At 38.1% G+C, this 72089-nt stretch overlaps 2 protein-coding genes across 3 annotated transcripts; both read left to right on the top strand.

Annotated features, from left to right (window-relative positions):
* The first annotated feature begins 21178 nt into the window (after window positions 1-21178).
* phc2b (polyhomeotic homolog 2b (Drosophila)) lies at window positions 21179-48565 on the top strand. Of its 2 annotated transcripts, none has more exons than XM_060868099.1 (15): window positions 21179-21319; window positions 31773-32067; window positions 34635-34793; window positions 34887-34964; window positions 35096-35257; window positions 35544-35627; window positions 36520-36802; window positions 39439-39785; window positions 40220-40385; window positions 41925-42082; window positions 45555-45687; window positions 45927-46053; window positions 46152-46272; window positions 47248-47524; window positions 47645-48565. In XM_060868099.1, the coding sequence occupies exons 2-15, from the start codon at window positions 31834-31836 to the stop codon at window positions 47797-47799; spliced, it is 2484 nt and encodes an 827-aa protein (XP_060724082.1). In that variant the 5' UTR covers window positions 21179-21319; window positions 31773-31833; the 3' UTR covers window positions 47800-48565. The 2 variants fall into 2 exon arrangements, with proteins under 2 accessions (XP_060724082.1, XP_060724081.1); XM_060868098.1 differs by having other exon boundaries at window positions 35478-35627.
* A 2559-nt stretch (window positions 48566-51124) lies between these two features.
* cttnbp2nla (CTTNBP2 N-terminal like a) lies at window positions 51125-68133 on the top strand. Its single transcript, XM_060868097.1, has 5 exons — window positions 51125-51333; window positions 56254-56361; window positions 63798-64061; window positions 64268-64375; window positions 65305-68133. The coding sequence occupies exons 1-5, from the start codon at window positions 51319-51321 to the stop codon at window positions 66490-66492; spliced, it is 1683 nt and encodes a 560-aa protein (XP_060724080.1). The 5' UTR covers window positions 51125-51318; the 3' UTR covers window positions 66493-68133.
* The last annotated feature ends 3956 nt before the right edge of the window (window positions 68134-72089 follow it).

The raw sequence follows: 72089 nt of genomic DNA, 5'->3' as shown, positions 1-72089 counted from the left end.
AGCTAGTTAAGCATCAACGATAATTAGTATTGCTTTAAGCATCATGTAATTAAGCAGTAGGGATTTTGGTACATGCAAAGAAACAGAAAGAAACTTTGTATGCATGGTGCAATGTTTTGGTGACATCAGAAAGCTGCTTATTTGACAAAAAGTCAAATAGTTATACCTAGTTATACCTGCTGTAAAATATATATATTAATAAATATTGATAAATATATAAGGATAAATTCAAATTGCACTTTTGCTGTCCAAATTATTAGGTACACCTGCACATTCGTGCATATCCAAACAGCCAATCATATGGCAGTAGTGTAATGCAACAAAATCTTGCAAATGGAGGTAAAGAACTCAAGTAATTGTTGACTGTAGTTGTTGGAACCAGACAGGTTTGTTCGAGTACCAGAACCTGCTGATCTCCTGGGATTTTCTCACACTAAAGTCTCCCACAAATTAGTTTAGACAGAATGGTAGAATACAAAAGAACATACAGTGAGTGGCAGTTTTCTGTGAGGAAACATCTGTTTAATGAGAGAGGTCAGACATGAAGGCTACAGTAGCTCAAATAAACACGGTGAGCACAAAAGCATCTCAGAACACACACAAATGGGGCAGATAGTCTACAACACTTCTACAAGAGAAGAGGGGAACCTAAGGCTGCATCAAAACTGTACAGTTATTGAAAACTGTTTACTGTTACCTCTTTCAACTATGTTTAATGCTAAACCATTCATAGCCTTGGACTATCTGATATTCTCCACTGATTTCTTACTTCTCCACAAGTCATAATCTTCAGAATCGTATAGCGTACTGTATGACTTGACAATCTCTGTGCCAATAAAACAAAACTTTAAACAGTTTTGTGGAATATAACCTGATCAGTAAATCTGATAGTCAGTCAAACTTGCTTATAAAGCTGGTTTTTGAACATTTTTAACCATTGACAAAGAGACCAGGTAAAGGCTAGAGATTTGAGATCTAGCCTGATCTAGCCTGTAAGACTTGATTTACAGCTTCAGAGAGACACAGGGACAGTAATATATTTTAGTTGACCTGCTATTTGTAAGTCTATGTAGGTTATTTATCTCTCTGTCTCTGTAGACATCACTGCATGTTGTTCTGCCTTTGAGGAAGTTCACATACCTGTGCTTCTAATGCTTCATAAAATAAATATGCAGTGATTACCAGAATATGATTATTTTTATTGCAGGTTTGAAATTACTAGCAAAATATAGTTTTAATTAAATCCACGACATTTGCTGACACATTGTTTATATGAACAACTATATGTTCATATGACAGTATTCATAGTCTACATTGTTCTGCTGTGGCAGATCACATGTTATCAGTGATCTGAATGTTGTGGTTCTGGGCTTATAACTGTCTAATAACAACAATTTTTAAATTATTTTTACTATTTAGTTAATTTTATTAGGATCAGTGCAAAAATGGAGGGCCGGTACGTCTGTCTCATTCTTAGTAATTGCATCAATAATGTCCTTGCATTAAAAACATCTGATGTCTAAATTAAGACATTCAGAAACAGGAAGTGCTCCAGACTGTCAAATAAAATTTTTTTAAGACTTTACACATATTAGATACCACACCTGCTTGGGTTATATTTATATTCACATTTCCGGCATTTGGCAGACTCCCTTATCTAGAGCGACTAAATTTTATCTCATCTTATACAACTGGGCAATTGAGAGTCAACTGAACCACAACTGAACTTAGTGGCCCCTTTGCGGAAGTTTTGTGGTCCTGGAGTTCGAACTCTAAACCTTCTAATTAGCAGTCCAACACCTTGCAGTCCATCATTTATTATTTTATCCATTCATTTATTATTTCATTTATTCCTATTAAATATTTTATGTATTTATGCATGTACCTATTTTACACAGTCTTGCTTCAGGTGTCTCTTCTGTATTTGTGACAATATGGAAGCAACCAATAATTTTATCAGATGGAGGAAAGATTAGTATTCTGGTCAAACATAAGCCTTTCCAAACAAGCACATGCCTGTTGTCTATAATTCTCTTACATTCCACAATTGCAGCATTCAGAGCTAAAGAATTCACTCATGTCATGTAGACAGCCTTACTAAACAATCCTTTACCATTTAAATGTTGGCAGACATCCTGTTCATGCCTTACTGCACAATGCAGAAAAACATTAGTATTCAAAATCTAACCACATAATGTGCAGATTGATATTTGAGGAATTGCAGTTCTTATTAGAGTCTAAATTACTTTTGAATAACTTAATCCAGTTCGGTTTATTACTGTCCTCTTGGACTTGTATCAAAACTGTGAGACAAAAGAAATAGTTTACACTTGCATTTGAAGCCTTAGCAACAGTGTAGTGTTTATGTGGAGGATGAATGCCAAACTGTTAATGAGCACAGAGACATCAGACTGATAATTTAGCACAATAATTTATCTAAAGGTCCATCACACAGTTAAGTTCTAAAGCATCTCTGTAGAAAAGAATGCACATAACACAGCAAAAGGCATTAAATATTTATGCCGTGATGTGCTTGAATGCTCGAAACTGAAGGTGTGCTTTATTTTAGTGTAAATTCTAAGCCCGGTTTAGACGAGTAGCTCCAGTTGTAACATGAACAGTAGGTTAATATTAATGTGCTTGTTAATGTTTCCATACAACAGCTCATAAACTGGGACTTGCCACAAAACTAAACAGAAAAAAAATTATGAAGTTGTTTGAACAGTCAGGGTGTGTTGCTAAGTTTACTAGCAACAAAAAATCATCACGACACAGGTGGCTGTGTGTGTGTGTGTGTGTGTGTGTGTGTGTTTGTGTGTGAGAGAGAGAGAGAGAGAGAGAGAGAGAGAGAGAGACAGACAGACAGACAGACAGACAGACAGAGGTGGGGGGACAGAGAGACGGGTGAAGGATGAGGATTTATTGCATGGATCTATCTTGTCTCTCGGAAGTTCCTTAAATAGGCGAAAATCATAAAAATCAGGCCGTTCTCTAACAGGTTAAGTCTAACTATACAGTTGAAATATGTGCCATGTTGTTCTGGAATAAGCATAATAACACAGTTCAAACCAGGCTGTAATGTGAAAATAAAGCAATCAAGGGAATTTTTTTTTATTTTATATGAAGGCTTTTAATGATATGGTGTGTTTTCCTCACAGTTTAGTGCCTACTTGGTAGTGAGCACGTACACAAGTATTAGGATGAATTTAGATGGTGAGTAATGAGTTCCCATCCACTGACTAAACCCTGCCTCTACAGGGGGAAAATGTAATAACCTCACATGATGCTTTATTTCCCACTTTCCAGAGAAGAAATCTTTTATACCTGCCTTTTCCCATCTGCCAATAACTTCACTCTGCTATGGATTTATGAATTATTAAAGATGTAATAACTAAAAAATAACTAATAATATCTTTTTCTTCCACTTTGTACTTTATTAACTGCAGTGCTGCAGGATGAAATTCATATATCCTGTAATTAGATTGCTTAGCCTTCTAGGGAAACCAAGTAATTTCAGTGACTGTTTCAGAGGGCTATGTTGTTTAATGTCTTTGTTTTTATTAAATGGGAATTGGAAGTCTGAGAGAACTGAAGAGTTTTACTGTAAAACTTTAATGTTCCATGGTGCTTTCCCATGCTCCCTGGTCCTGGGTTTGAGGATCGTTTTTTTTGTTGTTGTTGTTGTTTTTTAAAGAAACACCACAAGCCCTTTTTCTTGCTTTCTTGGAACATAAAGCATTTGATATAAATGCCTTTATAGAACACTTATTTCTGACTTATGTTACTTACTTTTTAGCACTAACTCCATACATGATACAATCCTGAGGGTTTCCATGGTTCTCTGGAGTATAAAGAAGAAAGAACTTTTGGACACATCTATTGTGCACTGGCATATACATGGAAAGCCATCAATTGGTGTAAACAATTAAGAAATCTATTGCTCTGTGAAAGTAGGAATGGACTCCCTGTTAAAAATGTAGTCGAGGTTACAGCTTGTGGTTGTACAGGACATTTGATAACAAATGCTGTGCTTTTTTATTTTCTAGCTACAGAACAAGGAAGATAGATGATCACAGGCCTACATGGTATACACCGAGAAATTTCCCACATTGGCTAAGACAGGAGGAACAATTACGTGTTAAACTGTTAGTTACACTGCATTGAGTATAATCTTTTGGCCCAAATAGGACTATTTTTGTGTTGCATCTCCAAATTATTATAATTGTGCAATGACATGAGAATCCAAGTCTTAACACACCACCTAAAAGCACTTATTTGCACCAAAAACTAGTCACCCTGGCACCTCTGTTTAGTTGCCTCCCCACCTTTACTCCCCAGCAACTATTATGTGCAATTAGTCAGCTGTTGCTTGAGTATAAAATCCACCCGTCAGCCAGCATTAGGAATGGTTGGCGTGTTTGAAAACATTCAGCAGCAGTTTAGTCCAGTGAGGATAACTCCATCTGATGCTGAACACCACAATATCTCTAGTACTCTAGAGAGAGAGAGAGAGAGAGGGAGAGAGAGAGAGAGAGAGAGAGAGAGAGAGAGAGAGAGAGAGAGAGAGATCTATATACATAGGTATGTATAAAAATATATATATACATAGGTATGTATAAAAATATATATACATAGGTATGTATAAAATATATATATATATATATGTATATATATATATATATATATATATATATATATATATATATATATATATATATATATATATATATACATATATATATATATATACAGTATATAAAGGAACTTGTTCCTTTACACATGTTTCTACTATTTGTACTTCTGGGAGTAGATGCAAAACAGCATTTTCTATCTATCTATCTATCTATCTATCTATCTATCTATCTATCTATCTATCTATCTATCTATCATCTATCTATCTATCTATCTATCTATCTATCTATCTATCTATCTATCTATCTATCTATCTATCTGTCTGTCTGTATGTCTGCCTGCCTGCCTGCTCAATCTAGATAAGTGAAAAAAACTAAACAATAAAATAGAGTTGTTATCCATAACTGCAGCCACTTCAGTTCTTCTACAGTTCAGTTCAGGGCTGTTTGCATTTCTCATAATTCCTCAAAAGCGGTAGTTTACAAAGCTGATGTATTCTTTACACTGGCACTATGAAGGCTGCAGTCATGTCTGTGAATGTGCACTCCCTCACGTAGAGTCTGAGTCATAAATTTGAATTACCAGTAAACTGAAAATGAACGGGAAGTGACACCTTATTTGTGATTTTATATTGCGTCACTTATGGAGGTGTGGCTTGTATATGAAAGGAAATAGAATGATGCTTTACTGTATAAATAAAGATTTACACACACACACAAACAATATCTTTATAGCTTGATGAATATTAAAACATACACCAATATACTGGCCTATGTAAAAATAAACAAATAAATAAAAACTATAAGGACAGAAAGAGGCATAAGAGGTATCTCATACTGTAATTTCCATTTACACTGAGCTTCTGAAAGGCTGAGCTTCTAAAGACTGAGCGTGCGTGCCGCTGCTCACATCTACCACTTCTCACTTCCTCTCTCTCTCTTTCTCTCTCTCTCTCTCTCTCTCTCGCTCTCTCTCTCTCTCCTCTCACTCTTGTTCTCTCTATCCTCATCCATTATTTACTCACTGTTTTGTCTTTATCCTTCAATTTTGTGTACTTTTTCTTTTACCCTGTCTTTGTGTCTTCATGAAATGCATGCAGAGTGCTTTTTTTCTCTCTTCCTTTCAACATCACATTGACACAGTCCCTTTTTTATTTGCCACAGACATGTTTTTCTGTCAAGTGTTCACTTAACCTAACCGTAACCACTTGCATTCGGAAACAACTACGTAACTGCTGGTGTGTGTGACAGTATACATGTACCACTCTAACACTCTTACACCTCTAAACATGCTCAGACAGACTACATACAACCAAGAAATTAAAGAGGTAGTTTGCATGCTGGCTAGAAATTTTATAGCAAACATAAGTTTTTGCCTCATGCCAGTGCCACAGGTTGTTGTATCCAGCCAGCATGCCTTCACCACAAATTAACTCTAGCATTTGTATTACAAACTGATTTCTAGGAATGGGTCTTTTAACCTTTTATTCTCTTTTGAATATTCACATTTTCAATGAATAGTATGTACATACTCTAATTAAGAAACAATATCATGAAAAGGTACAAATATAAGTTTTTTGATGTACTTCAAGCATGTTAAGTCTACCCCATTACAGAATATGACTGAAATATCTCGGGGAATAAAGCATGTTACCTACCTTGCTTAGTTCAGTCAAGAGGGACGAATGAGGTGGTGAATAAACTTGCCAATGACAAAATTTGACTAAAAATTCCACCAAAAATAAAAACAAATACTAAAATGAGTTATGAAGGGATCTGAATAACCATACCATGCTCTACTGGGTAAGTTTAGGTTAAAAAAAAAAGATCTTTTTATAGTGGATGCTTGTGGCATGATTTTATTTAACTGTGTTATATGACCTTGCAAGAATGTCATCAGGCATGAGGAAGGATTTTCAACAGCTCTTGGGGAAAGGTTAACATAGAAATGATACATCTTTACAGAAATCATGATAGAGAATTGAAAAGGCAGGTCATCTGTATTAGAAGTGTGACAGCAGCTTTAGTAAAGGGGACCTTGGCAGGAATCATGCTTTCAGACTGTGATTCTGAGAGAGATGACTGGAAGTGAACTTGAACACAAACATTCTTTGTGCCTCCAAAATCTGATAGAAGATTAAATTGTCTGCTCCTTGCTAACTTATGAATAGACCAAATTCTCTGGACATTTCACATTCACACACATACAAAAACATTCTGTTTCTCAAAAAAAATCAAAGGTCTTGTAAAGAAAAGACAAGCCATTCTGTGAGGGCTGGAATCTGCAGAACAGCTAGTGCAACTTGAACAGTTTTACAGCTTTTATAAAAGCTATTCAAGCTTGAGAGCACAGAGACGGTATTCACCTGATGTTGCAGCTTCAGTGGGGAATTAATGCTGAAAGGGCAATGCTCTCTAAAGACAACTAGCTGTAAAAGATTAAAAGAAAATATACATTTGGCAAATTCGAATGATAAAATAATTTGTGTCACTCGCTATGCAAAGGAAACATGGAACTCATTAGATAGAAATTGAAGTAGTAGATCATTTTTTATCTGATTGGACTACTGAAGGTTGTGAGTTCAAATATCAAGACCATAAAGCTGCCAATACTGCCCTCTTGAGCGAGGCCTTAAACCTCACCTGTTCAGTTTCATAAATGAGATAATTGTAAGTTGCTCTATATAAGAGCATCTGCCAAATGCTGAAAATATAATATAGATGTAGAAATGCCTAAATAATATATAATACAAACAAACTGAAAGATCATGCTTTTTCGACTGCTAGCACCTGCACTTTAGCAAGATTCCAGGGAAAATGGACAGTTAATAATTGTTGACAACCAAAGGGGAAAACCAAGTGGTGAACTTGTTGGAAACAGCTCTTGTGGTTCTTATATTTTCTTACTGGATTTGTCAGAAGTCACAAAGTCACTGGCAGCAGCCTCCTGGATCTCTCAGTCAATGTCTTCAAGGGGGGCGGAGCCAAGGATATGGTATGATGGGTCTGGAGGTGGTTTCTTAGAGAGTAAGACAGGACATATTCATCGGTGTTTGTACCAGGTCAATAGGACTTAGTGTTAAGCAAATAATACCCTCTTGGCCTGGTAAGGATCCATTGGATCCATACTCCAAGTCATGATAGTGCTGAGGTTTCTGATGAATCTTCTATAAAAATATGGCATAAAGTCCACCGAGTACTTGCAGATGTCATTTATGCAGGTTACATTAAGTCAACAAAGAATATCCTAGAGAGCAAGATTGATGTAGGATTGGAAAATGCATTCCATGGGAAAAAAGAAAGAAAAAAAATTACTTACCTCTTCACTAACTTCTAAAGAGGTGTTCAAGTTAAGACAGTTTTTATTTCTACTCCAATCCTACATCATTCACATAAGTTAGGGCTCTGATGTCACAGCAGGAACGTGAACTAACTGAATTCCACCCAGATGCCTTCTACTACAAGATGATGATTTTCTTGGGACGGAACATGCAGACAGAAATTCCCACAAAATTCTGGCCCTGAAGACGTAGAAATGATGAAGGTGATCTGTTCATTCCACCATTTGAACCTGAAATATATAATAAGGATCTCTCTTCTTGCTAAGCCAGATGGGCCATGTTTTCCACTATATCTTCATAATATCATAATAAGCATGTCTGAAAGGGAATAAAGGTGGTTTTATTTTGTATTAAACTAAACATTAATTCACCTTAAATGTGTTTCTGAAGCACATGTAATATGTGAGAGTTATGCTTTAATTTTCAGAAGCATTTAAATCTACACCAGCTGTGTCAGAGGTATGTTAAAGTTGCGTTAAAAGACAAACGTTCATGTCATGCTTGTGCATGTTTCCTGCACAAAACATAGGGGGAAGGGAGTTAAACTCATGCATGTCCTGGAAAACAAATGCACTGTCCCACTGTCTCCAGTCATATCTTTATATATGACTATATATCATATTATATATCTGGTTCGAGATTCAGTTTTGCTTTTATTTGGATTCAAATTTGACTTGCTTTGGGCCACCTTAAGATTTAATCTCAGCTAGACATGACTCTTGGACTTGTCTTGTATTTGACAGTGGTGGTCTTGAGTACAGTCCTATTCCCTTTGTTTTAGTAAACACTTACTGATACTACAAAAGTATCTCATTTTATAAACCATTCAGAAAATACCAAGCAGTCCACAATACATCGGTCTGTACCGTCCAGTCAATCAAACTCTGCACAAATTGGAATGGCTCCCACACAGGAAAATCCAGTACAATGCTTAGATTCAAAGATGAAGGACTGTCTGATGCTTGTCACGTCCATTCATACATCAAGAAAAAGGCCCAGCAATGTTAGACCAAATATCCTGACTGAGCACCTATAACCTCAGTCATGCATCTAACTAAATAAACCTGCAACAATGCAGAGGAACACGAAGCATTCCTACCCAAATAAACAATCTCAATCCCAGTCCCAGTGCATTCCATATTCACTCAATGTACAAAAGCAACAAATGTCTGCTGTATTTCTTTGTACAGTAGATAAGTTAGCCATCTCTTTGTTTCCAGAAATGTTCATTTATTTTACTTACATTCTTTCCAAAAAAAAAAACAAAGCAAGGATTTTGCCTAATATAGTCCTAATATAATTATCACTGCTTTTCAGAAATCAGAAAATACAGTATATACCTTGCATAAACCTGCTATTATTCATTCATTTATGAAATCGTAATAAATCAAGGGAATAAGATGCAAAAGAAAATTCCACACTGTAATAGCTATTTAACTTTATGGCATAAGTTTGGTTTTATTTTCCTCTGCATAAGATGTGGAAGAAAGACAAAGCTGTGATGTAACAATACAACTGAAGTCATCAGTCATATAATAAGGTTTTATTATTATTATGATTATTATTATTATTATTATTGTTGTTGTTGTTGTTGTTTTATTATTAAGAAATTCTACAAAAAATTAAGATAACATTGTATTTTTAAAATAAACTTTGCTCTGCATTTTAAGTAGATGACACTCGTTTCTCATGAACAGAAACTGGCACGAACAGTGTTAACTTAAACATAAATTCAAAAGAAACTAATTAGAAATGTGAAACTAAAAGTAATTAATTATGTGCACGATAGCATTAAAAAAATTAACAACACCATGACTCTCTCTTTCTCTCTCACACACACAGTGATCACTATCATGGGGAGGACCAAAACCTTGCCAGGAAACATTTCATATTTTTTAATAATAGCTTCAGAAGGAAAAGAAAAATGAAGTTTTTCACATGGGGAAAGATGGTACTGAAGTTCTAATTGATTTACAATTATCATTTACATCAGCTTTTAATTGAACAGGCAGAATGTTTTCTCAGTTAAAGAACTGCAATATAAAACATATCCTGTTACCGTCTATTCCATATATGGTTGTCTGTATTCATCCTCTTGACACATCAATCATGTGGCTTCAAAAACTTTTTTTTTAACTTCCTGGTGAGAATTATTTAATCAGATGTCTCATGTTGACACGTTATATACAGGAAGTGCTTTAAATAGTCTTACTGGGAATGGAAACACATGCTGGTGTTCTTGCTATGTGTTACATAACATTTTTACTGTAAGCATTCAAACTAAATTTGTCACCAAAAGACCTACAAAAAAACGTGAAGGCTGTCACTGTGTATCTGGTATCACTGTGGTGTTTTAACATTTCTTAATCATTCATTTATATTCATTACTGTACCCTGGAGTTTTGCTACAATGCAGAGTTTCCTTTTAGCCCTGAGATCTTATACTTGACACTTACATCAAGTTGTTAACAAACGTTTTGATGTGTTTGTTCATCTGTGTAGTTCTCTTGTGGAAAAAAACCCAGACAAAACAGATCTTCAGAAGCAGGGTCTGGCTATAACAATGCTTATTTTGTACCAAACACTTAAAGTATTAAACAGATAGAGGATATACCCTTGTTTCTGTCATTCATATGAGTGTCATTTCAAGGTCTTAAAAAAGCTGTAGAAGTACATTTTTATATGACAGGTCCTGCAAGCCTCTTCATGTGGAAAATATATACTTTTTATAATTTAATTACCCTCTTTGATTGAATTATAATTAGATTTAATTAAGACAGCAAGCATTTTTGAACCTCTCATACAAACACACCCACATATTATTTCATATATCATCTTTCTCAAGTTATCCTGAGTTAACCTCACACCTTTCTCTGTGCTGAGAATGGTATTTGACACAAAGCTCTCTGCCAGGCCTCAGTGGCATTGCTGAGCAAGATCTGAACCTGCTCCAGTCGGACAATGTCATGCCAAACTAGAAAGATCATGGACAGTGCATGACCTCAGACACTTGTGGATTCAAAAGGCCAGCCATTTACAGCATGTGGATAAAGACCCTACATTTTTTCAGGGCTAAATAATGGTACACTGAATTGGTTAAATCCTAGTTTGCACTGCCTGAAGCTTCAAACCTGCAAGAGCAGGGAGACATTCGAGAAAGAAGGACCATGGAACAAAATGGGGATAGGAAGGTTTTTAAAAACAAACCTAAGGTATTTATGATAAAACGGACAAGTGAAAAAGCACAAGAAAAACAATCTCTGTACATAAAGTTCAAAAAACATTTGCAAGGCAGTATATGGGCAAAAAAGTTGAACATAAAATAAATCTTAGTCTTGTTCCTATATGGGGATGTAATCGAATCTTGAGCTTCTTAGATCAGCTAACTGAATGATAAGTGATTGGATTAAATTTTGGGAGTCTAATGCCCCTTTTCCACCAAAAAGAACCGAGTGCTGGTTCAGAGTTAGCACTGGTGCTGGTTCAAAGTTGGTTTCACTGGTAAACCTTCTAAGAACCGGTTTGCCTTTCCACCGGCTAAAGAGCCATCACATGGCCGAGTCTGACGTCACTGTATACGTGTCACGTGTCCCAGCAACTTTAGCGCAGCAGCGACAAACACAAACACATCAACAATGGCGGATGTTGCTTTACTGTTAATGCTCATGGCTTTGTGAACTTACATTAACACCCAAACGGAGCGAATCCAACGTGTACGTGCAGCTCCATGTAATCTGTATAAACGGAGGTTGTAACCGAGAAAGTACATAACGTTATTTTTCATTAACACAGAAAAAAGTTAGCCTTAGCATGTAGCTACTTACTATCATGTGTGCTTAAAGTAAAATAGTATTAAACATTAGTATACTTAAGGTACATTATCAAATGCGCTAACAGTAGCCCCGCCCACAGCCCCTGACACAAGCGGTTCTTAAGTCTAGACCAGCAACGTTTTGGTGCTACTTAAAAACCACTTTTCCTGGTTCAGAGCCGGTGCTTTGGCGGTCGAAACAGAAAGAACTGGTTCTAAATTAGGCTCTGGCTCCGAACCAGCACTCGAACTGCCTCGGTGGAAAAGGGGCATTATTGAGCTTGGTTGCTAACTCATGTTAGCAGTCGGGTGACCAAACCAAGTGACCAATGGTTTTAATGAATAACTGCTGTGATACAGTACATAATGTTACAATGCACAAAACTTATAAATAACAGGAGTAACAAGGAATAACAAAAGAACTAGAGTTATGACACTAAAGGTTCATATCCGTATATTCAAATGAATGTTTCGAGTACTGCATTACATATTACTATGTCTAGGCTAAATAATATGAAAGACTACAGTACGGCTCCAGAATGATTTCTTTGTACAATACTATAGCAATTATAGGAATAAAAGAAGAATAAAATAAGAATAAAAGAAATAAGAATAAAAGGAGCTTCATCCTCCTGGTGTAAACTTGAAGTTAGAGCGCATCTTAAACTAGATTTGTAAAGTTTGTCGCAACAAACTTTGATGTTGGCTTTGACGAGGCAAGTATTCGTTTTTTTGATTTTGCATATATTGGGGGCGGGGCTGCGGCACAACCGAAAGGCCAGTCGGTACACCAATTTAAAAAATTTGTTCAGAGTATCACCCTAAAGGAGCTGGCCGAGTTTGGTGTAGAAAGTTCGAAAGCTTGCCGAGTTATAAACCTTCAAAGTTTATAATGGGAGTCTATGGGAAAAAAGGCCAATTTGAGACCCGGTACCGGAAGTACCGGTACTCGGATCGCTTAGAAAAGTAATAGCAACAAACTTCAGACCAGGCTCTACAACATATCCAAATTTGGTGCATGTGGCTCGAAAGCCCTAGGCCGCATTAAATTTTATATATTTTTGTCTAAGCTGAAATAGGAAAACAGAATTATTCAGCCCTAATAATACATACTGTATGATGGCTTTGGTAAAAATGTTGGTCACAGACATGGGAAAACTATTCAACAAATCTTTATCATCTTATCATGATAATGCAGTACATAGCAGGTCAGGGCTTAGAGGCCATTACTTTAGAGCTTGACTATACAAAATATTCCACATAAAAATAACATCCTCTATGTATTTTCTGTGTAATCTGTAGTCACTTTGCTAGACTCCTGATCTAGTTATTGTTCTAGCAAGAGTAGAGTCAGGATACAGCATATTCAACATGATTATAACATGTTAAAACATGTAGTATAAACCAAAAAGACAAAGAATCTAGCTGGGAAGATAAATGCTGATAAATGCTAAATGCATAAATGCTACTTCATTTCTTTACCATAGAGGTAAGTGGAAAACTTGTAATATCCAAATGTACTTGAGAAATTAATTAGGTTTAATTAAAGCTGATTTAATCTTCATGGGCTAATAAGTATTCTTAGCAACTTTAAAGATACGTAATGTACAAAGCAAACATAACAAGATCTGAAATTCTTCAAAAATCTGAATTCAATCATACAGCAGCATTAAACAATGTGTGTATGTATTTGCTTATGCTAGACTCTTATTGTAGGTCTATGATTCAAAGTCACACCAAAAAAATACAGACTATCTTATGAGATATTACATAAAGCTCTAATATGTGATATTTGATATTTCTGCATGTCACATAGGGCACTATAAACTGCTGACATGCTCTCTGGGTCCCTGTGCAATCCTCAGCTGTTTATACACAACAGGCATTGCAGTTGGTGACAGGGTCAATAAATAGACATTTGACTGAAGGTGAGTTTCAACACCAAAAGTACAAAGAAAATAATGTAGCATCTACAAATTGTCTTTTTTTTTTCTACAAAAAACTTTTTATTGTTTCATACATCCATGAATTCAGCTTCAGTAACTGCTTTATTTTGGTCAGTGCTGTAGTAGATACAGAGTCACTCTCAGGAACACAGTAAGATTGGGAATTCACCCAAGATGGGATCTCAGTCCATTGCAAGACACAATGCAGACATTCATTCACTTTAGAGAAGGCAATCCTCTATCAATATGCTTTTTGGATCTGTTTCCACTGATGTCCCTATGTTTCCACTGATTTCCAAGTTTTTGATTATCCCCTACAGAATAAGATTATTTACATCATAAACTGGAAAAGTACTAAGAAATACAATGTACAACAGAAAAATAATCAGATTCTTATCAGTAAACAGCTGCTTTTGAAGTTTTTTGTGTGCTCAGGCCATTAATATTATTTGGGAAAACACAAAACCTATAAGGCATGAAACTTTAAATCCCCCCCCATAAAACAATAAATCTTGTACTCTTGTTTGGTGTGTGTTGTTATATTTCCAATTTGCTTTTAATCTATAAACATCGGTGGCTCAGTGGTTGAGGTACTCATTTACTGAAGAGCAGTTCAAGTGCCCCAAGTTTCCACTGCTGGAATCCTGAACAAATCCGTTAAGCCTCTTTGGTCCAGATGTGCGCTACCACTGAGCTGGAATATGTAAATAAAAGAGAATCACTGTGCTGTAACTTATGTGACAAGTAAAGACCTTGTTTCAGACATATAGGTGTGTGAGTGTATGTGTGTTTGTGTGTGTGATGTGTGTACCTGGAGCATAGTCATGGGTCATGGGACTGGAATATCTGGGTGAAGATATATATCAGTAACACTTTGGACTGACTCTGACCACTGTATATATAAAGTACTTTTCGATCAGCTTGGGTTCCATTAATTTTATGGCTCTTGGGCGACCCCTGTGGTATAGTAATGGTGCTGGATGCCTGACAAAGCTTCTGTCAGTTTTCAACCACAAACGTTTACATGACTACAGAGTTGGAGTGAGCCTCAAAATATATGTATATATATATATATATATATATATATATATATATATATATATATATATATATATATAGCTTTAAGGAAAGTAACATTTGTTACTGGGCTACTGTAACTTGACTGGATAAAGAAAGTAAGAAATTGAGAATGTTTTTGCATCTTGTCTTTGTGTTTCTTTGTGAATTCCAATCTTCTGTATTTTGCTGCTGATTAATGGATTGCGTCTTGTAATATGACCTCTATGTTTCTGCTCTCAAAGCCTTAATTGAATGGTAGATTGTGATACTTCACCCCTGCCATATGGAGATGGTTGTTGAGGTGAGTGACTATTTTGGGGGTTTTCGTCACAGCTCTCATGATGTTTGTGTCATCAACTGCTGTTGTTTTCTTTGGACAACCTCTTTGATGTTTATCTGTTAGTACTCCAGTGCTTTATTTTTCAGTACAGTCTAAATTGTTGTATTGGCTATGCCCAGTGCTTATACAAATGTCTGCTCTTTATGAAGCTTTATCCGCTTCAGTCTAACAAATGCAGTCTTCACAGGGCCTCCAGCCAATAGAAGACAGAGTCATTAATCATTTAAGGATTAAATCTAACAGGACACACCTGGGTAGCAAGAAACATCTGGCTGTCATATATTCCAATATTTCTGATCACCTAAAAAAGAAAATAATAGTGACATGTTTTAAGTAGTTTCACACATCAAGATGTAAATAGCAGAAAATGAAAGCTGACATTCTGATCTATCATCACATTTAGAGCTCATTTCTTTTCATCTCAAAGCCAAATGCCTGCCATGTTTGTAATTAATAATGGCCAATTCAACTTGTTGTTCAGATACTTTTGGATGTTTTTGTAAATGAGCAACTATTAGTAGTACTCTAGTTGATTGTACCACCATTGTTGTGCAGAAAAACTCATGTATATGCTTACTTATATGAACATACCAAGCACTGCATTAGGAACTCCTGTATACCTGCACATTCATGTAGCTATCCACTCAGACAACCATGTGGCAGCAGCACAATGCATAACATCTTGAAGATAGACGAAAAGAGCAACAATCAAAGGTAGTGATGTTATATGTGTGTTTGTTAACCGGTGCTGTTCTTTTTTTTTTCCCTTGACCCCATGTATGTACTAAAATAAAATCAAGTTGCACACACCTGCCTCAGTGACAACAAGACAGCGACCTCTCTACATGAACACAAATTCTCTTTCTTATCTGATTGGGGCATCTATTCTCAGTTCCTTTGGTCTCTGGCAACAGCATGGACTGTCTAAAATCCATTGTATAAACATTCTTCAGCTGTTCATAATAAAAGATAAGGAAAAGGAAATTGGGAATGTTCTAGTAGGAAGTCAGGGCAGACTGTAGGCAGCAGAAAGAAAGACAACCAAAATGCGTAACCATTAAAACTATCATATGTGACCTTTATACAACTAAAGTGTACCAAATTATTAAAAAATTATGTAGTGTCTTTAGTTTTTGTTCACTTTATGTACCGATTTTTAAACTAGACAGATTGGAAAACCCAAGAAAACTTCTTGTTCTGCTCCTTGGTTTTCAGATGTGCTGCGTAGAGAGCTAAGATCATCAGAGAGAAGGTGGAAGAAATCACAACTTGATGCAGATCTTGATTCTTACCGAACACTCCTGGCCAAGTTCTCCTCAGATGTGACTTCTGCCAAGATTTCCTTCTTAAAGGAAACGCTTGAAGCTTCCTCACATGACCCTCGGAAATTCCACAACATCATCTCTTCTCTGCTCAACCCCCGGCTCCTCCTTCTTCATCCTCCCTGACTGCAGAAGACTTTGCTTCTTTCTACCAGGAGAAGATTGAGGAAATCTGCCGGACCTTCACTTCAGCCCCGACTGCACTTACATCTCAGTGTATGGATTCCCCTACACCTTCGGTGTCGCATTTCTGAACTGTAGCAGCAGAAGAGATTTTACAACTCATCCAGTTTTGCAATCTTACTACCTGTCCATTGGATCCACTCCCTTCCACTATGCTCCAGACCATCTTGCAAGACCATCTGCCCTTCATTGCCACAATCATCAATAGATCCATAGCATCTGGTCAGGTACCAACTACTTTCAATAGAGCAAGGGTTATTCCCATCCTAAAGAAACCTGCTCTGGATCCATCAGACATCAGTAACTACAGACCAGTATCACTTCTCTCATTTCTTTCAAAAAGTCTTGGACGCATTGTCTATAATCAACTGTCTGTCTATCTCTCACAGAACAACCTCCAAGATCCCAACCAGTGTGGCTTTAAAGCAGCTCATTCCACAGAGCCATCCCTTCTGGATGTCTCTGAGAAACTACATGCTGCCAGATCTGTCATCCGTCCTTATCCTCCTTGACCTTTCAGCAGCGTTTGATACGGTCAACCACAAGACTCTCTTGTCCACCCTCAGGAGTTATGGGATTTGTGGATCAGCTTGGGAATGGTTCGCTTCCTACCTGGAAGGACGCTAATATCAGGTAACATGGAGGGGAGAGACATCTGCTCCACGCAGACTCTCCACTGGTGTCCCACAGGGCTCAGTACTTGGTCCTCTTCTTTTCTCCTTGTATACTCACACTCTGCTTGAAGTTATTATCTCACATGGGTTCTCTTACCACTGCTATGCTGATGATACACAACTTATCTTCTCTTTCCCACCCTCAGATAACACAGCTTCTGATCGGATCTCAGCACGTCTGGCAGAAATTTCATCATGGATGACTGCTCAACAGTTAAAGCTCAATCCTAGCAAAACTGAACTGCTGTTCATCCCAGGTGATTCATCCCAGGTCATGATCTTGCTATATCCTTGCACAACAATCTGATCTCCCCTTCAGCCACAGCTCGCAATCTTGGGGTAACCATGGACACTCAACTGTCCTTTTCCTCTCATGTTGCTAATGTGACTTGCTCATGTCGGTTTCTTCTCTTCAATATTAGAAGGATTCGACCTTTTTTGTCCACACAGGCTGCTCAGGTACTTGTTCAGTCTCTTGTCATTTCTAGACTGGACTACTGCAATGCACTACTGGCAGGTCTACCTATGAATGCAATCCATCCTCTGCAAATGATCCAAAATGCAGCTGCCCGGCTTGTTTTCAACCTGCCAAAGTTCTCGCATACCACCCCGCTGCTGCGATCCCTCCACTGGCTTCCGGTAGCTGCACGCATCAGATTCAAAACACTGATGCTGGCCTACAAAGCCAAAAATGGACCAGCTCCCTCTTACCACAAAGCCCTCATCACTCCTCGCACTGCACCACGCACCCTCTGATCTACCAGCACTGCTCGACTGGTTCCACCATCTCTCAGGGTAAGAGGCAAATATACTACAAGACTCTTCTCTGTTCTGGCACCAAGGTGGTGGAATGAACTTCCCCTAGAGGTTCAGACAGCTGAGTCACTGGCTATTTTCAAGCGGCGGTTGAAGACCCACTTATTCAGGAAACACTTCAACTAGCACTTCTTTCCTTATCTTTTGCATTTAAAAACACACACACACACACACACACACACACACACACACACACACACACACACACACACACACACACACACAACCTTTGACACTTGTTCATTGTAACTTTGAACAAATGTTTTAAACTCATGGTATCTTAAGTATGTAGCCTAGTGAGCCAGCATTAATGTAGTCAATGTTAGAGATTTAAGCACTTACTGTATGTACGTCGCTCTGGATAAGGGCGTCTGCCAAATGCTGTAAATGTAAATGTAAAGCAAAACAAAATCTCACTTTATGTGAAATTAATTCAATGCTATTACTGACCATTAGATGGCAGTCTGTATACATAGTTTTACAGCCACTGTCATACTCTTGGTCTTTCCACTCACACTACCATTCAGATCCAGCAAGAAAGTGTAACACCTGCACTTAGCACAGAGCTATCTGACGTGTATAAATGAGTAATGACTTTTTTAAGCTGAGTAATGCTTTGTATGCAAGTGGCTTACATGATCCAGGCTTTAAGGTCAATGTAGTGATAGTCATATCTTCATTCCATGCACCTGCATACTCATGCTTTTGTTTCCTTTTTTCCTTTCTATTATTATGAGCACCTGTTCCTGTTGTTAAAATGTTAATATGATATTCAAACTCTGCCACTTTATCAAAGAGTATTAAGCATATAAAGAAACGACCCTCAGCATGGCAGAAGACATTTCTCAGCAGCGTGACTGTACCAGTGGGATGAGCATGGTGCACAGAGACCCCTCACCCCTATAAATATTTAATCTAGTTTTCTATGAATTATGCATACTCTATTACATCCCCACATAATATGATGCTCACGTCAATTTGAAGGCCCATTGCTCCTCCGGTTGACGACTATCAAATCTACCATGCAGGTGACATGTGATCCTGTGGCGAATGCCCCCAACCTCCCACCACAGGGCTTATGGGAATTACTTCCTTACTGGAAAGGAGGTTAAGGCAGCAGATCACTGTGTCCGGAAGCTCAGTACCTGGGGAGCTGTTGGGGACTATATAATTAAGTACTGGTCAAACAGAATATTACAGATGAATTATTCAGCATTACCATAGTGATGACTGCAGTCCTTTATTTCCATTTATATATAGCATGCAGGATATGGAGAGAAAATGAACTTTTATTCAGCTGGAGAATTCACTGATCAGTACTTCACTGTGGTGCCGTAATATGGATTGCAAGAAAAATGAATGTAAATTTATATGGTTATGCACCTTTATCCAGAGCAATTTGGCAGTCACCATTAGAACTATATTCTCATGCTAACAGGGTCAAGAGCTTGCACATCAAATAAATGGTTGGATTTTTTGTAATTAAAATGTTATTTGAAAAAATAATGTCAAAATTAAGCTTCTGCATTAAATGCCTGTTTTTTCACCTCCTTTTTATATGGGTTACAAAAATGCATTTTTGCAAGCAAGTAATATGCATTGCAAACATTATGTAAAACAATCACACACACACACACACACACACACACACACACACACACACACACACACACACACACACACAGAGTCTTTTTTTAAGTTTATATATTTTTATATATTTTTTTAAATATTCATTTTTAAATGTTTCGCACCTCCCCCTCATACACATAAACAGAGACACACAAAACCATCACCCTTAGGACCAATCAAAAAAAGACAAAATAAACCCTTCGACCAATCAGCTTAACTCTCAGACCGAAAAGCCTGCATTTTACAAGATCTTTATACCCCATTATTTGAATACATTTGCATACATTGAAACACACAGTACACACAGACCCTCCCCCAAACACAAATTGCAGGCCACAGTCCCTAATGTCACATGTAAAAGTGTGTAATAACACAGAAATAAACAATAAATTATCAATTATTTGTAAAGGAATTATGGGAATTGTACAAATATTGTCTTTTTTTTTTTTTTATTCTGGTCTTTATCAAATTTGGTAAATGAGTCTTATTGATTTGATTTAAAAAAATGACTTTCATAATAATAATCCCAACATGGCAAGAATTCATATTGATTCATGATATTTGAATTCATATAGATTCATGATATTTTTAAGGCACATTATATACATGATTTAAGTGTGCTAGAAAAGTGCAGGCATATTTATTATGATAATTATACCAACATTCTAATTATAATTGTGCATACATAGAATTATACTTATTTATCATCTATAAAAACAGAAATCATCTACAAAAACACAAAAAATCTAAGAAAAAAAAAGAAACAATCAGTGCGAAAATGTATATTTAAATGTTTAATAAGCTACTTATTACTGTGAGTAGAGATTACCTGTATATAAATATTATATAGTCATATTACACACCACTTGCAAATCATATTAAAGCTGTTAAAATGTGCAGTAATGTGTCTAAAATGACTGTGCTCATTCGGGATGTAATGCAATCATTATTTGTCCAGGAATCTGTTTTCCCAATAAACATTTGTTTTCTACTGTTAACTCAAAAACACAATAGTTTTTTTCCTTTCTTTTTTAAATAAGAGAGTTTGCAGACTCAGGCAGATACAATTTATTAAACATGAAATTTATCCATCAGAAAAACCTGAAGAACCTTTCAATCTTTTTTTGCTTTCTCTATACCAGAAGTGTTTATTTTGATTGTGCTCAATGCATTTGCATGGCCCATCAAAGCTCACTCATTTCAAGCAAGGCGCCATCAAAGCACCACACAAGGGTTAAATCTCTTTGTGTTGCTATGGTGACTTCCACAGACTAGCAGTGCTGCTGGACTGACAGGCGCAAAGGAGAAGGAGGAAGAAGGAGGGGTTTTGGAGAAATAGGTGGACCGGAGTTCTACATTATATCTACTGATTGGCTGGAACAGGATCCCATGTGACCTTAGGAATGCTAATGCCTGGATTCCCCTCACCAACCCCCTCCTGCTGCTGTCTCTGGTTTGTGGCCAGTGTACAGCAAGAGCACAGCCCAGAAATGGTGTATTAGATCAGGAGAAGAGGAAGAAATCAAACCCACGGAGGAACATACAAGGCCTAAGGCTTAAGTTAAAGGTAGGTCAGTCATGGTTTATGTATATAAGACTATTCTTTTCCATAAACTTGGCTCTAGGGTACTCATGGTGTGTGTGTGTGTATGTACATGTGTATAAGTGTGTGTTTGTTTTCTCGACGAGTGCCAGCATGCTTCCAGGCTCTTTTGAAAGGAGCGAGCTCAACAATCTGACAGTTTGATGGATGGCATTGGAGCTGTGATGCAAGTGACCCACTTCTTAGAAGTCACTATTTTGGAGTACATATGCCGCTGTTAGTTCTTAAAGCTCAGATCAGAACCATGGTTTATGCTCCTGCTTCTTCATGCATGGAGAGAAGATCAGAACTGATCTTTCTTTGCACCTCTGTATATAGAGAAAGTGAGAGCAAATGGGACATTAACAACATTTCCAGAGTATGATGTTGATGCTGTTATCTGAAAGTTGCAATCCTTTAAGCCCTATGTGTGAGACAGCTACATGGCTAGCAACAGGGATCAGGTCCAACCATAGCTATAGCACACTATAGTAAACACAGTAGGTTTACTATAGAGTATACTATTAGAGTACTAATACAGTAGGTTGAGACCGTTGCATCCAAAAGACCATGATGCACTACTCCTACTGACTGTTGATATGTTTTCCCTGGCAATACTGAAGTTAGTTTAACGCCAGATTAAAACTCATCCTGAAAAGTATTAGAAATATGCATGAACAACTGCATTTTATTAAAGCAGGTATTTTGTATCTAGACCAACAGCTTCTGTTGAAGTTATATGCGGGAACCTAAAAGAATCTACTTTAAACCTTTTTTCCTTTGAATATTAATTTCTTATTCAAAAATATGGCAGTTGATATGCTGATTGCTCAGGTAGTGCAGCAAAATATATGTATAAAATGACATTTTAAGCACTGATTAATGCTGGATGTAGCCAGGCTTTCATTCTTTTTCACTGTAGGTTTCCACTGAAAGTGCTTTTATCTAATAATCTCACTGAGCTCATGACTGAGAAGCTCAGTGAGGGAGACTGAAGGTTAATTGCAAAGGGAATCAGGCTTTGTGTACTAACCGTAAACTACATGAAGGAATTAGGGGTTCAAATGTCTATCTTTTAACCTGAGGTCAAAGATTAAATCAATGAAAGAGAGTGAGAGAGAGAGAAAGAGATCAAAATGGTAAAGTAAGATCTCTCTGAATGCATGGCAACAGGGCATTGGAAAAGAAGTGCAAATGTCACAGATTCCCAGCAGTAGACCAATCAGTTATGTCTACACCTTGTGTCCTCAGGCTGCTGTTGAGCTGACAGGATCTTCCTGGTCCAATGTTTACATTCTCTTATTGGGCTACAGCAGTGCCATGCAACCCCGCACTCTGACATTAACAATGGAGGCTTCAGACTCAAAGAACATTGGTTGACATTTTCCGAGGTATCGCAGCCAGCACAAGTAATTGTGTCAGCCAACATTTGTAAAATGTGTGCTGCTCTCCTGGGAAACGGTTACTCATGAAGGCTAGTGATAAAACTGACCAACTAAACAAATAAGATCAACTAAAAAAGGAATCCAAATAAAATATTTTTATGTTGACAGAAAATCTCAGGAATATGTTTTTTGTTTTGTTTTGTTTGTCAAAGCTTATGTGACTTTCTAGAATGGTTCATCATAATTTGCCACTGGTTGGAAGAGAATAATAATCAGTTTAGGGAATATCTAAATATTAGACCAATATACACATAATCTAGAATTGATCTATAGAAGTGTTTTTTATTTGACACACAATATATATTTTTATGTCATACACATGGCTGGAAAAGGATAATGTTCACACTGGACTGTGCCATCATTATAAAGCAGTTCAGGCTACGAAGCGTCAAACCTAGTGGTTCTTCCATCAGGTCTGGAGGTTGTTAGTGCTTGTTATAATCTAGTCAGCATTAATAAAAATGAGGAGGCCTCTGGTAACCCAACTCAGGGTATACTTTATTCATGGCTTTCTCATCCAGACTCCATCATGATCCCCTGTATTGATCTCTGACTCCCATGAGATCCACTAAGTCGCTTGAGAATACATTTCTCTGACTGTATAAGCTCCAATTCCTACTGAGTGAGGAAGCAGAGGGGTAGCAATTAACTAAGCCTCGAGGGGCCCTAGGGCAAAGTGAGGCATGGGGACTTTTCCCATAGATCCAAATACGTACATTATTGCCCAATTAAAAGTCAAGAAAAAATGAATGAGCAAAGGTCTCTTTCTGTTGTCTATAATATAATTTGCATTATAGAACATTGTTATTGTGAATTTTTTTATCTGATAAGTTAGTGCTATATATTGTTCTATTACAACACAGATCTGAGCATAGCGCTGGCTGTAATTCACATGATAGGTTTGTATAACTATGCTTGTTCTAAGACATGGTCATGTCTATAGTTAACACACATTATTAATAAAACCTTATTGATACTCACTGATATGTTTTAATTAAGAGGCATTTGTTTAACATTTATTGAAGCAGCCTTGGTTGTCAATGCTTGCCAACAGCCACTAAGGTTTTTCCATATAAGAGTCTTCAGGACAGATAACTTTGAATGTTCTGGCTGATAGTAAAATGACAAACTGCTTTTTTTTCTCTCATATTATATTCAATTGACTGATTGTAGCTACTATAAATTAACTTATAGCTAAGCTAACCAAAAACCCACAACATTGCATAAACCTAAGCGTGATTTGTCATTCATTAATAAATTGAAACAACTGTAATAGTTGACAAATCACTGTTAGGAAACTAGGCTGCATCACACCATACTGCCATTGATGATTTTACTGTAACAGTTTGCCACATCAGGATTTTTTCCTCATGAACAATATAGTAAGAGACATCAAGCAATGAATCATTCCAATTTCACTGTGGATTACATCACGCTTGCTAATGTCAAGGCCTACCCATGACCTGCTATTCATAAACAAGCCTTTTATCTGTGATGAGAGCCATGGCTTGAGTTTAACTAATACATTAATGCAGGCACACAAAGTGTCTGAAATGTTGCTGTGAAGTGAGTAAAGAGCTCAGCACCAGTGATCATCATTAGGGTGAATTAGCACCACTTAAGACCACATCATCATCTGTCTGCTACATCACCAGTAACAAACATGACACAAATCAGTGCAATACCCAATGAGGGGATTTAAGGCTTTAATTGTACCCTCAGTACAATTTCATTAATTACTACACGCACAGTGATGGCAAGTCTAAGGATAGCAAAACCACAACTGGCTATTTCTGCGCATCTCTATGTTTTGTCTACTATGCTCTCCTCCCTTCCCCCACACACTTGTGCTGACTGGCTGAGTGGGTAACTAATGTGGATCAAACCCAGAGCAGACAGACAGCACTCCCCCCATCCCATCTCATCCTGAAGCCTCATCTCTCTCTCTCGTCTCTATGCCTTCTCTCATCATCTCTTCATCCCTTTACCTACCTTCCAATTCCTTGCTCGCTCTCCTTAGATTGATTTTTTGGTCTTTTTTTTTCATTCCTTTCCACTTCTTCTCCAACCCTTTATCTCTGTTCGCATCTTAGATTTATTACATTTATTTGATGATCATTCCATTCAGATTTCAATCCTGGTTCATTTTATAATTTATCTCTATCATGTAATGCTCACATCCTTTTGCCATATAATTTAATGATTATTCTCTATCTAGCAGTCCTTCATTTTTTCCTCCCATATACGCTTACATTTGTGGCATTTGGCAGCCTTATCCAGACCGACTTACATTTATCTCATTTTTTATACTTCCTTTTTTCCTTTCCCATTTTGTTTCTCTGTTTCTCTATGTTCTTGATTCTCACCATTTACCCATTCTCTCTCTACATCATCCTTTCCACACTCCTGTTTTAATTTATCTTCCTCTGCCAGCAGCTAATCTATATGCTAATAGGCAGACTGCAATCAATGATGTATATGTCTGCATGACTGCAATCAATATGATGTTTTACTCTCATATGACGGAAATTTCACAGTGACACTAGCAGATGTAATTCAGAAAGAATAAATGGTTTCATTTACCAGCCTTGATAACAAGATCCATATTTCTCAGTTAAATCCAGGAGTATTCTTATTTATTTTCAATTCTGACACCTCGTCAGAACGAGCATTATTGACCACTGAGTGCTGAGGTGCAAAATAGGTGCTGACCTGTTAGTTTGAGAGAGTTCACTGCACTCTCGCCAGTCCTTCTTTCAAGGAATAGCATGGCTTTAATTTCATCACAGGTGCCATAAACCTATTGCCTTGCTAATTAGCAAGAGGAGACCTCATTAAGCAGAAAATTGATTTAAGCACAACCTTGTGGATTTCCTTGTCCTTCTAAAAAATAGTTTAATCTTCGATTCTTAATTTAGCCACAGCCCTTTCCCCTTTCATATATTACAGCCCATCAAATTAATGACTTAAACACTAGGGACATTCAGAAGAAATCTGAATGTCAGATATCCAATAGTATCCTGGGATCTCTCCTGGAATTGGTCTTGTCCCTCCATTTTGGCAGCACCATCCTCAGCAGCTTCAATTCTTTTAAGGGGGTTGGTGATGCTTATGGAAAAGGATAAAAAAATCATTATCCTCATCTTCATTAGAGGAGATCCAATTGGCCAATCGGCATGCAGCTCTGCGTCCGGAATTCCGAAAGGCACCCCCGTTGGCTGTCGCTAGGAAACCACATAATCAGGGTGGAAAGAGACAGAGGGCTTGAATGCACGAATGTGTGTGAGACGGAGAGTGCGAGTTGGCTGGGACGGCGGATGCTCGTTTTGAGAAGGCAGTACTGGGATACTCACACATGCATGCACACACACACACGCGTCAGACAAAGAAGCGACAGGCTCCCGGGGGATGGGGCTCACCACAGGAGCGCATGCTGGCCCACAGAGGAGGTAGGAACTGAGCTTTGTTTGTGATATGAGCTTCTTCTCTCTTCACCTCGATCTGTCTTGATGGTTATTTTTGCTGCCATTTTATTTCATCATTCATCTCTTCTACTACATCCTTCAAACTTTTTACATACCTCACTTTTTCATCAGTTTGCATTTCACAATCATCCAGCACAATTAAAGTAGTAGTAGCTCAAGCAGACTACACTTTTGAGCTCATTTTTACCTAAAGATTGATTAGAGTAGAGCTGCCTGCATCATGTTTACATCACTCTGCATCATCTGCACACTGCACGGCAGCTGTGAGGAGGATGAAAGAGCAGACTGTACTGTAGAGACTGGATTGATGCGGCATTGCCGTGCTGGGCAAGAGTTACATACGGTGTACTGTAAGCTTCTGGGTGGGCTGTCTGGTTTTACACCTGAAGTAAGAGAAGCTTAACTCAGTGTGACAGCTCACATCTCACCACCAGATCTACACAAACACAGAACATAAACCTAACAGATGCTCAAAAAAACCTAACAGATGCTCCGTGTGAAGATATTTATTGATTTGTGTGCTCTGGTTTTCATTTTGGATGACTGAAGATGTTTTGACATCGTTTATAGTACTTCAGTGTATGCGATTTTATTTATTTATCTCTCTTTTTTTGCCCGCAGGTTAGAGCTGTCTTATCTGAAGGTACTGAAAATTTTAAAAGAAATTTAGACTGACTTCAAACAAACTTTACTGACCGTGATCTTGATGATGATTAAGTGTAGTGATGATAATAGTGATGAGAAATGAATGCTTTTTAATTACAATTCTGTGCAACTAGGATTCAGTAGAAATCTGATTACTAAACTAGCTATCACTGGTATCTCACTGTCTTAATGAAATTTTGAAACCTTTCCTACAGTATGAACAGATTTTCACTCTCTGGATCACAATAACACTATTCAGATCAGCCTGTGAGTCTTATTTCCCCTGTGTATTTTCAGCCAATAATGAGACTCTGTTCTTATATTTAGAATATCTAATTACCATGACTATAATTCATTAAGTCCTCCTAGCGCAGGAAATTGTCTGCGGGGATATGAGCACATAGAAACTATTTCTCATGTGACATTCCAATTAAACATTAGAGAGGGGTTAATAATTTGTTTGAGCTCGAAAGGAGGAATGATTGACGGATTAAGAGTGTGTAGGACACGGGTTTTTATAAGGTGTTGGTGCTGGGGAGGTACATATGGTAAGCAGTGTGTAGGCTTAGCCCTTGTGAGTGTGGGGAGGTGTCAAATGAGGCAAAGATAAAGAAAGTCGTTCAGTGTTCTCCAAACAAACCCCATATCTCCTCCTTTCCCTGTTTCCTTATTCTGACCTCTGGGCTTCACTAAAGGGAGGTGGGGGCATGCACAGTTCTATTAATAGAAGATTGAAGTTAACCCTCTGTGTGTGTGTGTGTGTGTGTGTGTGTGTGTGTGTGTGTGTGTGTGTGTGTGTGTGTGTGTGTGTGTGTGTGTGGAGAGACTTTGGAGAAGATAGATGGTGCTTCAGTCCAAGTGGCCACTTCCCATCCATTATCCCTGATTAGCTATGATTATATAGCTATTGTTGGTGTGGTTAGAGTGACTTTGAAATATCTCCCTATCAAGACAGCCATCTCCAGCTGATTGTGTGATAGCTCAGTTCATCATGCTTCTAACAAAACACACAGATAAATGCATAAGAGGATATGACCAAGAACCAAGAAGAAGGCAATTTTCACCAAAATGGCTTCTAAGAGCTAATATTCGGTGTCAGTGTTGAACAGATGTAATGCTTGCACCTTGACCCTGGCTAGCGTGGCAAATGTCCAGAATTAAAAGCAGAGTTTTCTTTCATGGCTACTCAGGTTTGTTGCTGTAACATGAGACTTCTAAAGGGAAATGTTTATTGAAACACAGTTCTCAGAATTAGCTCTTTCTGGGAAGTATTACAATTAAAAACATACATATTTGTTGTTTTGTTGTCATACAAATATTAGATCTCAGACAGGAATAGACCCATATAATAAACCTGTTATTCATATTCATGCTATTCATACTTATACTAGTCTGTTTTGTTTTTTACTTAAAACTTAACATCTACTTTGTTTTTAGATTTCTGTGCTATTTCTGTTGGAATATTTCTAAAATATTTTTCAAATATTTAGATATTACAATTTTATTTTCCATGAAATAACCATTAAGTTCTTTTTGTTGAATATGTGATGAAATGAATTCTATTTTCTATCCAACAGCCATTTAGTACTCTGGTATTAATTATCAGTTTTGATTATGATTATTACAGTAAGATATCTTTAGATATTCTATTTGTCATATTGAACTTTTAATACTTTAAATAACATAAAATAATACTGAACTTTAGAATATTGAACTGTTATACTGACCTGCATAAATAAGCACTGTGTAGCAGTTTGAAAAAGGAATTGATGTTCTGTACATTTTACCATCGTTATTTGACACTAAATAATTTAACATAATTACTGAATGGCCATTTTGTTGAAAATGAACGTGTGGTCCCTGACTTCTGCACAGTTCTATGAGTGCTCATAATATAGCTACTTTTACTTGATTCAGAATCAGCTTTATTTGCTTTATTTAAGTGTGCACAGACACACAAGGAATTTGTTGTGGTTTTTCCGGGTGCTCTTGGTACATACATACATACATACATACATACATACATACATACATACATACATACATACATACATACATACATTCATATCTGGCATGAGAACAGTAAACATTTAAATAGTAAGGATTTACATATTTACATAGTTCCTGAGAAAGAGGCAGTAATTAAAGATGGAGAATGAATTACAGAGCACAGGTAATAATCCCTGTATTAGCTGTTTAAGCCGGATATGGCATGGGGGACAAAACTGTTTTTGTGCCTAGATGTTCTAGTACTCAGAGATCTGTAGCATCTTCCTGAAGGGAGAAGTGCAAACAGGTTGTGGTCAGGGAGAGAGGAGTCTGTAATGATGTTACCTGCCCGGTTCTTCACTCTAGAGTTGTACATTTCCTGAAGGTTGGGTAGGTGAACACCAATGATCCTTTCTGCTGTCCAAACAGTCTGTTGCAATCTTCTAAAATCTGATTTGCTGGATGACCCAAAACAATCAGTTATAGAAGAGCACAGAACCGACTCAATAACAGCTGAGTAAAACTGCATCATCTGTGCCTGTGAACCTTTTTAGTTGTCCAAGGAAGGACTGTACAACCTCTGCTGGGCCTTTTTCACAATGGAGTCAATTTGAATGTCCCACTTCAGGTCCTGGGAGATGGTGGTTCCCAGGAACTTGAATGACTCCACTGCAGCCACAGTGCTGTCCATGATGGTGAGTGGGGGAGGGCAGGGGGGGTTTCTCCTGAAGTCTACTATCATCTCCACAGTTTAGAGTATGTTCATCTCCAGGTTGTTGTGCCGTCTGCTCAACCTCTTGTCTGTATGCAGACTCGTCTCCATCCTGGATGAAACCGACAGTATTCCTAGTTAAGGTTGTATTTATTTTGTGGCATGGAGGCATAGTGGATATTATTGCTGACTCACAGCTCTAGGGTCCCAGGTTTATTCCTGAGCTTAGATTACTGCCTGTGTGGAGTTTTGCATGTTCTCCCTGTGTCCATCAAGGTTTTCTATACATTCTCCAGTTTCCTCTCACCTCTCAATCATATTCCAGGATGTGAACTGGCAATACGCTTGCTGTGAAGATGTGTGTGTGATGAACCGGAGTCCTATCCAGTGTTCCATCCACTGTGCCCTTAACTAGGATGAAGCAGTTACTAAAGATTCATTTGTTTTAAATTTATAGCTTTATGTTGTATATGAAGTTTGCAATAGGCAAGAATGCAGTATGCCTCTGATATGTAATAGAAATACATGCGGTAATTAATTTGTTTTTATTAGGAAAATTTAAGCTGAGTAACTAACATGCAACTCCGTCCAGGGTGTATCCTGCCTTGATGCCCAATGAAACTTTCTGTAGTAGTACATGCCATTAAAAAACTTGCCAAAAATGAATGTTAAATAGGTAATGATGTACTGCATAGAAGAAATTGTTTGTGCATTCTTTTCAAGTTGAAAATTTACAAAAGTACAAATAATACCATGCACCAAGTACAAACCTCAGACTTACTACTAAGCAAATCCAGTAATTACATACCTACCTCATGAAAAATAATTTAAAGGATTATTGCTTAAGTATTACATTAATAAGTATGTAACATTAGACACTTCAAAGAATTGGATTCTTGTGGTAATAAAACTCTTAAAAATATGGTACCATGTGTAACCATGTGGTAAAAAAAAAAACCTTAAAATAAAGTGCATTTCATGCATGATAATTAATAATCTTTCTTATTTATGTGGCATCTGCTGTGGGCCATATCAGTATTAGACCTTGACAAATTTAACAGGTAAATGAACTAGTCACTACTTTGTAATGCAAATGAAATGGGACTGTAAATATTTTGTATTAATTAAGCTGTAAATATTATTTTAAAATGTCTGCGTAATTATTACCTTATGGTATCAAATACCAAGAAACATTGATCATTTTACAAAAGCTATTAAATCCAGTAAAGTTCTATTTAGTATGTACCAGAAAATACTTCCTAATTATGTAAGAAAATACTGAATACTTCCCTTTTACATACCAGATACTTACTACAAACCTCCCCATGAAATACAACCAAATTAATTCGGACATATATACCTGTAACATTCTAGCTGTTTACCACATATTTATTTATTATTTCTAAAATTTACTACATTCCTGCCTATTAATTATTTATTAATGAATCTATTTACTTAATGTTCTGTAAAACAACACGCAACAGAATTACTGCTTACATTTTGCACATATTTGAAATATCTTGCCACAGTTTTACTTAACCACAGCAATAGAAATAGTTTTTCATGGTGAACTTTTTTTTTTACCCCACTGTAAATGTTCAAGAAAATTCTTTGTAAGCAAAGATTAAAGGCATTTTTGGTTAAATGCCACTTGTCCCAGTGTGGGATCCTGCCTTTATAGAAACAGCCACAACTATAGAAACATTAAGACAACATGTTTTTGTGATTTCTCTGTACCTCTGGTATTTGTTAAAATAGTGTGATTTGAAATGTGAGCGGTTTCTGGAAAGGATCATACTGAGTTCAGTATAACATAAATGTCATCAATGGTGATGAATTAACAGTACTTCTTGCAAGCCTAAACAATATAGCGCTCTTCTACAAACACAAACCTGTTCTCAGTGAGTTCACCAATGAAATCCAAATACAATCAGTTCTGCTTTTTTTCAAGTCTTGAGTTGATCAGTTTCAAATATAACAGTTGTATTTCAATGTATAGTTAATTGACTGTGTAACTTGAAAGTCACTGGCCATATTGTAAATGTTAATGTGATAGTAGATAATGGATGCTGATTCAGGTGATGGCACAGTGACCGATTTGCTAACGTTACATGTATTAACTCACAATGACTCTCTGCTTCTCTGTTTATCTCTTCATTTAGCTTGCAAAGATTGTGCCAGCGGGGCAGCCGTGGGTCCAAGCTGAAGCGTCAGGGTGGCACCATGGAGGGTGAGCAGGGTCCACCTGCTTCCATTGCCAGCATGGCAAGCACCTCCAGCTCCTCCACAAACACTACAAGTTCTACAAACAGCACCAGCAGCACCCCTAACACAACCAACACCACCAACACCTCCATTGTCCCCAGTGTCAGCTCAAGCAGCAGCACTAGCAGTGGCAGACAAACTGTTTCCCAAATATCAGTATACAGTGGGATACCTGACCGACAAACTGTACAGGTGAGACCACCCCAACACAGAGTGAGTGAGTGAGTGAGTGAGAGAGAGAGAGAGAGAGAGAGAGAGAGAGAGAGAGAGAGAGAGAGAGAGAGAGTTACAGTTCTTTTACTGCTACACATCTGAGCATGCATCCATTCATGTGATTGATACAGACTCTCCATAATATCATGCCTCTCATTTGACTAATTCATTGTAAAACGTCCAAACACACGGAGAAATGTAACACAGAAACACTGGCACCCAGTCAAACCCTTACACACCTAATCACATTTGCAGCCTCAGCTTCACAAGTTCTCATTCACACCTTTCTGAGTGTTAAAGTCATGTCAACAGACACACGAACTCCTTTCAAAAACTTGTCTGTACTGCCTTCTGCTGGACGACTCTTGAAACTGAAAATTGTATAAAAATGCCAAGATGCATGTTTTGAGAAAAGCTCAGCTGGGTTTCTCCATTACAATCACAATAAGCCCTTCACAGGCATTTACTGACTTTCTCTGTTCACCATGCCCTCCTTTTTAGTCTGGATCAACCTTGACCTTTGACCACAGAGACAACACAATCCACTTAGTTTGAGAAAGAAATAGAATTTGTTGATATAATGCCTAGGATTTGCTGCCATGTGGGCATTATTTAATATAGACTGTAAGAAAATCTGATTCAATTATATTATCCATTCAAGAAAGGCAATGTCTATAAGTCTATTATTTGATTTATCACGTCAGTGTTTCATGTCAGCAATAACACATTCTAGAAAAGGTTGCTGTGTTTTGTCCTGCCTCTGGTCTTAGTACATTCATAGTACATTAACCATTCACAGTAGCATGTGTGGTGTTCAGGTTACGCTCCACCATGATCCCACCGAGTGCAGAGGTCAGGGCCTTTACTTGCTGTTGCTTAGCAACTGCACAGGTCAGCCAGTTGGGAGGTGCCAACAGTAGCCCAGTCAGTGACCTAAAAGGAAAGTAAAAGAGCTGTAGGTTTAAAACTGTGTGGTCCTGAGTGGTGGAATGACAGCATGAGTCACATGCCACAAACACTATTGCTGTTACTACTGTAATTTAATGATGGTTGAGATTTTTTTCCTCTGCATTTTTATTACTGCTTGGCAAATATGTTGTTATTTGGAAAACAATATCTAAGAAAGAATATAGGAAATGTGAATCATTTAAATGACTACACACTCAATTCAAATGTATAAATATGTACATACTGTATTTTCATTATCACATTTCGTTGTTATTGTATTGCGTCAAGTTTAGAAGCATCACTAATTTATCTCTTACCTAATACCTTTACATAGTACGTTTTAAAAGAATACAATATACTCACTACATTTACAAACATTGCATCACTACACCTCTATTAACATATGCGCCACTTCGTAAGGTAACTTACATAAGACAGCTTCAAGCACTTGATCCAAATTCCTAACAGATCTAAACATTAACTGAGGTAACAGCAAGAACGTTGCTAGATATTACAATTCACCTAGCTTGATTAATTAGTTATAATCAAGCTAGTTAACATTTTAGAGGTTCATAATAAAGTTGTATTTAGGTAGTGTTAGCAAATGTTTTTACACATTCTTTGGTTTCTTGGTATTTGTGATCTTTGTGATTTTGTTCTACTTAGTTTTGTTCTACTTTAAGATTTTATACTGAAGAGTAACAGATGTGAGTTTTGTATAAATATTATCTATCAGCTCATTTTTTCTATTTACTATTTTCTTTTAATACAATTAAAAGTAAACCTCTTGTTTCAAAGATTTGCTTTCGGAGCATAGGTGAGCATACATAGAGCATTTGGTGCATATATTCATGTAGTAGTTTAAAGAACATGTGCACAATAACCATGGTTCAGATCAGGGATATACTAAATAATTGTCAGTGCTGGAGTACCACCGTTTTGCATTTTTTTGGTTTTGTATGCTTACAAATCATCAGCTAATTAACATAATTAATTCATTTCAATTTATTTGCAAATTGCTTTTAACAATTCATATAGTCTCAAAGCAGCTTTACACAAGTATAGAAACCGAATAAAAAAGTTTAAAATTAAGTTACTATATATCTCTAACATCTATCCCTAAACCAAATTGAATTTGAAGCAGGTCAAGATAGAGGACCAAAATACCAAAATGTCCACAACAGTGGTTCTGCCAAAGCCAGGACTATCAAACACTGCAATAGAAATATCGAAACAAGGGTAACTATCTTGTTTGTGATTGTTTGTTGTTTTCTTCGTCATTGAATTTTTCAGATGTACCTTTCTTGGCCAAAAGAGGGCGAAAAAAGCAAAGACAAGCCACTAACCACGGCCTATATAAAAAGTTGAGCGCTTTTTGGTGGTAGCAGGACTCTAGTTTTAGAGGATAAACTACAGAAAACTCAGGCACTCATTACAGATCTGAACACCTGTTTATCTTGTGGCAGTTAACACTAACTAGTGTCCTTCCTTTTCGTGTGTCTTCTGTGTGTGTGTGTGTTTGTGTGTGTGTTTGTCTGTGTGTGTGTTTGTCTGTGTGTGTGTTTGTCTGTGTGTATGTGTGTGTGCGCGTGCTTTAGGTTATTCAGCAGGCATTGCACAGGCAGCCGAGCACAGCGGCTCAGTACCTGCAACAGATGTACGCGGCTCAGCAGCAGCACCTTATGCTTCAGACAGCAGCACTGCAGCAGCAGCACCTCAGCACAGCTCAGCTCCAGAGTCTGGCAGCTGTGCAGCAGGTGGGTTGGCATGCTGAAAAATAGATTTCACTACAATAAAAAAAGCATGGCAATCATCCCTCATTGTCTCGCATCTTTCTATGTCTCTCTTAGGCCACTTTAGCTGCTGGTAGGCAGAGCTCTACACAAAACGGCACAACATCCACCCAGAGCGGCTCCTCACAAACTACAGTGAGTCTGCACAAAGCAACATACATTAATTACTTGTGTAGCAAAAGTGTCAAAAATGATATTCTATATGAATCCAAATTATTGTGTATATGTGTGTGTGTGTGAATATTTTTACTTCTTTTTACTCTCAGATTAATTTAACAACGTCTCCTGCCACAGCTCATTTAATAAGCCGTGCCCAGAGTGTAAACTCCTCCCCTTCCGCCATCTCTCAGCAGGCTGTGCTGCTAGGCAACGCCTCGAGCCCCAGCCTCACAGCCACCCAGGCGCAGATGTACCTGCGTGCACAAATGGTGAACTAGCACCTACAGTACAAAGGATAACAAACACTAACAAATAATTACATATACACTATATATATATATATATTTATCCATTGAGTTTTTAAATCTAAACAATATTATTTTTAAAACATTTTTATACAAAAAGTTATTGTTTTGATTCAGTTTTTTTTTTTCATTTAAATTAGAATAATTTAGATTAAAACAGTTGTGTGTGTGTTCGTGTTCCCAGGCTCAGCAAAATAACCTGGTGCATGTAGCTAGGAGTCTTGGCCGAGCTGTTCCTCTTTCTCCCCAGCTTATCCTCGCTCCCACAGCTACTGTGACTGCTCTCCAGTCTGACACCAGTGGAACCAGCAACACCCAGTCTGCATCTGCACAGGTACACACACATACACACACACACACACACACACACACACACACACACACACACACACACACACACACAGCTTCCTGAAGTGTTTTGTTATAACATCTATTTGCCAGTTACAACATGGACATGGACAATGATCATTTGATCATTTATGGAAGCGTAAAGTTACAGCTTTTCACTTAAAATGTCGATCATACAGTAAATACATTTATATGGAGTGTCCACTATATAAGTATGTAAGTTGTTACCATAGAAGCAGTCACATATTAGAAGAACCACATAAATATAAACCTTGCAGTCAAAACGTCTGTTAAAGTTGCAGTTGAGGAAAATCAATAAACACCTGCTGATTTAGATTTCAGAGCTGTAGTTCACATAAATGCACACACACACAGAGTATGTTTTAGACTAACAGGTTTGACAGTACTTTGCTAAAGTACTGTAATATTTCTGTAAACAACTACCATCACAGAATTAACTCACACCAAAAGTGTGTATTAACTCATTAAATCAGTGCAAACCAGTTAATATAGTTGTGGTGTCTCAGGGGTTGAGGCATATAGAACAAAAGGTCATGTTTTCAAATCCTAGCACCACCAAACTGTCATGATTAGGTCCTTAAACTGCAGTTCATTGGTTTCCCGCATTGATAATAAGTCCCTTTATTTTAATACAAGCGACTGCCGAATGATGTGTTATTTTTAAACTATATTTTCATACTTTGTAGGACATTACAGTACTTTATTGTAAATTTGTTTTATTGATATTTACTCTACTTTACTGGCCATATATTATTTAGTAATTTCCTGTAGGAAATAGGTTACAAATGGGTCCAACTGCAGTTGAATTAACATCATCCTGCAGATAAATTTAGTTATTCTTCAAATGTGCCTCCCAGGTCCAGAATCTTGCCCTTCGCAGTCATCAGGGGGTGACGTCCTCCTCTCAATCCACTGGTCTACAGGCCCTGAGCCTTAAGCAGACTCCTGTCAACATCCAGCCTACTCCACTCATCAAGACCCCTAGCCAGAGTGCCTCCAACTCAGGGACCATCACAGGGAAGGGTGGGCTCCCTATGCTCACCACAGATGGAGGGAAGAAACCAGAGAGTGGAGAGCCTGAAGCCAAGGCAGTGAATATGAGCCGCAGTGTGACATCGACTCAGCCCCTTATCGCACCAAGTAAGAACCATCTAAATGAGACAAAACTACTAAAAATATGAGCAAATAGGATAATCAAGTTCCTCTGATCCTTTTATTGGGGTCAGCAAATGTGGCATTGAGCTGTAGAACGTCTAAATAGAAACATGGAAACACAACAGGTCTAGATCTGGCCAGTTATAAATCGCCATAACCTGGTTAACAGCTGTCCAGCTCTTGTGAAGTGATGTCTATATTTGTTCTAGGTACTGCTGCAGAACATAGTCAATGAGTATAAATATTTAAATCCCTTGTCTTCTATGCAACTCAAACATCTGTATAAACCTGACAAACACATTACAAACTAAGTCACACTTACTTGCCAGTTTTTTCCCATTCTGAAATACTAGCCTATGCCTCTGGTAAATGTGACTGCTTTGTTGTGCTTCCTTGGTGTTGGTTACATGGTAAGGCTTGTAACATGTTTTCATTGGTTTGTTGCACATCATCTCTGGTCTTAAAAGCACTGCCACAAAAGATTGTGACCTTAGAATTATTAGGTTTTGTCTGGTTTTTAAATGAATGAATGATATTAATTCATTGTTTCATTGAATTGTGTGTATGTGTGTGCACACAAGCCAATTAAAAGCTTTCCAAACATAATTTTGATGTGAATATTCAAAACTTGTAGTGAAAAATATCAAACAAATTATGATCAACTGAAAGGTTGGTCTGTCAAAAATGCATAAATGAGTGATTCAAACAAGATTTTCCAAGTAAATGAGCAAAGTATGAAGCTATAAATTGCAAATTGCCAACACACTTTCACTTGTCTGTTGAGTTGATCACCAGTGGTCCTACAGGTCTGCTACATAGCTGCTCAAACATTGTTTAAAACATTCAAAAGCACCTTATCTAATAGCTGGATTGTACAATGTTCTCCAAGAACTGTTTACACTGTTTGTATTCCATGACATTACATAAACAGTGTTGGAAAGTGGATAAGAGATTTTATTTAATTAGTTGTTTAGCTTCTTTGCTGTTCTAACCAGGGTCATGGTGGTAGGTCTGTAGTCAAGTCTGCTTCTGTTTTATCTTGAGTTTTATCTCAAGCCCATGACCCAGTCTAGGCAAGATCTAATCCAATCCAGGTCTGCCCACATGGAAACAGATATAATATGCAAAACTCCTCACAGAAACTAAACTAAGCTCTAGATCTAGCTGGGATCCCTGAAGCAATATTACTCACTGCTGCTGTATTACTTTCACTGTTTTTGAACATAGATCAATGACAGGCATGTACTTTGGGCATTCACTTACCCTAGTCATCCTCAGGATATTCATTTAACAGCATTGCTGATTCATTTCCTTTTGATGACTATTTACTTAAAGTCCATAAAATGTTTACTAGAAACCAGGCTTATGACATCATTGATTATATCTGCTTGCTAAAATAAGGTAGGTTAGCTACATGATTTATTACAGGTCTTTAAAGGTGAGTTATTAGTCACACCCTGAATGTTGGGTAGAGGTGTAGTATCTACAGAGGAAAGCTGTATCAAGGGAATGAATGTTTATCTGTTCCCCTGTTTGTTCACTGAGGCAGAGCTTAATCTCCCATTAACTTCTGATCTTACACAAATGACTGCTCTGAGTACTGAGTTAAATACAAGAAATTGCTTTTTTTATTATAATTGTCAAAATTTTAATGCAGCAAATGTACAAATACATATAAGTCATTGGTTATTAGCATAAATTGTTCATGCTATAAATTGCATGAATGTGTTGTGACAAAAATTTGTGTCTGGAAAGTCTGGGGTTTTCCAGGGCCGGGTTCAACAATCTGGAAGGATTAACTCATCAACCCTATGAGAGAAGGAGAGAGAGAGAGAAAGAGTGTGAGGAGAAAAGCAAAAAAGTCTGAGTGGAAGAGGGAGGGAAAGTGGGAGAGAAAGGAGTAGGAGGGGATGGTCATCTGGATTGAGTCATCTGAATTCTCTATCCCACGCCATCCAGAGGAGAGAGAAACTAGTTTCCTTCTCACATTTTCATTCTGTTTGTTTTCATAGGAGGCTCAATGTGCTCTGCTACTAATATCCATCTTTCAGTCGGAAATATAGTGCACCTCTGCTCCCAACACACACACACACACACACACACACACACACACACATACTATACAGCCTGTTAACACTGCATTGTCTTATAATGATCTCTTTTGGCACAGCCTGTGCTAAAGGATCCTGAAGCTAAGCTGAATTGACCACATATTTAAACACAATTTCCAGCAAGCTGTGCACCACATGCCTATTAAAAGCACCAACAGTTATTTGCATTACATATTCTTGGATGCAGTACACTCCAAAGCAGAATCAATATTTATTATTGTACTGTTAGCTTAGAAAAGTCATGCAGGAGGGTAAATTGTTAATCTACAATTTCAGAGGTGGACAAATCAGGAATTCATTAGCTAGCCAAGTGTATGTTGAGTTCTGGTTGTTAGTAAGTACATTAATATGGACTCAAACACATATATGGGCAATGTATATTTTAATAAATTGAGCCAATCAGAGACAATTTAATTTGTCAGTTTCATTCAAGATTTCAAAGCTTTATTTGTTACATGTGCTGTTGTAGCTGATACATGAGATACCTTTGCATGTGTGTGATCTCTCTAGCCTATGCCCAGATTCAACCCCAAGCTCTCATCAAGCAGCAACCACAACAGTTTGTCATTCAATCTCAAGCTCCACCCACTCCTCGAATGCAGACCCAATTATTACAGACCGCCTCAATCCAGCCCCACCCACAAGCAACTGCCTCACTTGGCCTCCAGAGTACCACAGCTGGAGGACCTGTCCCTGTCCTGCCTAAACCACCAGCTCTCAGCCAGGGATCAGCTCAGAGCCAACAAGCCACCATCTTCCATTCCACCGTGAGCCAGCACTCAGGCCTGAACCAGTCTAAATCTCAGCCCGTCCAGCTTACAGCCATCAACCTGCAGATCCAACCTGCACATAGCCAGGTATGCAGCTACACCACTCTCACTGACTGATCATATAAACCACTATTCACCAATGCTTTATCCAAAATGGAACCTTAACCACTAGTCCTCACATTAATTAATAAAATCACAGTAAGAATAAGCACAATGTGTGATTTAGCCATATAATATTTTAAGTAACAAATCAGTCACATCAATAAAATGTTGGTCCACTAGAGTGTTCAAAGTTACACATTATTTACCATATAGGCTACAGAGTGCATTGTGCATATTGTTTATTCCACTTTGTTATGACAATGCATTAAGTTCCCGACTGTACAAAAGCTGATTCACAAATAAATATACTGAATGCCATGTGATATTGCATACAACCTGAGCTGTAAACCACTGAGATTAAAGACCTCTCCTGTTCTGTGCCTCTAACCTACACATCGTCTAATCTTGTCTTGTCTCAGGCATCCAGACTTGCTCAGGACAGTAAAGATAAGCCTACATCCCTGGTAATAAGAGAGATTTGTCAGCCTCTTGTTGCCCAGTTGCCTACATCTGCACCACCACAGGACACCAATCCACCAGAGCCACCTAAAGCAGACACTGGGACTGTCACCGGTCAAACTCAAGGTATCATGCCCTGAAATCTGCACTGTAAATTATATAATTCTTATGGCTCACCATAACCTATCATGGCCATCATAGCTGAGTATCTGAATCAGCTGTGATGGGAGAGGTGAGAACAGTAAAATATGCATGGATTTTCAAGAGCCTTAGGTTCTCCTTAAACAGCAGTACTGCAATCAAGCAGTGTCTTACTTTTTTTAGTTTTGTAGTTACTACGTGACTTAATAAGACCAAGTGTGTTAGGTTTTGTGACACAAGTAGCTGTGTAAACTGCTTCAGTGTGATAGTGATTGAAGGCTCTGGGACAGAACAGGAGGTTAGAACACTGAAAGATGAAGTTTTGATGGTGGTAGAGAGAGTCTTTCTTTTATAGGTCTTTAGTTGGGTTGAGGTCTGATGATTACAAAGGCTACAGTATAAGATTTAAGTAATCAAAGTATTCAGTTATATATATATATATTGTATATGAACCCACATACTCCATGAATTGTTTCCCTCTTTGTTAATGCCCTTTGACGCAACCTTCAATAAAAAAATCTACATTGATATTCTTATAAGCAGCAATTCCTTTCTGAAATACTTAACATGGATTATAGATTAACTTCACAGTCAGCAATGAAACATTCAGTTCTGAATGGGTTATAAAATCACAGCATGTAAGCCAAGCAAGCCATATGATTATTTTCTCAAAAAATGAAGTGGTGATTCAGAGAATGTTAGCAGCCACAGCTGCAGTGAAAAAAAGATATTATTCTTTTTGATTCCTCCCACACAAAAAAGCGTATTTGCAGTGTACGTGTGCTTGTGTATGAGACAACTCCTTTGGGATAGTTGAAGGGGCGGTGAGCTAGAGCAGGAGGGTGAGTTTCCCATGAAACAGAAGGCAGGGTGTAGTTCTGTTTAGTGAGGCAATGAAGAGAGTGGAGAGGCTGCACGTTTAGCAGTACTGGAAGATTTAGTGTGCAGATTCTCCTCACAGGCTCATGAGATGAGAGCGCTTACACGTTTCCACACGGAATTGGACTGTGCCACTGAAGCTAAGCGAGTTTTAGTCTACCTTGGTGAGCAGTTTGCCTCATTACATGCTGATACATATTGGTTTAGGTGTTTTGTGACTTTCATGTTTAATTCTAGAACGGTGTGAGAGTTTTATCCTTTTAGTGTTTGTAAGTGCCTTAAGTCAGTCAGAACCGGTTTTAGTTAAGATCTCACTTACAGTGTAGTTCCTTACTTAACAAAGATTTAAAAGAGTTACAAATAAACTGCTACTTATTCAATAAACAAGTACATATTCATACACTTCTTATTGTCAAACAAAATAAGAGGCATTGTTATTTAATATTTTGCTGTTAGTAAGTCTGTAAGAGTATGAAGTCATCTTGGTCATTCTGATATGTTGGCTAAGTGACACTAAATATAAATCTACTTAATGTCTGAATTGAGTGGGAGGTAGTAAAGGTTATTGAATGTGCAGTTTAACTGTAGTTTTGCTTCTGATGCAATAACTGTCAAGGAGATAAATACTTTGGTGTTTTCATGCAGGAGCAGTGGAGGCTCCGAGCACAGACGCCATGACCCCCCGAGGAGAAACTGAGCCGGCTAACGGTGAAAACAAACCACCTCAGGCCATTGTGAAGCCCCATGTGCTCACACATGTGATTGAAGGCTTTGTCATCCAAGAGGGAGCTGTACCGTTTCCTGTGAGTACAATCTACTGTTACATTGATGACCAAGCGAAACCAGCAAATGTAGATAAACCTGGAACAGTATTCAATGACTATTTCCCTAAAAAACTTGCAGTATAGCCTATAAGACAGAATAGTGAGAGCATCTATTTAAGCGAGATCAGATCAGATATGTCCATCAACAGAACTGTTTTGTGGGACATCCCTACAAGCCAAACAAATGTGTAAAGGCCCAATTCTGGCTTACCATTTTCATCTGGCCCACACACTGCATTGGAATGGCAACAACGAACTCATCTGGCAGCCAGAACACAACCTTGATGAGACCATATGTCTGGCATGATAAGAGGGCCTAAGACCGTGTCCATATTAATGAGGGTATGTTTACAAAGATGTACTGCATATGTTAATTTCCACACTGTGATGTCATTTTTATCTATTAAAAATGAATGTTTATGAGGAAATGCACAGGGCTGGATAAGTCAGATGCTTTAAATCATTCTAGTCATTCTAAAGTGATGAAGTCATTATTTTGTTGCAAGACCAAACGTACTCGGTTACGAACGTAACCTCGGTTCCCTGAGATACGGAACGAGTACTGCGTATGTGGAAAAGCTCCTTTTTTCCTCAATACTGAAGCCTTTTTCAATAACACAGTGCAACTGCACTACCATTGGTTTAATCTGTAAACTTTTTTAAACCAATGACGGCGCTGCGTAGCTGCGCGAGCCTGTGGCGATGCAGCGCGCCAAAGCCCGCTAAAAAGGGGCAGGGCGTATAGCTATATAAGCAGGCAAATCGCCAGAGGAAATCAGGTCATACGACTGAAGCGACGACACTGAAGCCGCAGCCTCGTGGCACGGCATATAACGCAGTACTCATTCCGTATCTCAGGGAACCGAGGTTACGTTCGTAACCGAGTACGTTCCCTTTCGATACTCCACTCGTGCCACGGTAGGGAACGATAAGACTTATCTTGAACACCCTGGGGCCCAGAGGATAAGTGAGAGGGCCGGAGCCGTCGAACCCTTGACGCAACACTACTAAGAGGGAGCAAGCTCCCTGGAGGTGGTATGATGACGGAGTCCGAAGAGGCCGTCGTATCAAACCGAAAGAACCCGAGCGTGCAAGGTCGGGATGTCCAGGTTATAGAATCTGACAAAAGTGGACGGCGAGGACCAACTGGCCGCCTCACAGATGTCCTTGATAGAGACACCACCAGACCAGGCCCATGTAGAGGCCATCCCTCTAGTGGAGTGGGCTCTTACTCCTATGGGGCACTCAAGACCCATAGAAGAGTAACATAGAGCGATAGCGTCGACTATCCAACGCGAGAGGCGTTGCTTTGAGACCGAAGACCCCTTGGTGCGGCCACCAAAGCAGACAAAAAGCTGGTCAGATTGCCTGAACGGCTGTGACCGCTCAGTGTATACCCTCAAAGCCCTCACTGGGCAGAGTAAATTCAGCTCTTGCTCACCTGACAACAGAGGCAGAGCCGAGAGAGAAACTACCTGCGCTCTAAATGGCGTTGAGAGCACTTTAGGTACGTAGCCGTGCCTGGGTTTTAAAATGACCTTTGAGTCATTGGGCCCAAACTCAAGGCATGCAGGGCTCACCGAGAGGGCCTGCAAATCGCCAACACGCTTGACCGATGCTAGAGCAAGTAGCAGAGCGGTTTTGAGCGTTAGGGGCCGAAGGCCAGCTGACCGCAGCGGTTCAAAGGGAGGTCCTTTGAGCGCTTCAAGGACCGTGTGAAGGTCCCAAGTGGGAGCGGTGAGAGGACGTGGGGGCTTCAACCGCCTAGCACCTCTCAGGAAACACACAATGAGGCCGTTTCGACCCACTGATTGGCCAGCAATAGGAGCATGAAATGCTGCGATGGCTGCTACGTACACCTTGAGCGTGGAAGGGGTGAGACCTTTGGGTGGGTGAGGAAACCAGCACATCCAAAATAAAGGATTAGGTTGAATTGACAGATTTATCAGTGCTGTCAGTTTCAGTCACTATTCTTACAACTGAATATATAATAGCATTGCTGTATGACTGCTGCTGTACAAAGGGCTACCGCATGTCCCATGTCTAATACATAGCCTCTTTTTACTAGTTAACTTAGCTGATTAAGTGTGCCTGTGAACCTCACTCCAAGTCATATAAAACCTATGAATGACAAAAACATTCTTGGTCAGAGCTTTTGATTATCAGTATTAGATATAAAAATTATATATATATTGTATTAGGTATTATATATTTATTACATAATGATGTAGGCTTACTAGTCTAAATAGCAGTAAACTAATGGCAGAAGCCAAAAGTCAGATTGCTTCCCAGGAGGACTTCAGACCTGACAACATTGAGATACATAGCCACAGGATAGATTACCTTATAAATAATTCTATAATGGTTGGGTGGGTTGTGTATAAAAGTTTATCAGCATGACTTTTGCTGTACAGTGTATTTCTCTCTGCACAATCAGAAAGTATGTGAGTAGTGAGTGTGTCATGCTGCCCTCATGTGGTCTATTATTGTAAAATTAAAATTATGACTATTTTTATTATACATACCTGAGCTTACTGAATATACGTACCTGAGCTTCATTTACTGTAATGAAATCTGTCCTGTTATAATAAACTTTATTCTTCTGTGAGTGAATTCCACTCTGTTTTGAAGCATGCCTGTGGGGAAGAGCATTAGTGAGGTCAGGCACTGATGTTGAGTAAGGAGGCCTGTTGTACAATCAGTGTTGCAGCTTATCCCAGAGGTGTTCAATGGGGATGAGGTCAGGCCTCTGTGCAGGCCAAGTTCTTCCACACAAAGTTCTGTGGCACACCATATCATTTGGACCTCGGTTTCTGCACAGGGAAATTGCCATGCTGAAACATGTTTAGGCCCTTGGTTAAAGTAAAGGGAACAAAGACATTTTGTTGTCAAAGTTGTTTCCGTTCTTCTCTAGTTTTCGGTGAGTCTGTGCCCAAAGCAGCCTCAAATGTCTGTTTGTGGCTTACAGGAATAGAACAAAGTGTGTTTTTGTTTTTTTGCTGTTGTAGCCCATCTGCCTCAAAGGTTCAGCATGCTGTGCCCTATGTTCACCTCTGTTGTAAAGAGTGGTTATTTGAGTTTGACCTTCCTCTCATCTTAAAACAGTCTGGACTTTCTCTTCTGACCTCTCTCATCTCTTCTGAGTAACTTGTATGGGCTGTTGCTTGAATATCCCAGTATATCAGCCGTTTCTGGGAAAGTCAAAGCAGCGTGTCACTGAGATCTCTTTTTTTGGTATATTCTCATGTTTGATGTGACAATTATCTGAAGCTCTTGGCCCGTGTATAAAGATTTGTTTTCAGGTCTGCCAGAGTATATTGCAATCATGGTCAGAGCAATCATTCAAAACTTTTTCAAAAACTTTTTTTTTTAATTTGTATTACAAAAAACACAAATAAAATGTACAAACATGGTTTGCTGTGTACTTATGGGTAATTGTGCATCTTTGCAGGTGGAGAGATCTCCAGTTCAGACAGACAACCTTAAGAAATCAGAGAAGCCCCTACCTTCAGACTCACAGACAACCCCACTGAGCAACGCCCCCACCACCACTGACTCTGAACCTGAGGAACCCTCACAACAAGGTGCAAAATAAAGCTTAAATATGATATCTAAATTACAGATTTATCTAATATTGCTTTGCATGTGATGGAATATAAACCTTCACTGATTTATATAGGCTAGACTTCACAGGGATTAGACAGTTATTTTCATAAATATTAGCTTAGGATTCAGTCATCTTAGATCTCTTCTTCAATTGGTCAGTTTCAAGGTGCTGGAGTTTTAGCCTGCTTTTTGTATGTTTACATTGGGATGTTCTCAGATCCAGCAGTGAGAGATGAGGAGGAGGCAGAAGAGCCCAAGTTGACGTGTGAGTTGTGTGGCAGGGTCGACTTTGCCTACAAGTTTAAAGGCTCCAAGCGCTTCTGCTCGGTGGTGTGTGCAAAAAGGTATAGTAACTGAATGTTAATGTTTAACATCACATAACTATGGTACGAGAGATCTCCATGTTCATTTAGTAACCATATTTTGTGTTGCTTTTTACCAGGTACAATGTTGGTTGCACAAAACGGATTGGTCTCTTCCACCCTGACCGTTCCAAAACAGCCAGTCGATGGAGACGAAGGTCACAAAGTCGAAGTTGCAGAAGTACAGAGTCCAAGAAACAGGTTAACATCTTCCAAACACAGCACACACACAAATCTAAATCTAGTTTAATATAATAAATTGAATGTTGCATAATGCTTTATCTATTATTAACTTTATATAATCTAAAGGGTATATGACATTACATTCAAAAGGCTTTAAAATGTTTTTTTTCAATGAATAGTTATTTAATAGTTTGATGGGCTGAGGATCATGGGATTTGTAGTCTGCAACTTTTGTAAATTGACATGCTCTAATAAATCATATATTTTATTGTGTGCGTTGAGCATCCTGATCGATCTCAGCTGTTCCAGATTAAGACTGTGTATATCGGTTCATGACTTTGGTCAAACAAAATTAATTTGGAATAAGACAGATGAAAGTAAGACATCTAAAGTCTCATCAGTTTGTTGGGGAAGCATAATTACATTTTCAATACATAGGAATAGAAAAGTAATTAGTCCTTACCATGTAGACTAGGACCAAATGTTTGTGGGCACCTGGCCATCACACCCAAAAGTGCTTATCGAACATCCATTCCTTAATTAGTCATCCTTTGCTTTTATAATAGCTTCTACTATTCTTAGAAGGCTTTCTACTAGAGTTTGGAGTGTAACTGTAGGGATTTGCTTATTCCATCATAAGAGCAATAATGAGCTTAGGAACTGATGTTGGGTTAGGATGTTTGAATTGCAAAGGTTTCTATTTTATCCCAAACGTGTTTGGTGGGTTTGAGGTCATGAGGCCACTCCAGTATATATTGTAATGCTACAGCAAAAAAAAAAAAAAACACATTCTATAAAATTGTATAGAACAACCAACTGTGTACTTCCAAATTTATGGAAACAGGTTGGGGAAGACAGGCATGTGGGTGTGATGGCCAGGTGTCGACAAACAGTATATTTCTATATGTTCTTGTTTCACTATTTAATACTCAAAACCATATTCAGCGTCTTCATTTGCACTCTAACTTCACACTTCTGTCTGTGTTTTTGCAGAGGCTGTCTGTTTGCCAGCAGTCTCAGGGCGAATCCGTGTCCTCTCCACTCCCCTCTCAACCCAGTCAAGGAGAGTCCAGTCCCTGCTCAGACATCTCCAGTTATGAGGAGCCACCGTCTCCTCTATCTGCATCCAGCTCCAGCCCTGTGGGGCCACCCCGAGGACCCTCCACCTCCGATCCGGAAGACGTTCCAACACTCAGCCAGCACTTCCTGCCATGTGACCCTACCAAGTGGAATGTGCAGGAGGTGTTTGAGTTCATCCGCTCTCTGCCAGGTCAGTGATTTACAAATAGGGGTTTTGAGATCATTTAAACCTTTTATATCCTTTTATATAACAATTCCTTGCTAGAATTTATACCTTACTTTTATAATGAATGCTCTGTGGTCATGACAGGTTGCCAGGAAATTGCTGATGAATTCCGTTCTCAAGAGATTGATGGACAGGCCATGCTGCTACTGAAGGAGGACCATTTAATGAGTGCTATGAACATCAAACTAGGTCCAGCGCTCAAGATCTTCGCCCGCATTAACATGCTCAAAGACTCCTAGCCTCCGAAGGCAGAGTGAGAGAGTGTGTGTGGGTGTGATTTATGCGTTTCTCAGTGGTCATCTAAAGATGACCTCACAATTACAGATGCACTATAATGTTTAAAAAACTGTACCTCCTGAAGGTCAATAAATGGAAGGAAGCTAAAATAAAGTATCTATGAAGGATGGCACAAACAGCAATGTCGACTCATAAAGTACGCAGTACCTTTGAGAATGCTGAAGAGCAGTACATCAGCACATGATGTTTAAAGACACTCTTGATATCAGATGGCACAAGGTCTAAACTTTCACATCCATTACACATCTATATGTGAACGGAGAATTTCACATTTTATACCTTGCCCTATTTACAACTGTATAATATTGTTGATTTCAGAAGTTATTTTATCTTTTTGTACATGCTTGATCCTTTTATATTATTATGTTCAAGTAAATTATTCATACGTGTGTATGTGTGTGAAAGTGTGTCTAAGTTAAGCCTCAGAAAATTGGTGCTAAACAGTATGGGTATAACCCAGTCACTAATTGTTGACTACATTGTGTTGTTTAGAGTTTTAATACAGATGAATGAAAATCAGTATAATAAGTTTTACAATGGGAAAGGCATTGTGGGTATTCTTTTCCAGACATGCATTTCTAGGGGTAGGGTCATTGGGTTATACCTGTATTAGGAATACATTTTCATCAGCCTAAAGGACAGCCCAAATACTGTTTCTCAATGAGACCTTGTCTGAGACTTTGGAACGATAAAATGTTCTTCAACATGTTGCAGGATTTCAGTGTGTGTTGCTAGACAGAATTGTAATATTGTCTTGTGTCTTTGTTGGGCATGCCTTGTGAAATGCCTGTATTTATCAAATGGATTTAAATTGGTAATATAATTTTCATTTTTAAATGAAAAAAGTTGTTTTGTATAACATTTTTAACAGTATTTTTGGACACCTTGTGATCCTACTTTCTAGGAAAACAGTATGGTTGCCAATTTGCTCAATGTATTGTATCAGCTTATAAATCCACACTGAGCAATTTTGGCAAGAGACAGCTGACTGCAAAAATCAAGCAGGTAAGATTTCTTCAGACATTAATCAACACATGCTGCTTAAAAATGGCATACAGAAAATGATTACTTCCAAGGAGCAGTTAATCATTTGTATCAAAAATTGCTTTTAAAAAATATGTAGCAGGACTAACTATAAGAAATGCAGCAATGACTCTGTTAAGTCAAGCTGTTATTATGAAAATTTGCTCTTTGGTGAATTATTGTTTCTAGCTGCTATAACAAGTGAAAACAGGAAATAAATTGTTTATAGAGATGTCTAATAAATTGATTATAGAGATTCCATAAAATGTAATATAAATATATTTGTATATAAAAATAAGATCTTAGCTTTGACAATTTCCTGTGGTATTAGAGGCAGTAAAAATTGTTTTCAATGCAAAATTGCTGTGGTATAAGGGAAATAAAACTCTTTAGGATGTGCTGTTATAGGAAAATAACCAACTTTAGTTGACACATCAGGCCTTTGTTGATGATTTTTCTAGAACAGCATTACAAATTAATTTTGTTCCTTTCATAGCACTTTTGTACAAAATATATGAATAAATCTGGAGAACAGTCTGACCTCAACCTGCTTGCAACATTTTAATATATAGACAACCTGATCAGTAGCTAAGACTGCTCTAAAAACTTATACTCATTTTACAATCTAGGGCTTCATTTATCAACAAGGAATTGAGGAATATAAAAGTATTTTAATGCCAATAATGACCCGTTGATGGCGCACAAGATATATTAATTTATTGAAAGTGTGCCTACAATTTCAGTTAGGATTACTTAGGTAACTATTTGGTCATAACCAGGGATTTAGTGAGATTTACTATACATTTATGTTGCTAAGACAGGGGATTTTAATAGTTAAAAAGTAACTTTAAAACAATGAATTTGTGACAGATTTGTTTCAGTTTAATTTATGTGTTCAGAATTCAAATGGGTCAAAATTTTATTTTACATACACAAAGTTGACTTTCTTTTTAAACATTATAGATTATTCAGGAAATATATGTAATGACTTTTAAAAGATTCTGATTAGATCATAAAAATGCTGTAAAATGGCCTGCCTTTAGAGCGAGTGCCTTTTTGCCCTTTATACCATAAGGAATTCCAAGCAACTTGGAAAAAAAATTAAAAAAAAAAAATAATTAACCACCACATGTCTGGTTCCACTTTAGGAGGACTAAAGGTACCACAAACATCATCACAAACAAAGGTTACATTCTTGGGGTCACACACTGGATTGTTAAGGAAATAGCAACAAATTCAATCCTCAAAAAATCATGAACTGAAATTTGGTCCAGAATGTTCAATTGATCTAAAAGACAACAACAAAGGGACCAGTAAAGGACTTGGATTCATCAGGTATCAAAGTATCCACAGCCACCATGGGGAGAGAGCTAGTGTACATCACCATGACCTAAAAGCCTGTCGGCTCAAGGAACAAACTCCTACTGTACTCTAACACCAGCATAAAAAAGCCAGAAAGGAGTCTGCAGTTGATTTCCAAGATGAAGACATAGCCTTTTGAATGAGTGTTCAAAATGCTTTTCACATTAACCAAAATTTGTGGGAGAAATTCCGAAGCATTTTAGCCCAAAGAGCACAATCCTAGCTACAGTATGAAGCATGGGGTTGGTGGCATCAGGTTGAGATTCAAGCTGAAGCAAATAAAGGCAATACCACCAAAAACTATCATAGTGTATGTGAACATTTCACTCACTGAAAATACTACATAGTAAACAAAACCTAAAATGAGTTGAAATAACGAATACACCCCAGCTGACTTTAAACAGGAAATGTATAGTAACTTGAAACGTGTGGATATTTGAAACATTGACTTTGAATGTCTTTAACCTGTAGGTGTATGTAAAATATAAAATAAGACTCCATTGTAAGTTGCAGTGTAAGAGACAAAATAAACAACAACAACAAAATACTAATTAGCTCATTATAGCATTTGTGCAATAATTTCTATTTAACTAAAAGCTAAAAAGGTAAAAAGGGATTTGAAGTACATAATGTAAGTATAACAAAAGTTAAAACTGTTAAATATATATATATATATATATATATATATATATATATATATATATATATATATATATATATATATATGTGTGTGTGTGTGTGTGCGTGTGTGTGTGTGTGTGTGTGTGTGTGTGTGTGTGTGTGTGTATACACAATACTCTTCACACGTCCCTGTTTAATATCTTCCGTACACTATCCCAGTCACAGTGAGAGAGTTAGAGGAGGCTGCACAAAGAACAGAGCCCATCGTCAAACTTGTTGCCCACATCGCTTTCCTATTGGTCCGTGATGTTAAATCCCGCTTGCTTATTGGCTGTCTGCGATGTCAATGATTGTTATTCGTTCCCGTTGTCTCTGCATCACAAAATGCAGTATGTAGGTTACGCGTCTTAAACCCAAACTCTGATGACCAGTGTTAGAAACTGAACAAAGCTGGAATGGCGCCGACAACGGTAAGAATTTCCATCGTATAAAATAAGGAAATGTTGTTTTTTGGGTTTTTCTTTTCTTCCCCCCCAAACATTTTTTTTCTTTTACATGCGTGGGATGAAAGTGTAGCGCAAAAGTTTGCAAGCTTAGAAGTTCGAAACACTGTCAACAGAATCTGTAGAAAGCGGTGTTTTAATTGTTTTTTTTCTGTTTTTTTTTTTAATTTTTTAATTTTTTGGAGATTTGGGAATATTTAAAGTTTTACAAGTGATGCAGTTTTGTGTAGAATTTGGACAGCCTGCTCTTTGTTACTTTGCAGTGCAGGAGTCAGATATCAAATAACCACAGGATTCCTAACACACTGCTCCACTCCTCACATATCCTACATATAAAGCTGTTAATACACTCATAAACAATGTATTCATATGACTTAGAATTACTTTTATTGTTGCTTAGGTTTAATTCATGTTAAATAAATTTGATGGTCTTGTTTTGCAAAAGCACAAAGGTATATATAACAATAAAGCAAACTAAAACTGTCTTCAGAAATAACAGTACAATGTTTAATAATAACTCAGAATAAGAATTACACTATTAAATGTATGAGTAACCAGATGTCATGTATTTCATTTTGCACTGGAAGGCTGAGTTCTTTTATAAGAGTTTCATTATCTTCAATCCAAATTGGTTTTTGTGCATTTATGTGCTTTGTATAAAATAGATTGAAGAAATCAAGGATGTTATATATCCAATATGAATAGACACTTGGAATACAGTCAAGAGTTGTGTTCTTTGGAGAATGAAGGAATGGAAGTGGCTGGACATGTTTAACACTGTAGCCTCGCTCAATGTTCAGGGCCAGAGAGGAAATACCATATTACTGTACCATATAAGGAGTGCAACAAGACAAGACTAAATCCCAAATGAACATTTAGTTCACTTTATTGAGCGTAGAAGCCATCGCTTTGTCCCCTGTACCAAGAGCAACGAAATTGGATCGGGGGTAAAAGAAAGACCCGATAGCTAAGATTTTCAGAGTTGGAAAACTTTTTTTTAAAACAGTTGGCTCAAGGGGAGGTGAACTGTTCAAGTGACATGTTTAAGGCCAGGTTTGAGGTTCATTGTGATGATAAAGCTTACAGGTGGGATAAAACTGATCATCATAACTATCACCATACTTAAAGAATCAAGTAAAAGTCATTTATCTGCCCTGCAGTACGCTTTTTTATCAGCCTTTATCCCTTCTGTAGTAGGCATTGGATCTATCTCTAATATATATATATATCTTCCAATATATCTTCCCCTTCCTATATATATATATATATATATATATATATATATATATATATATATATATATATATATATATATATATAAAACATATATATTGGAAGGGGAAGATTATTTTCAGTGATAATTTTTGTTTTTTATGTGGTCTGACACAAACCATGCAAGCTGTCAACACCACTAAAGACCAAAAACTAAAGACCACTAAAGAGTTACTTCGTAGAACAAAAACAACATGTTTGGAACAACTTGGCACATTTGTGCAAACATGAAAGTGTTAACACAGCCATGTTGAGATTAGTGGTAACAGTATGATGAGAGAGAAAACTGTAGGTCTTTGCAGTCTGAATTTTTGATCTAGTACAGTAGCCCAAATTGTGGTTTTAGAGCATATTATGTAACTCAATCTTCATCACTTCATGATGTGGAAACTTTGGCTGACCAGACTAATCTCAGTGTGAGCCTACAGTTTTGCAGAAAGTCAAATACTGGCTGTGCAGAGAGGTAAGAGTGTTCTGTTTGAACTTACTGTGCTTTATGCATGATGATGGGAATTAAATTGACCAAAATATTTTTTGTCATTGTATATTGAGGTCAATAAGAGAAACTTATGTGATTTCCAGAAGTTTCAATTCTAGTCCATTTGCACCCAGTTAAGCAATGCTTCATTTTAGACTTTAAACATTTTGAAAACTACTGAGACATGGCAGTGCTGATCATATGGAATGTGCTACTTTCTCATGAACCTTCTACAAAAAAATGGAGATGGACCATCCAGCTGTCCATGCATATACATTTGTTTGCCAGGATCTATAAAAATAGAGAACTTCTCTCTTCTCCAGGGTTTTTGCATATTTTATGTATTTCTTTACTGCCATTAAAATAATACAGAGATCCTGTAAAGTGCAGAGATGGTGTTAAATGATGTGCATTTAAAGGCTTCCCAACACTGTGGTTTGTATGAGCAACCTACCAAGAAGGCATCAGATTTCTCCAGCTCTCTTTGTCTGACCCTGACTTTTTTCTCCAGGCATTGACTGGGCTATATCAGGCAATTCCTTTACTCCCCAAACAGTGCACCTACTCAGTCCTGTACCTGAGTTAATTATTCCCACATGCCTTCCCTATTTTTATCCCTACTCTATGATACCCCCAGGAAGACCTGCCTTTCTGTTTTTATTGCCTGGATGTTTGGACTCGTCTGAAATCAGGAGTACAACTTAGAATTTTATGATGTTTTCCAAGAGCTTTCGGTTGCATTAAGAATGATACCCAGTAGATGTTCTGAGTATCAACTTGAGTTATGAAACTGTAAAGAAAGTGAGCAATACAATGGCAAATACATGCTCACAATGCTGCTGATATTTATCCAAAACAGACTGTTGTTGTAACATTAAAACAGCAGAAATACTACTGTGAAATCTGCATATTACTCTACAAGGTTTGTACACCTGGATTTGGAAAGTTTCTCTTGTTCCTTTTGGCAGATACTCTCAAGCGCAGTCATATTAAAATGGGAGCATTTGTGAGCTGCCAAGTTCAGTTTTCTTCAAGGATGTTCTATGAGTTTTAAGTCGGGGATTTTGCAGAGTTACTTCATGGACATTCAAAGACTTGTTCCGTAGCCACTCCAGCATTGTCTTGTCTGTATGCTTTGTGTCGTTGTCATGCTGAAAGGTGAACCCTCACCCCAGTCTGAGGTCATGTGTGCTTTGGAGCAGGCTTTCTTCAAGAGCCTCTTTGTATTTGCCTCTCTTCATCCTTCTCTCAATTCTGACCAGTCTACCTGTTGCTGCCACTGTAATGCATCTTTAAAGCATGATGCTAATATGACAGTGCTTCACCTTAGGGATGATACCCGTTAATTAGCAGTACCTATATTTCACCCGATGTAGCACTTGGAGTTAAGCCCACTTGGAGTTCTTTTACTCCGGAGTGGATATGTTACTTCTGAACATCTTTACAGAATGTCGGCTGGGTACTTGGGTTCCCAGTAATTGAGTTTGAGTATTTTGACTTCATTGTGTACTTTTTAGTCTGACATTCACTTTGTAAAGGTCCATTCCAAATCTTGTAAACTCAGTTGAATTTGTCACAGGTGCTTCTAGAGGCAGCTTAAAGTATCACAAACACACACCTGATGCCCCTGAGTTCAGTTTGCACTGCCTTTGCTAAGGGTCTGAATACATGGTACAAGCCAACACACAAGCAAACTAGTTCATTAACTACCACATCAGGAGCTGGATGATTTCTCAAAGTCTTTCAAGCCTTGTTGTAAAGAAACACTTATGATGCTTGGTATGATCCCACTAAGGTATGATGCTGGTGCCAGAGAGTCATGGGTTAAGACGTTAAAGAAATCACTGCAGCAAATGGAAAGTTCCTATTTAGTAGTGGAAAATGCAGGATTCAAAAGCACATCAGCAGCTACAGAGAGCTATAAGACAGACAGTACAGATCATTAAGAGCAGAATAAGAAAACTCTAAAGTTTCAGACACACCACCTAGAGTAACACATGCCAAGGAACAGAACAGCATGGAAAGCTTTGCACAGCAGTATAGCAAAATTTAAACTGAAGTACCAGTATATACATCCATATAACATTATTCCACATAATACATAATTTGTGGTCATTTTTAATGCATTTACTGTACATTAACATTGTCACATTCAGTTGCACACTGGTAGATGGGTAGACAGTGATGGAGGTAATTGTAGGACAATATTTAATTGTTTTTCATTAAAATACACCGATTTTTTTTTTGTTTGTTTGTTTTTTTTGTTTTTGTTTTTTTGTCATATGCATTCAAGAGAGAGTCTGTACCATTCTGGAAGTTTTCTGACACAGGAGAGAGGACAAAGGCCTTTGTGGTTTCTCTGAATTTTTGGTCATTTGGCAATTGAGAGAACTAAAGGAAGCTGTTAAGGGAACCACTGTTTATAGCTGTTTATAGCTAGTACAACATACATGATAAGCAGGGCTGACTTGTTTCTGTTAGTTTAAAATGTACACTGGGCCTTTCTTCACTTTCTGTTCTTGCCCGACCAAAGTGAATCCACCTCAAGGTTCAACTGGTTGTGCATTCTGGGATGCTTTTCACCTCACCTTACTGTAGTTTCTCTCAGTTCAAACAAGATTGGCCATTCTTCTATCCACAGAGCTGCTGTCAAATGAATGTTTAATTAGTCAACTATAGAGACTGTTGTGTGTGAAAATCCCAGGAGATCAGCCATTATAGAAACGCAGAAAACATCCTGTCTGGCACCAACAATCATGTCATGCTTAAAATGTCTATGTAAATGTGAATATAATCCAAAGCTGCTGACCTGTAGCTGCATGATTTTATGCATTTTACTGCTGCCACATAATTGGCCGATTGAACAATTGCATGAGTGTGTATGTGTAAATATTTGATATTAAGGCAGTCTCAAGGTCTGTTGTTTAATTTGCTGTGATTTACTTAACATGGTTATGTTGTTCCTGACCAATATTAAGTTTCAACACTTTAGTACCACAACATTTTCTAGTCTCTGTCATGACTGGAGCTTATTTCCTCACATCAGGAACTGAGCACATATACCCTTGTATCACAAATACTGTTTAAACTCCACAGTAATTTGCAAAGCTCATTTAGGCCTTTGTTTTTTCATGCAGGAGTCCAGGCTGGATGTTGATGCTCTGAGTAAGAAAGATGTGCTGCTGCTCTTCAGTGTGCTGGAGGGAGAACTGGAGGCCCGAGACCTTGTCATCCAGGCTCTCAGGGTAAGTGAGTGAGAATGAGTTCTGCTTTTTACAACTGCTCCCTATCTGATGCTGTTGTTCTTTACCATAATGCACACACATTTTGGCATATGACCAAATCTGAGATAGTGGATATCTTTGCGGGAATTTTTCATTCTGAATCCCCAGTCAGGAATTGAAAAAAGACATCACTGCCTCTACCCCAGAAATAATTTAGAGCTCAACTAAAGTACGCTTTAGTGTGTTTTGCATTGTTAATTGCCTTTCTTCACTTCCATTCCATTGGCTCCTTGTAACTGCCTGTACAAGTTCAAGTCCTTGCATGCCTATTGAGTAACCAGTGGAATTTCGACCGCCTACATGGAATCATTCATCATAGCTGATCCATTCAGATCTATGAGTGAACAACACGGGATAATCTTACCACCACCTTGGGCTCCCAAAACCCTGTTCCCATGTGTATATACTGTAGATATTTCTTGGAAACAAACTCTGATTTTATGCCTCTCAAGCATTTCTACCCTCTGGCCAGCTCTCCCCTATCTTGTGACAACAAGAGAGGATGAAGGTTAATTACTGTTCAGGAAACCTTGAGCCGGCCCAATGCACTTTTTGAACTGCTTCTCAGGTTGGGTCACAAAGCAAAATACCACACTTTGAGGAAAGCACTTATCCAAAATCCTATATCCTTATAGGATTATATCAAATTATATCAAATTCCTCAACAATAACTATGTTGAGTAAGCATATTGAGCAGCAGAGAAGGTGAAATAAAGAAAAACACCAAGAAATAAAAAGGTTCTAATTGAAACATTGATACACTGCTAAAGATTACCTATGAAGACAAAGTGTTCAGTGTTCATATGGGTCTTATCCAAAATCTTCATTGTGGTTTGTATCTGTGTTTGGATTTAAGTGGGAAAAACTTAAAATATAAACCGACCACTATGTTATGAAACTTTGTGCTGGTATTTAGGCTTAGATGCAGTTTACCACTTGATTTTAGCTGCATTCTCAAACAACCAAAACAACAAAGTCCATGCCCTCTAATTAACTATATACCTTGTGAAACTTTCTGGTAGTTTCGCTTAAATTTGTACAGACAAACCTGGATTCAGAATTAAACTTGGTTTTAGCTTTGTGTGAGAATCTGAGTTTAGTTGGGCAGGTGTGGAGCTTTGTGTGGCATGTAGGATGCTACAGGATGCCAGAGACATACAGTACTACAGTTGTACCCTTCAGTAAAATCAAGATGTATTTGCAGCACGTCTCTGCTGCCTAATTACACCAGTGCTTACTTTCCTCTTCGTCTCTCTCAAGCTTGTTTTTATTTCCTGCACTGAGCCGTGTAGTGCACGCCAACTTCACCGATGGCCCTGAAGCCACAATTATGGAAACCAGCCTTCCAAGCACAGCTACGTTTCAGCATGAAGCATTAAACTTGTACTGGTTTCATTTACAACACATAGCAATCAATTCTGCTCTATATTAAATCAACTGTGACTTTAGTTTGTCTTCTTTCTGCAAGGCCAGTAGAGTTTAAATAAATCTTGAAGCCTTTAAAATGGACAACTATTTCTTTCGAATTTAACTATTCATTAGATCATTAGGTTACGTTAAAATGAGTAACTCATGCATTTTCTTCACTTTAGCTCTGTGTGCTTTGTTTTGGAGGTATTTACTTAGTGGCACATACATGTAGTTACAGATGGTTTCTCACAAATTCCTCACTGCTGAGGAGCCTGGATTTGTGAATGTTTGCTTGGAGTACAGTGTGACATGAACAATTATTTCAAACAGAGGTGGATGGAAGTATAAAAGTAATGTGATGTTTTGAGTGAATTATTGGCATCCTTATGGAACTGAAGGGAAATGTTAAATGTAAGCACATAGAAGCTGAATAATTTAAATATTATGGTTGCCATTAAAAAAAAGCTCCTGGCAGAGGCAAACCTTTTTCAGCAAAAATATCCTAATACATAGTAGAATTAATGATGCTATTAATCTCTAGAGCCCCTGAACCACCAGCCGCAAAACAGCCAGAAAGCAGTAATGATCCACCTCCATATTTTTCCCATGCCTTCTTTATAGTACTCTTTTTTTCCACTTAATACTCTGATCTGATCTCCAACTGCAGCTCCATTGTCACTTTAAGTTGGTACTTTAAGAGATGCTCTCAGGCTTTTTATATGAAGTTGGTGTCTATTAGCTGATTTTAATTTAAGATTGATGTGTGCTTAATGGTAACTTCAGCAGCCTGTGTATTCTTAGATCCATTACCTGGCCTCAGCAGCAGGTCAGCAGCTCTCATTTTCTTTATGGATCATATTTATACCCAGACCTTACACTGCCATAATATTCAGAACTCCTGTATACTTAAGATTAATATATTTTTTAAAGTATAATTTCTTTATGTTTATCTTTCAATCTTCTAAAAAAATGATTAAATGTGTTTGAGCAGGGATACAACAGATTTGGCTCATGTTTGTCATCACTTTGGAATTATGGCAGCTATTAATCAAAAAGGAAAATCGATACTTGTTTTTAGACTTCTATCCTCCAGACAAGTTGGCTCAGAGTGTTTTTGGGAATTTGGCCATGTTCTTCTGTGTGTTTTCTTTGGCTTTCAATAATGATCTTTCAACATGGTGAACTGAGCCCATCCTGTCATCTCCATCACATTCATCCATTGACACTTAGTCAGTATGTGTCATTGACTTTTCATGTGTAAAAAACACAACACATTGACATTGATACGATGTGCATGAGTCTGACAGAATGCTTTGAAACATTTGTGCTTTCTTAACTGTTTTAATAGACCCCAGTGCACTAATCACTAATTACACTACGATTATTGTTCTTGTTCCTCGTTCCTGCTTAGAAGCCTGAATCTGTGTTTAATATAAATTATGGAAGTGATCCGCTTTTTTTGCACATCTTGTAGAGAAATAAGGAAGTGAGCCCAACCAACTTCAGAGTCATGTTTTCCAAGTCTTATGGCTTCTGTTAGAGAAAACTATCTGAAGGGAAGAAACCAAATTGTGAGACATGAAAACATCACCAGACGCTTCTGTTCAAAAAGTGGAAATCTTTGGTACAATTTGTTCAATGGCTTGTTAGATTTGCAAAACAGTGCATCCTGTTGTGGAATACAGTTTATACAGAATTTAATAAATGAATAGGATATAAATAATAAAAAAGAATAAATGCAGCAAGAAAGGTAGTAAAGAGTCAAAAGTACAAGATTGTAATAGTAATGTATAAGTATTATTACAACAACTGTGAAAGAAAAATAGTATTCATTCATTTTCTACCGCTTATCCAAACTACCTCGGGTCACGGGGAGCCTGTGCCTATCTCACGCGTCATCGGGCATCAAGGCAGGATACACCCTGGACGGAGTGCCAACCCATCGCAGGGCACACACACACTCTCATTCACTCACGCAATCACACACTACGGACAATTTTCCAGAGATGCCAATCAACCTACCACGCATGTCTTTGGGCCGGGGGAGGAAACCGGAACACCCGGAGGAAACCCCCCAGGCACAGGGAGTACATGCAAACTCCACACACACAAGGCAGAGGCGGGAATGGAACCCCGACCCTGGAGGTGTGAGGCGAACGTGCTAACCACTAAGCCACCGTGGCCCCCCAGAAATAATAATACTTACATTTAATTATTATTAGTGTCTAACCAAACTATTGTAGTATATTAGTACATTAGTAAAAACGTTTCACTACTACTGTGTATAATTTGTATATGGGGCAAACCTGAACTTGAGTACTCATTTTCACAATGTTTTTGAAAAGACAGTTTCATAATGGTTTATTTTTCATGTCTTAATGAGACTTTTACTTCACAATGACACCTTCATTTTATTCTGTTGAAGATCATTGGTTGCACACAATCAGGTCAAACTAAAGAAACCATCAAATCATGGAGAGAAAAAAGAAACCACCAAACCCTGGAGCTCTCTTAAGTCGTCCATGTGGTTCCATGTGCCTGAAAGCAAGCATCACTTTACCACACAGCTTTGCTAGAAGCATACTGTCAGCTCCAGGCAAAAGGCTCAATAGCAAAGGATTAGTCATTGCCCCAGTATGTTGTTTTAACAGATTACACCAAGATAAATTAAATATGTTATTGTGACTTATGTCTGATTCCCAAATAAAAAAGAGCATTAAAAGCATTTGTACTTCTGCGATTACAGTTGCGAGTTCAGTGTTGCTTATTTATTGAATGATATCACAGCCTATTTACTCATTTAAATAGTTATGTCTGTGTTTATTAATTTAACCATGTATTCATTTAAACTGCTATTCCAGTATGTGACCAGTTGTGTGTGAAGTTGACTGTGACCCCATTGACTTTAACAAGGCTGTTGTTTCTTCTCTGTCACACACACACTTAGATGTACCATGAACAGATGGTATTTTTAACTCTGTTGGTAAGTTAATCTTGCTGAGCTCTTCTCTTGCACCTTCCTTAAGATAATGTGTGCACCCGATAAGATTAGAGCGCAGGATAATTCCTTGTATGCAGTTGGAAAAAGTCGTTTCATGAAATCAAAATGTCCAGGGTGCTCACTTCCTCAGTAATTATTCACTAGCAGTATGTGAAGAGGTGGACTGAAGCTGACTGGAACAATGTGTCTCACTCAGCAAATCCGCTGCTTTATCCACATCTTCCATAGTTAAATACTAATGTTCATTTTCAAGTAACTATTTTAGTAAAGAAAACATAACCGATGAAATGTAATTTATTATTTATAATTAATAATTGGTTTCCTAACATGCTTGTGAATGACAAACATTTTATAAATTACATCAAAAATCAAATGCTTCAGCATTGATCAGTGTTCGGAGTAATGCTAAATGTAATGGAGTTTATGAAGGTGTTTTTTTTTGTATCCCTCTCTAGCCTTCTGATCCAACCAGGGTCATGTTCAAAACAAGGTGAAATAAATGAAATAGTTTTTCTTCAGTAGCTTTCTTAATTGCCATATAAATTAGTAAAAAGAACATTACTGACATTGAGTTCTACTTCTTGTGGTTTAATTTAGGTTTAAGTAGTTTAGTTTTATTTGCAATGGCACAAGTCAGAGTTGAGTCAAACGAGTGACTCGTCTTATACCGGGTGATTTGAACAGACATCTAGAAAAGCTCGCCTGTGGCTACTTCAAAATATGTTCCAAGCTGAGTCAATTTTTAATTTTGTACAGACAACAGAGCTTTTTGGATAGCATGGACCCCCAAAAAATTCACATGACTTACTTTTCTCTCAAATTTATTCATTCCTTTATCCCAGTTCTGCTTATGGTGGTTTAAATGACTGATTTTTTTAGAATTTTGGAAAACCAAATAAACTCATTCGAAAATATCACAGGCAGATATAAATAAAAATATTAAAATTGCCAGCGAGAGAGAGAGAGAGAGAGAGAAATGGGAAATGAAAGCAGCCAGGAGCGTGTTCTATGATAAATATTACATAGTTTTTAATCACTGCAGTTTTCTGAGTTGGGAAGTGAGACCAGTGAGAAAGTTTCACCCGTGTGAGTATCAGCCTCAGTCACAGCTTCTACTGCTCTATCTTACATGCCTATTGCAAGGACCTGCAGTGGTGTATGTTTTGTTTCGTGTGAATTTGGAAGCGGTGGATGGGGTGGTTGGGGGAGTTCACTAAAGAATGTAGAAGGAGAGCTTTTCACAACAGAGGCAAAAAAAAAGCTCATAGTCAAGTCATTTGTACATCATCTCTGCAAACTTAAACATGACCCTCTTCTTTAACATTAAAGTTCCCATTTTTTAGTAGGTTTCAGATAATAAATCTGTTCTTAGGGTTTAAGTGATGGCTCAGGGACTTCCTAAAAAGTTAGGAAACTGGTAATTCCATACCACATACTTTCTCAGGACCGTGTCTTATCTATGTGTCAGCAGAGTTGTCCCCATCAGTCAATGCCAAAATCCTAAAGCATGCTCATCTCATGAAGACTTCATCTCATCGGGTGCAATGATGCCTTCAGCTCTGTGGAAGTATCAGACTCTCACAGCTTTGCTAAATCTCTGCCAGGGTGGCTACCTTTTAGCACTGGATGCTGTTTATCTAGGGGAAAAGCAGAATTTCCTATCTGTCATTATGATTTACGTATTTAGAACTATCTGTTAGACTCACTGACCTGTGCTGGTATGTAAACAATTAATTTTACTGGATTTACTTTCCTATAAACAAAAAGCTCTTTCTTATGTCTTGTTTTGTGCTGTCTGAAGTGAACACACACACTCAGCTGTTGCCAGATTTATCGTATTAAACGTGCATTCTTAACACACAGTTTTTGTAAGAATGTGCTTTACAACTTCCATGAATAATAGGAGCCAACTGCCTTCCTCACACTCCCTCCCTTTCTCTCTCCTTCTCTCCCTCTCCCTCTCTCCCTTTATCTATCCCTGAAACAGTGCCATAGGGGTCACAAAGTGTTCACCAGCTAGACCACCAAGAATGGAAGGGAGGGGTGACTCATAGCCGTTCAGTCTTTGTGTGTTTGTTTTGAGCCTTTCTGTAGTAAACCGTAGTCAGACCTTCATCATGTATCCTGGACTGGGATACAAACCTGTAGTTCATCACCGGATGTTTGAACTACAAGCATTTTTCCATATGTTCCCATAAGTTCCCATTTTAGCATGCATGCGTCTCAGAATGTGGAGACTTATCATTTATAGTACACCTGGCACAAAGGGTCAAAACACACACACACACTTGCACTTATCAGATGGTCCTTCATGTTCTGACCTGACTTCTGTCTGTTATGTGTGTAATATCTAAAACTGCGGCTTCAAAGTTCATAGAAAACACCCTCCTCCATTCTAGCTTCCCCTCTTCTTTAAGCATGTCTACTTCTAGACTAGACTCCCTCTAAAGCTTGCATAACTCCTTTACTAATTGTACAGCAGTGTCCTTGTTGCAGCTTAAATTACTTATATGACTCCAGTTGTTTGGGTCACTCATCCAGCACACACAGATTTACTTCATGCAGATTTTCCGGTCTGCCTTTATGGACCTCCCACAATGTCTTTGCACGGAATAAATGAATGAAAAAAGGCCAAAGATTAAGTGTATCATGCACAGGGAGCTTCAGAGGATAGTTTATGTTGATCGTGGCAGGATTCTGAGCTCTGTATCATTGTGTTTCCTGTTTCTAAAGAGGAGCATGTGTGGGGCAGAGACTGAGGATCTGGACAGAGGATACAGAAGGATTCTGCTGTACTCTATGTTCTAGCTTTAGCTACAGTTTTACACAGGTCATCAATCTTCTACGCTGATATGCCAAATCAGTTTATTCAAATTGTGAATCGGACTACTGAACACTCACTCTCTCACACACACACTCACACGTGCGTTTTTATTTATTCCTTCCCCCGTAATGCCTTAATGTGAACCTCTTGTTGTTTGTGCAGGCCCAGCGCAGGGAAACGTATGTGTGGGAGCACTATGGGAAATATGATCTGAGCGATCCCTTCATGGCCCTGCAGAGGGACAACGAGGCTCTTCGGAGCTCTGCTCAGTGCAGAGGAAATACCACAAGTTGTTCACAGAGACGAGCGACAGACATCAGGCGCTCTGATCCACTGACCATGCTCAGGATGGTGGTGGGACACTGCAGAAAAATGCAGGAGAAGATGCTGAAGCAGCTTGCAGCTGCCGAGATCAGGCACAGAAGGGTGAGCTAGATGAGAGGGTGGTTAAAGGGTTGGATAAATAAACCATGTATTTATTAATACATCTTTAGGTACTGATTGTGTTTTTGTCTTCCTGATTTGTCAAAGTGGACTCTCTTGTTTCTGACAGCCTAGCAGATCAAGGAGAAATCTGGGATTAATGGGTTAATATCGTTTGCCTCTTTGGTGCCCCTCTGTGCTGGTTTCAGGTTATTGCTGATTTGGAGGAGGAGAAGAGGAGGCATGCTGAAGATACAGCTGAAGGAGATGATGTCACATGCATTTTAGAGAAGGAGCGAGAGCGCCTCCTACAGCTGGTACAGAAACCATCACCACTATAGCTGTGTTGGAATTGGCATACAAACCCACTGTTTATACTGCACCAGTAATTACTGCACATTACATACTATTACTTGTAGTATGCCGTATAGTATGTAATATATGAGCGTTATCAACTGGTGAACTACAAAAACATGTAACTACCTGTCAGTCAAATTCACATTTAAGAGCAGCTCAGTCAAAATGACGCTATAACTGCACCTTATTACAGTGCAGTGCATTTTCAAAGTTACTGTTACTTTAATTCAGAAGGTCTGAACTTTTTACATTTAACATTTATAAATAAACAGACCTTTAAGTTAAATTAAGACTGTTATAGCAGAAGTGAAAATTTCAAGTGAAAGTATCAATCCATTGCAGTTGTGTAGAAAGGGAAACCTTTTTTTTTTAAATAAATTAAATTATAAATGAATAGAAACAGTACTAGTTAATGTAGGTTATTATTATTATTATTCATAGATTAATCATAGATAAAATCACATTTAGCATTAACCATGCTGGGGTTTTTTTCATACACATTCAGATTCATGAGTTAAAAGAACTCTTCCTTTTCTCCTGTTGTGTATTGCATTGTGTAACATAGCACACTTATCAAGATCGCTGTGACCACATTCAGTCAAGTTTATCCCAAGCATTATGTCATACTGGAAGTGCTCATGTACTCATATTGTGCTTTTCAACAAATTAATGATGAGTAGTATCCATATTCTTTATATATTTAAACACAGCCAGTGACTTACTGTACCTTTTTAAAAGCAGAGGAAAGTTATGCTCTTGTGGTCTTTCTTTAGTGTTCTGAGCTTTCTTGGCTTGTGTTTAGAAATTGGGATTTGAATGATGTTTGGTATTTAGAAAAATGCAAATTGCTGAATGCGGATTTCAGTCATTTTGTTTTGTGTGTGTTTAGTTGGAGTTTGAAAAGACAAAGTTATCCCGCATGGAGAAAGAAAACAAGCGATTACAAGCTCAGCTGGAGGATGAACGTGTACAACATAAGCAGCTTATGGGTGCTCTGGGGCGTGAGTGCAAACGCTCGAGTTTGCGTGCCCACGAGGAGGGACAGCGTGCCAGTGAACTTAGTCGCAAACTGGAGCACCAACGTGCCACCAATCAAACCCTGAGGGCAGAGCTTGAGGAGGAGAAGAAGTGTGCCATGCAAATGGAGGCAAGGAGGGAAGAGCTGCTGGCTGAGTTTGATACAGAAAGGGAGCAGCTGAGTCTGCGGCTGAGACGGGAAGAGGCATGCAGCAGTGCTCTGCAGGAAGAGGTGGAGAGGCTGAGGGGAGAGATACGACAGCTCAGCGGAGAGGTCGACAAGGAGGATCATAGAAACGAGTTCAGGGAGGTGAGAAATGGCTCGGTGGAGTTTGGAACAGAAAAATCAGACATGATCCAGCTGAAGATTAACGGTCATCAGACACTAGTAGAGGAAAGAGGGAATGGCTTGAGGCTGAGGAATGAAAATGGAGGAGAAAATCTGGCTTTTCTTTCCATCCTAAGCACTGACAATAATGAACTGACTAATGGGTCCTCCACTAATTTAAATAATGAGAGTCTCTCAACCTGTGGCACAGGCTCCTCTCCTGAGACAAGCTCAAGCCTACAGGCTGCCTATCAGGCTGGAATCCAGCAGCGTTTCCATGCAGCACGTCACAAATTTCAGTCCGTTGCTGAGCAAGACCCCCAACTGGGCTCATCGGTCCCTCATTCCCCTCGTGACCTTTTACCCTGTGCCACCACAGATCCTCTAACAGAGTGCAGCAACTCCAAACAGACAGGCTGCAGTACAGTGACTCAGGCTCTCAGCCGCTTTAGCACTAAAACAGCAACCATACCAAACAGCTCACCTTTTGGCACAGACTACCGTGCCGTGGCCCCATCCGGAGCACTGTCTCCTGGAATTCGCTCTCCCACAATCCCCAGGGTTGATAGAGGGATCCCTCCACCCATCCCCCCTAAGAAACCCGGCCTGGCAGAGACGCCACCCTCCCCTGCTACCCTCAGAGCTGCCCACATGGCTCAGATATTAGCTGGATGTGGCCGTAAAACAGAAAACAGCAAAGAGCCAGACCTGCTTTTGTCTTCCAGGAGCTAACATGCACACCGCCATGGGTTCTGTGATGGCTTCTGTTTTGTTTTGTTAAATAAAAAAAAAATCATTCACATATCTCTTGCTGCCACATCATCATGTTTTTGCCTACTATAAGAATTCCATTAATCACAGACTTTATTATATGAAAACATTTAAACGTTTTGTACCGGGCACGCTCTTATTGGAAAGTAATCATTCACTGGTGGTGTGACACCCAGATTCCATGCTGAACTGGTTTGTTTTCATGTAACATCATGGCCTGAAGAGTGTGGTTCCATTTCAACTTGCCAGCAGTATCATTTTTTTATTTATTAATGAAAGCTTTAAAAACTGTTTATAGTTACATTTAGTGTTGTGGAACATCTGTGAGTTCCTGTAATCACTTGTCATGTTATTAGCTCTTTAGTCTCTCTCTCTTTCCTTTCTATTGAACTTATAATACAAAAAAACACAGATTAGAGAGAAATTGGAAAGTATTATGGTTTCAGTCCTGAAGACTTTCACAAAGACTTTTACAAGACCCTGAATAACTGTTTCCAAGTTGACACTGCTTCTGTAAACATAAACATCAGAAACAGCAAACTTAATCACTGAGATTCCACTATAAAATTCCACAGTGAATTAGAGTGCTACTAAAGAAAGAATACCAGATTAGCTCTAGTGTCTATCAGTATAAAATCATATTTTATGCTAGAGCTGGAACTATTGTCAGAGCTATGTTAAAGAAAAATTAATATTTTTTCTGCAAATTTCAAAGATTTGTTTTCAAGGTGTACTTTAGCTCTGTTGTCCGTCCAATGAGACCACCCAATGTCTGTGTAAACAGATAAGTTTTAACGCAGTACCTGTGATTACCAGAAAAAAAGAAAAGGTGATTATCTTGACACAGAATAAATATTACTCACACATATTTGCCTGCCACATTAAAAGTGTGCTGATTATGGTGTGGGTAATTATTATGTATTAATCATAAAAGAACACACTGAGGGTTTTGTTTTTACTTTAGATATATCGAAGGTCATATTCAGTTAGAGGTCAGTTGAGCATTTATGCAAATACCAATTACTGTGGTTTTATTCCTATCATTTTGTGTGTGCTGTATATGCTTGTGTATTGTATACGGTTCTTATCATTCGGGTTATAACACAAGGTTTTCTCAAAAGATTTTTTTTTTGTTATCTATTTGTATTTGTCTCTTTTCTAGTTTATACACTGTAATGTATGTTTGTGACAGTTTGTATGCAGCAAGCATGCTTTTAATTGCTTTTGTAATCTGTGCATATGTATATAAAATATTATAAACCAATTATTAACTTTTAGATTCTGCTTTGATGCTATCACACAAGGTAGCACTACCATATATTTGGATGTGTATGTATGATGCTTATGGTTATTGGTATATTATTTTATTTTATAACCAGTCCAATATATTCCATATCAGTGTTATATAATAATATAATGTACTATAATTCTATATGATTTAGGATTGTATTCCTCTGCATATTAAATACATATACTTAGTCATAGCATTAAACATGACCACTTTTATCATGATTTTTTTATGTTTGTTTCTCCTAAAGCAAGCCACCAGGGGGAAGCAAATGATTAGCTGATGGTAAAGGTTTTTTAGAGTCAGGTATAACGTTCTGATATTTCTGTCTTTTATCCAGGAATAAACCCATTCAGGGGAAAAAAATAATGATTATTTCTGATAGTGTTTAATATTAATTGGTTTTTATTTTAAGGTATTATAATTAATCTGATTATTTCAATATTGGTTTTAAAAACACTTTAAACTGGCAACACTATCTGTCCAATTCTTATGCTGCAGAACTGTGTGTGAAAAATGTGTGAACTTGACAAGCATCCATGTGAGACTAACAGACTAGGAGCCTCTCCCTAAATCCATAATCCCCTTGTTATATCGCTCTGTGTGTGGATGTGTGACATGGGAGACAGAGAAGCAAACATGCATGAAGAATGTGCTGCTCTGCTACCCTGCTGTAGAGCTTTTACTAATGACCAATCGTCTATGAAGTTTTAGCGCATTTAGTTTGAAATGAATCTGAATAACTTTTGCAACCAAATAATACATGGAAGATAATTCCATGTAAGATATTTGGAAGATGGAAGATTTGGAAGATGGAAGATTTGGAAGATATTTCCACGAGGTATAACTTTTAGAGGCAGTACTGTCCTTTAATTTTAATGTTCTGCACATGACTAAAAAAGTATTATAATTTTTTTATACTAAATCCATGAATTTGTTTTTCCATCAGGAAACTTAATGTGCCTTGCTCAATTTCTGGCTCACTCTACCCTATTTACACAAATCAGCCATAACATTAAAACCACCTGCCTAATATTGTGTAGGTCCTTACTGTTCTGCCAAAACACACTGAACCATTATGGTCTGGACTCCAGAAGACATCTGAAGCTGTGCTGTTGTATCTGACACTAAGACATTTGCAGCAGATAGTTTAAGTTGTGAGCTAGTGTGTGTGCGAGATAGTTGATGTGTGATCAGATCTGAGGAATTTATTGGCCAAGTCAATACCTTTAACTCTTTGTCATGTTCCTCAAACCATTCCTGATATATTTTTTGCAGTGTAGTAGTGAGCATTATCCTGCTGGAGGCAACCGCCATTAGGGAATACTGTTACCATAAAGGTGTGCACTTGATCTGCGCCAATGTTTAGGTAGGTGGTACGTGTTAAAAAAAAAAAACAGAATTAAATGCTAGGACCCAAAGTTTCCTACTAGAACATTGCAGAGAGCATCACACTCCTTCTTTCAGCTTGCAGTAAGCAAAGAACATGAACAAGGCTGTCCACAAGAAACCATCTTCTTCCATTGCTCTACGATGCTCACTTGCCCATTGTAGCCACTGTACACGGGGGTATACAGCAGGCAGTACACAGGGCAATAAACCATACAAAGCAAGCTGTGATGGACTGTGTTCTGATACCTTTCTTAATAGAGCCAGCAATACATTTTTTAGCAATTTCTCATTAGCTCTTCTGTGGGATCAGACCAGACAGGCTAACCTTCGCTCATCTACAAGAGCTGATGTTGACTTACTGATTAATATATCCCACTCCTTGACAGGTGCCATTGTAATGAATATCAGTGTTATTCACCTGTCAGTGGTTTTAATGCTATGGCTGGTTGGTGTATATTACAGAGATGACATATAGGTTTAAATATGAATAGTATACTGTTAACTCCATAGAATTGGCAGAATTGATTGGATTTTTACTAAGCCCCCATATTTTTGTTAGCAGCCCATCTGGTAACATTTCTGCCCCACAGCTCCAAGGTCCCGGTTCAATCTTTTTTGATAGTTCTATTTTCTCCACTGGTTGGTCTTACCTGATCTCACCCACAAGCTCTCCCCTAGTCCCACAACAACTCATTCATCTTTACAAATCTGGCTGAATCACAGTGTATCACAAAACATGGTGTAGTGCTATCTGACTCCTGCCCATGGCTGGTTGCGGCATTGGCAGGATTCTAACACAAGATCTTTCAGCCACAGGCCAAATACTGTTCTGTTGCACCAGTTGGGAGCCCCCAGTTCAGTCTTGATCTTAAGGTTTTGTCTGTGTCGAGTTTCTTTGCATGGATTTATAGATTGGTTATGCACAGTAGCCCCCAGGTTTGACTGTGTGTATGCAGGGTACTCAGAAGTTTTCTGTTTTTTATTACTAGTTTTCTTAGTGTTTTAGGGGCACTTCAAAGATTCATGGTTCTACTATTTCCACAAAGTATCAGGAAATCTGGTTTGAGTCTAAAAGATTACATCCAAGTCAACACAGCAATGGATGTGGAACACCAAATAATGTTTTTGCAATTACCATCTTTGTGTTTGGATTTGAACTCTGTTAAAACATGTGGTCTGAATTGAAGCGAAAAGTCACATACATAAACATAAGAATCTACAGGAGCTTAAAATGCAGAAAGTGGTGCATCAAGATCTTCAAACGTCTTTGATATCATAAAAAGAAGGCAGTTCCAGAATTGCTGGCACCATTGGTAATGATGAGCAAAATGTTTTTGTGATTACCTTAAAACTAAAGAACATGGCCTTTAATTCATTTACATTGATCAAAGAATAGGATTTCCATAAAATGGTAGCATATTGGATCACCAAATTCAGATTTCCGTAAAACTAAAGATTTCTAAATTTGTTAAAACTGCCATACATATAGAACTGAACTGTATTAAAGGGTCCAATGTTGTAATTAAGTATCATCTCAATGGCAACAAACTATTTGGTAGGTATGCCAGAGAAAAGCCTTTTCTTTCATTTCTTTCTTTTCTAACCACTATTGTAAGCCCCTGGAGTTTGTTAAACTCTAACTCTGACTGTATGTCACTTCCATGGACAAATGGAACAAAAATAGAGCTGTTTGTCAACAACCACTTGACACTTGAAACTTGAGTGAGTTTAGCACTAAACGAAGGATAGTTACACAGAAGAAAATTTAATTGCCACTGTTGAGTTTGGTGGTGGATCTATGATGGGTGGTTGTTTTTCCTCCAATGCCTTGGAGCTTGGCATGAACGGGATCAGTGCTGCCTTAGTCAAGAAGCTACAACTTGATCTTCCCGCAGGACAATGATCAAAAACATATGTCTAAATCCACACAAAGATGCTTCAGTGACCACATATTCAAGTATTTTGGCATGACCATCCTTGGCTTAAATCTCACCAAAAACCTGTGGGAAGAACTGAAGTGGAAGCTGAAGAGTCCATATGAGAAGACCTGGAGCATCAGTAGAGATTCTAAACTGAAGAGCAGTCTCAGATTTTCTTGCTCTGTATTCCTCTCATCAATGAGAAGGCATTTTGCTGGATTATTTTTATTTTTATTAAGACATTTTCTCATCTTTTTTGACAATATTTGTGGCAATAATTCCAGAGCTGACTGTATATATCTTTTAGAATAATTATGTAAAATGTAGATAAATGGCCTGCCCAATGATCAGCGACTGTTACTTAGTGAACAAGGTTTAGATTTTCTCCATGCAGACACCCCCCTGCTGGATATTACCAATTAACATTCCTGTTAAGCACGTGTGTTTGGGGTTATCAGGCCAGCATAGTTATGTGCATGGCCTCCAGAAATATTTCGTTATGAACACCAGCTCTTGGGCTTGTGAGAGGTAGATAACTTCATCACATCAGAAAGGAAACAGAGAGCCCATATGAATAAAATGATGATGACCAGCTTGGACATGATGATCATTTTTGTAACATCATCTGGAGGGGCTAGTACTTCACTGTGGTTTTATGAGAAGATTAAATCAACTCTCTGCCTGTCCAGGCAAATTAATCACCTGGAAATCAAAGCTTTTAGACATGCAGAATGATACTAATTGCCAGTCGGGGTTCCCTTTTCCCATATAATCTTTCTTTGGCTCACACACACATATTCTTCCAAAACAGTGAGGTTTCAAATGGGTTTATCAATCATCAAACCAAAATCTCACGAGACTCACAGTTGATCCATAATTGCATTTTTGCAATGCTGCACTAATAACAGGACCACAGCCTCTATGGACAAGCATAGCGGTCATTATTCTGCAAATAATTT

This window comes from Tachysurus vachellii, chromosome 4 (assembly GCF_030014155.1).
Source record: "Tachysurus vachellii isolate PV-2020 chromosome 4, HZAU_Pvac_v1, whole genome shotgun sequence".
Taxonomy (NCBI): Eukaryota; Metazoa; Chordata; class Actinopteri; order Siluriformes; family Bagridae; genus Tachysurus; species Tachysurus vachellii.
This window is presented reverse-complemented; position numbering and strand designations above follow the sequence as displayed.

Coding starts and splice junctions, on each gene's coding strand:
- cttnbp2nla (XM_060868097.1), top strand. Junction 56,362..63,797: donor TTGTCATCCAGGCTCTCAGG/GTAAGTGAGTGA, acceptor TTGTTTGTGCAG/GCCCAGCGCAGGGAAACGTA. Junction 64,062..64,267: donor CCGAGATCAGGCACAGAAGG/GTGAGCTAGATG, acceptor TGCTGGTTTCAG/GTTATTGCTGATTTGGAGGA.
- phc2b (XM_060868098.1), top strand. CDS start 31,834: ATGGAGGGTGAGCAGGGTCCACCTGCTTCCATTGCCAGCATGGCAAGC. Junction 40,386..41,924: donor TGTCACCGGTCAAACTCAAG/GTATCATGCCCT, acceptor GTTTTCATGCAG/GAGCAGTGGAGGCTCCGAGC. Junction 42,083..45,554: donor AGGGAGCTGTACCGTTTCCT/GTGAGTACAATC, acceptor GCATCTTTGCAG/GTGGAGAGATCTCCAGTTCA.